This window comes from Nicotiana tabacum, chromosome 3 (assembly GCF_000715075.1).
Source record: "Nicotiana tabacum cultivar K326 chromosome 3, ASM71507v2, whole genome shotgun sequence".
Lineage (NCBI taxonomy): Eukaryota > Viridiplantae > Streptophyta > Magnoliopsida > Solanales > Solanaceae > Nicotiana > Nicotiana tabacum.
In genome coordinates, this window is record NC_134082.1 from 183,357,834 (window position 1) to 183,429,922 (window position 72,089).

Below are 72,089 nucleotides of genomic sequence, written 5' to 3' on the forward strand. Positions count from 1 at the left end.
AAAAAAATGTGAAAAGGTAGAGATGAGTTACTGAAGTGGAAAGAGATTCAAAATTAGGAAAATGTCATTTTCACTCCCCCAAAAACTTCCACTTTGTAAAAATGCCTTTCCAACTAAGATTAGTGCATAATGCTGTTACCTTTGGACCTAATTCCAAGATTGCACCTAAAAAAGATCACATATCCATCTTTACTTCATTATATACATACGCGACGCAAAATTTAATTCAAACAACTTCTTCATTTGGCATTAGTAAAGAGTCAAGTTGCAACTGAGAGTGAACAAATGACTTGTAAAAGTTAAACAATTTGGCCTTTTTTTTGGATTCATCATATATATCTCCTTAGAACATTTCTATAGATAGTATGTTTCCTGTTTGTCTGAAACCAAAGTTTCTGTTGCATGTACTGATCATGTTTCAATTACCGAGTTATACTTTCTTTACTTAATTCACATGATCATCAAAAGATGAATTATAGTCTCGTACGATTTTTCATACACACCATTAACGTAAACAACTGCTCTACAATTGCACAAGCATGATTAAGCAGTCTAAATGACCTACTTCCAGAATGAAAAATACTGCACAAGTAGTTGGGTACGAGGTTTAATTAATTTTGGAGATCGCAGATGGTCACTACTACTAAAAAAAAAAACAAATTAGCGACAGACAAATTCTGTTGCTAAACAAAAAAATCTGTCGCTAATCCTATTTAGTACTGGATTAGCAACAGATTATCAAGAAATTCTATTAGCTACGAGGGATTTAGTGACAGATTAGTGATAAAGTTCATAGCTAATTCTTCCAATTCTTTTCTTAGTGGGTGGATTGAGGTTTCAGGAAGTAATAATGGTCTCAACCAATCATACGTATCTAATAATATTGATGAGCTTAAATATTATGCGCTGAAAGTGCAAAAAAAAAAAAAAAAAAAACTTACAGAAACAAGTAAGGTAGATTATATTGAAATGCCCTTTTTGAATTTGCATGATTTATGAGAAGGAATAAACATATTATGCTAGACAAAAGTGGCATGCTTCTAATATTATGCAATTGTTTCTTCACGAAACAAAAACTAAGTAAAAGAATATTCTTGGAAGATTTCTTCTGACATTGACATAATAATACTATGTAGTTGTTGGAAACTTGAGCAAAAAACCTAGGACGCTTTTTAGTTCCTAGATTTAATAAACTTCTCTTGTTTTTGGTATTGATCAAGTGTGGTGGAAAAGATTGTAATCCAAACACTGAATAATCAGTAGCTCTCATCACCAAACTTTACTAAGAAAAGTGTGAATAATTTAACCAAATTATGACTAGACAAAAGGTGATCGCTTTTTTGAACAATGTCTCTTGGTATTGTTGAATGGAGCAGTTAGAGTAGATTTGATAAGACTATATAATTGAGCAATTTATGTAAAATAACCATTAAGCTTAAAATAATTATCCTTTCCTACCTATTTAAAAACTATTTACAATATATACCTACCCAATTTAAATTAATTATCCCTACCTACCCACTCATCCCAACATTTATTTTACCCATTTGGCTTAGTTTAACTTGATTTGGCTTGACTTTGTTGGCTTGGCTTGGCTTGGCTCGGTTTGGGTTGAATTGACTTGGCTTTGGCTCGAATTGGCTTGGCTTATAGTAGCTTAATTTGACTTCATTTAGCTGGGTATTAGAAAAAATGGGGTGCTATTTATATATTATATCTTTTTATAATTTATAATTTAAGAAAATAATCTTTTTAGATCTCTTAGGTGTAAATAATAGATCTCTTAGGTATAAAAGTAAATCTTCCAGGTGTAATAAAAGAGGTAGGGTCATAAAACTAAAAACAAATTTATAAAAAGCTACAAAACCAAATATTTTCCGCGCATGGGTATTTGCTAAACTTCCCCCATGTAATTAAGCTGGATTGACTGAGAGTTGAACCCATGAACTAAATGTTATTTTTGAACTCTATTTGCCATAATTACACAAAAAACTTTCCTTATATATTGATGATATCTAACAGTCAATAGGTATTATATATACAAAAATCATCTATGCACTGTGCATTTTTTTCTAGGTATTGAACCACAATCTATAACTTTAGGTTTATCACACGTTTATCTATATATAGTTAATTAACTGAATTGATTTTGTTTTGCACGAGTTATGACAAGGTAAAACACATGAAACTAAACTGTGTCCCGTAGGTATTTGGGGTCAACTGGTTTTATAGTCCATTACAAATTTGTTTTTAGTTTTATAACTCTTTTTTTTCTCACACATTAGAAACATGAGAAATTTACTTTTACACGTATAAGAGATTTATCTTTTACACATAAAATATCTAAAAAAGACACTTTCTTAATTTCAACGCTGTAAAAAACCATAAAGACCCATTTCCTCGCGTATTTGCTTGTTTAGAGAAGTGATTCTCTTTTTTGATGCATCAACTTTAATTTTTTGTCAAAACATATATACTCTTGGAATAGTATTGTATGGAATTTGACTAACATAACATTAACATGTCACAGTCATTATGAAAAGTTGTCCACCCAAATATCTTTTGCTCACTGAGTTGACATATATATAGATGATGATACCCTAGGAGAATATTCAAGAACAAAAGCCTAGTTTTAGCTATTATTACTAAAGTAAATAAATTTTTGCAATAGAAAGAAACACGAAAATAAAAATGCTTTTTCTCCTTGCATCTTACTAGTAGTATATCAACTTAATTCAATTCAATTCAATACCAAAATAAATATGACTCAAAGTTTATCAATCGGTGTGTATTACAAATTGCCATATTGAAACAGTAACTTCTCAGGTCGCTATTGGGTCTACTTCTGACTTTGGTTTACTTTTATAAAAAATGAGATCTACAAAAAAATAAAAATAAAAATAAAAATAATTGTTTATGGAAGACAATTGGGAAGAGTTGCGTGTTTAATCAGATTATCATTTATGAAAATTCTTTGGAGAATTCTCATGGTAATGATTATGATCAAAACTTAACTTATGAATTGTTTTTTGTCTTCAACAGGCAACAAGACATTTCGTTTAGAATTAAGGAAAACAAAATTAAACATGCTTGATAACAATTTTTGATAGCTTTTCAAAAGACTTTCAAATGAAGAGATTTTCCTTGCCATTTGTCACACCGTTGCATATGAAAACCTATTTTTGCATTTGTAGCACCTTTCCGTATGAAAATAGATTTGTCAGAATATTCGGAAATAAAATATGCATGTCCTCCAACTTAGAAAAAAAGAAAGAAAGAAAAATGGCGACTTTTGTGACTATTTTTAGTTTTTTACGTCGAATTTAATAATCACGAAAAGCTTGATTTCTAGTACGGTAGTGCCATTTGTCAAACCTTAGCATATGAAGACAGATCTCACTCTGTTACCAAAGCAAATCCCACTTTGTTGTATATTTATTTTAAATTTAAAAAAATTAGCAACAAGATCTTAGTGGATGGAGTATAATAAGTAGAAGAATGATGTAATCAGTAGCGGAAGTAAGATTATTATTAAGAGGTGTTAAAGTATAAAAAGTTAAACACATGAAAGTCAAAAGAGATTTAACATAATATATATGTATAAAATAAAATCTTTTACCTAATAACACACTATAATTTTCTAACAAAAAGAATGTCAACTTGACACTCACTCCTTAGTTATAAGTGGCTCCGCCTAGGGATGTAATAATAAAGAAGAGACACATAAAAGTTGGTCCTTTTCACTTCACTCCTGTTCAAATTAATGACAGTGTCAAAGATGAAGATCTTGGATATAAAGAAACCAAACCCATGTGGGACAATTATCATGTCATTTGGATAAAATGTCATAACCAACTTCATTCATTTAATTATTTCCATACATATCTTCTTGCTCTCTCTGATCCACAATAAGTGACCAATTTGCTTTTGGTACGCCCATTAAAAAATATTAAATTCTATACAAAAATACATAGTATGATTAAATTACCCTTTATTAAATATTTAATGTAAGGAGTAAAAATTCTTTTGGGGGATATGTACATAAGAGTACTTTTGTAAAAACAAATTGAATTCTTTCTTGATTATATAAATGGACACTTATTTTGGGCCAAAAATAAAAAAGTAAATTGGTCACTTATTGTGGACGAAGAAAATAGTAATTAGCTTCATAATGCAATATAGAGAAAAATAATGAGGGTTATACTAGCGCAATTTATATCAAGCAAATTTGATCGTCAAACGACTAAAAATGATCCAATGCAAACAATTTCTATAAAGATGAAGGTTGCTCGCTGATTTTATGGGTCAAGGAGAACCAAAATGAAGTAAAATATAACAACTTACAACATGCAATTGTCGTAAATAAAAATTTGAACCGAATGACCTGCCCTGAACGGACTTAGCTGGTCCGAGCCTTAAGCCTGCAACACTAGATGGAGATATGGAACAAGATTTTTGTTACATTTTCGGCAGAACTGGAGGGTGAGAAGGTTGCGTTAATTTACTTAGAGTATTGTCATCTCCCGTATCCTCATGGAATGGACCAGATTCCCTCAATCTGTTGGAAGTGAATTACAAGATTATCCCCTCAATCATGTTGATGATTTCAAAAAAGGAAAAAAAGTAATTCTTATTACTTATTATGCACGTGCATGGATTTTAAATCGATCCCATGCTTAAAGAAATAGATTCTTGTCATATTAATAATTAACTAATTCTTAATAAATAGAAAATTGGCAAGCATAGATTTAACTACAGGAAATCCTTATTAAAATACATGTGAAATTAATTGTTACTTTATTAAATATCGGGACACATGCCACAAAAAAAAAATGAAACAGGTGACTTTTTTATGGGGATGCATTGCTTGATTATTCCTCAAAGTATGTCCAGATTTAAATAGTGAATACAAGTAATGCAAAAAGGAAGAAAAAATAATTGTTATTCCTAATTATACAATTACATGGAGGATATATAGATCGGTTAGTTTATAAAATAAGATATTAAGTTATCATTCCAAGTGGATAGGATAACATATAAAAAGATCAAGGAAGCATCATCACAGTAGTTTCCCATTGGCAAAATATATAAAACAGACAGTCAAACTTGGTTTCAATTGTCACTTTGACACTTAAACTAACCTAATGATCAAATAGACACTTTAACTTAACACGCATGTGTCTCTTACACACCCCAATCCAGCAAACCTCATGCGTGTGCTACAAGTGCGAGTGATGTGGCAAAATAACAAATAACAAAGTGACACATGCAAAAAAAAGGATATATTTAGATGGAAAAAGAAAGAAAGAAGAAAAACATCTAAAAGAGACCCCCACCCACCCCACAGATCCCAGCTTTCCTCTTCTCCGTCGCCCGTTCCCTCTGCTTCTTCCTCTCACCCTTCCCCCTTCTTTGTTTCTTCATTCAAACCTCTCCCACTCTACCGTAATCCTCATCTTATATAAGTTTTGCTTTCTAAAATTAACAAATGAAGAGGATGGAAGAGGAAATGTTCATTTTATCAGTTGAAAATATAGTTAAATAAAATAAAGTATATTTTATCTATGCAACATCTTATCAAAGTAGGTAAAAATCCTGAGTTCATATCAACATGTGAGGGGGTGTTCAATATATAATTAAATAAATAATAATGTGTTCTCTCTAATAGTTTAAATTTTTATATGAAATAATCAAACACATTCAACACTATCCATGAATTAAGTTCAATGATTTTCATTTAAAATACGAGCAAAGGTTGTTTTGGCTTGTTGATAGCAAGAGCTGAAAGAGGGTATTTATAAAATAAAATGGACAAGGGTTATCAGGAAAAAGAACCGCAAAACTAATCAGCATTATGGAATGGCAAAATTACATTCCCAACTTTATTGAATACCGATGATATCAGATACAGGTAATCAACAAGACAACAGTGTGTTTCTAGTCTGCTTGGAGAGATCTCTCATTCTTGTGTTATACTTGTTTGACTTTATAACCGTAAACTTGCATTATAAATGTCAAATTAGTAATTGACCCAAAAGGTTATAGAATCATCAAGTAACAGTGAAGCAGTTTTCAAAACTGAGAACCTTCATAACAGTATGACATAACTTGACGTGATAATCACAAAGCTTTTTTTCCAAGATAAGTGATTTATAAATGTGAAAATCTTTTTTTTTTTTTTAATATGGTAATTTGTTCCCTTGGCGACTCAAACCCACAACCTTAAGGTTGGAGGTGGAGGTGCTTTCCCCTTGAGCTAATCTCTCTTGCCTGGAAAAATCTCAAATACAAGTAATAAATCAAACACTAAAGAGCTTATCTAGAGATATGGTTCTCTACTAAAGAGAGCTAATCTTAATTACAAACAGGGACTTCATGGCGCTCCAAAAGTTAACTAACAACAGAATATTCCATAAATGAACAAATCCATTCTCTAATCCCTTAAAAAATCTCTTATTTCTCTCCATCCACTGAACCGACATAAGGACTACCGGGCAGCATCACATGTGCTAGATCTTCTCTTCATTCATCTAAAGACTACTATTCAGTAGTTTTTTTTTAATTTTTGGAATATGCAGTACAGACTTCACTTATCACGACATAGTCCATTGAACCCTGAACCAGTTCAACACCACCCATACAATTCTGTTGCCTCCTGAAAATACAACCAAGATGAGGATCCACATCCTCACCTGAGCATCTATACACATAGCACATACTAACATATGTAATCTTTCTTTTTCTTAAGTTCTTAGCTGTCAATATCTCTTTTTGTTGCAAACCATGCAGAAAGCCACATTTTTCTAGCTGTGTTGGTTATTCAAATGGATTAAGTGTGAAAAGCCTAACTTGTCCTTCACCTAGAAGCGATGGCAATACTTTATCGAGAACAGTCCATCTCTCCTAGCCTCGCACTTTCACAGGTCCTAGCTAGCATGTGTTCAACAATCTCCCAATCTCATAATTCACCATAAACCACAAGTCAGGTAGCTCACTCCTTTTATGTCCTCTAGATCTATAATATTATCAGCTCTCTCTAGCTTGAGACCCCGTATATGTTTGGAAAAGAGATACCCATCGTGCTATCTCTACACCATATGTGACCTCGAAAACTGACTCTACCTGCATCCCCTACTCTGTACCTGATGATAATGCTTAAGTCTTCCCACTCCATGTTGGTTCTTCATAGTCTGCAGTAGAATGGTAATGTGAGTTAAGTCATCCATCCCCCTTTTACGACATATATTTTCTATGAACACCTAATTTCATAGTGTCTGCTCCTTAGTCACAAATGCCAAAAACCATTTCCCTTGCATTGCCTTGCCGAAAACTCTAAGGTCTTCACTTTCCCATTTTATTTGGGGACATAACAGCCTCATATTGACAAACAGAAACTTCCAGATCCCTTCAGTCGAGTCCAACCATACATCCCATTGAAGCGCACACTAGTTGATGATTACAGAAGTGACATGTAAGACATCCAGGTACATGCAAGTGTGCTACTGATTAATACGTTTATTTAAGCCTTTAGGCCACCATGGACACAACATCAAGAAAACACTCCCTCATGTCTCACCCTTTTCTCCTCCATAACTCCTCTCCCCTCCTTCCATCACCATCTTCACTAACCTCGAGAGCAAAATGCTAGGAACATCCAGAGTTTGTAGCCCACCTTTCCATCATCTACCACCATCAACATCGGCACCTCTCTCCACAATTCATGCGTATCACATATTACATCTAGAAAAAACCATCATATCGCACATCACATCTAGAAAACACTTCTGTGTTTTTTAACCATCATGGTATCCGAACCAGCTTGCGCGTACCTCATAACTAGAGATTATGATGCATTTTACACTCTTTCCTGCTTAAGTTTTGATTAGAAATGTATACAAAATAGTCCCAAAGGCTCACAAGTTGTGCTTGATTGCAGGTTTGATCAAAAAGGTGACAAGATGTCAACAAGCAGCTTAAAAAGGAGCGAAACTTGTACAAGTACCAAGACAAGACCAAACTCAGTCAAACAGGGCTAGTGCGGCCGCACACCATTCTGTGCGGTCCGCAAAGATGAAGTTTAAAGAGTATGTTTTTCAGGCCACCAGGCAATGCGGCCGCAAAGGGCTTTGTGCGGTCCGCATTGGGTTCATTGTGGCCGCACTCGATTTTGTGCGGTCCGCATTGCCCAAAATCATAGAGTTGCTAGGTTGGAGGATGAAGCCCAATGCGGTCCGCGGTCCATTTTGTACGGACCGCAATAGAAGCCACCACGGCCGCACTCGACTTTGTGCGGTTCACAAAGCCCAAGTTCAGAGAGCAAATTAATCAAGCCAATAGCCTTAGTGCGGCTGTACTCGATTTTGTGCGGTCCGCACTATCCCCACAGGGGTATTTTTATCCAGAATTTTCAGCCTAATATAAATAGTTTCTTTTCCCATTTTTAGGCCATCAGATAGTTTTGGACGTAGAGCTGCGCTCGTGAACTCATATCTTTTACCTTTTTGAGTAATTTTAGCTTAGTTTCAATATTGAATCTTTAAGTTTTATTTAGTAATTAATTATTATGGGCTTTTCCTCATCTATTTCTTTGTTTTCTTCTATAATTATAAGTAGCTAGACCCATTAGCTAGGGTTGGGGTGTGAGTAATTGATGGGTCTTGTGTTTTTATGCTTGATTGTCTATGGGTGTTTGATATTTGGACTAATTTAGGGTTTTAATATTGACTTAGTGGTTGCAAACACTAGTTTATGCTTAGTAGACTTTGGTTCTTCTTGAGAAAGGGAGTCTAAGTCCATGAAATTGGTCCAACAAGGAATTAGGGCATATTCAAGATATTGATAGCCCCAATTAAAGGGTTAAATCTAGAGATAGTAATACCCGACTTGAACCTTGATTGCTTGCACAAATTTGCATACCCAATTGGTCTTGAGAAAGTCAATTCGGGCAAAATCACTCGAACTACCGAGAGGTATAGAGTGAGTAGAATTGTGCAATAGTTATATCGTACTCCCCGAATGTGACAATCTAGCTTTAGACTCAAGAATCCGTCAATTGACCACCTAGGATAAAGTCACTACCCTAGTGCCTTTTATCTATTTGATCAACTCTCAATAGTTTAATCTTAACTTTACTTAGCCTAATTTAGCATTGTAGTATTATAAAATTAGAATTAATATCAATACCAAAAATGTTTAGAAGTGCAATTAGGAACAAATACACAACTCCATTTTAGATAGAAACTCAACTCCAATATCTAGCTCCATGTGGAAATCGATCCCGACCTTCTCGGGTAAAAGCTGCTTCGACCTCTCTTGCTACTTCATAGTAGTACAGTGTTGGCCTTTATCACTTTTTGGCATCGTTGTTGGGGAACTAACGGTTTTGGCTATCTATCTAAATAGTTTTGTGTATTTTTCTTCTTTCCTTCTCCGTTACTAATTTGTGTGTGTCACAACTTCAGGTACAGAATTACAACAAACTTAAACAACGCACCTCTTGGAGATCTTCCGCCGGGGGAGGAAGTCGATGATAATGTTGAAGATGAGGTCCCTATTGTGCCTCAAGGAAAAAGGAGAGGCCGCCAGGCCAATGATAATATTCCAGACCCTCCCCCGCCACCAAGAGTGGCTCCTCGAGTGCTTCCAAACCAAGGCTATGCAAGTGCAATTGCCCCGCCCCGGATTCGGGCGGACAATTTTTAAATTACCAATTCTGGAATCGAGTTCACCTTCAACAGTTTCTTTGAACTCCACAAACTTACTGAAAACTTCTGACTTGTGCTTCACAAAATAAATCCAAGTAAATCTAGTAAAATCATCAATGAAAATTAGCATATAGGAGTAGCCTGAAAATGAAGGAGTTCTCGTTGGCCCCATTAAGTCACTGTGAATAAGTTCTAGTGGGGCATTGCACCTTGACAAGGATCTGTCAAATGGAAGACGATGTGCCTTTCCATATTGACATCCTTCACAAACCTCTCCTCCATCAAAATTTCTTAAGTTAGGCAAACCTTTTACTAGATTCGACTTTACCATGGCTTTTAATTTATCCATGCTTAGATGTCCAAGTCTAGCATGCCAAATATGTGTATTATCATTGCTACTCATCTTCTCAATATATGAATTAGAGGCAGCTAAGACATATAAATCGTTAACTCTCTTACCTGAGTGAACGATATCTGCCTTCAGTACCTTGATATTTCGGAGGAACTTCACATCACGTGGGCCAAATAGCAAATAGTTTCCATCATCTACAACATTTGCAACTGAAAATAGATTTTTCTTCATACCTGGAACGTGAAAGACACTGTTGAGGGTGATAGTGTTTTTTTGCTTCTCGTTGATCACAACAGTGCCTTCCTTCTCCACATTATGGATTGTATTATCTGCTGTAACAATGACCTCATGTCCGTTGTATTCGCGAAAGGTGGAGAATTTGGATTGATCTCCAGTGAGATGGTGCCCGCATCCTGAATCCACGATCCAGTCTCTTTCAAAATTTATGGAAGCCATGGCATTTATTGCTCGAGTCTCCGCTGTGAAGCACTTTCCCCAGTCTTCTTCTTTTTCTTCTTCTTCTTCTTCTTCTTCTTCTTCTTCTTCTTCTTCTTCTTCTTCTTCTTCTTCTTCTTCTTCTTCTTCTTCTTCTTCTTCAGCAACTTCCTCGATTTGAGCTATATTGCTCTCTTTGGCTCGACAATATCTTTTTATGTGCCCGACTTTGCCACAACGGTAACATTTTAAAGGCTTTTTACCGTTGCTGGAAGACTCCCCCTTCTTTCCTAGCGAGCTTGAACTACTTGAGGATTGAAAGTGCATGCTATCTCTTGATTTCCCTTTAAAGTTCCTCTTATCGGCGACAAGAGCATTTCCTTCCCCTTCTTTGATGGATACACCAACCATCTGTTTGGCTAATAGCTCTTGTGATGATAGCAAATTCTCAAATTCTTCCAAAGATGGTTGTTGAACCCATCCTTGAATCGATGTAACAAAGGGAATATATTCTGGCTTTAAGCCACAAATAATAATTCTTCTTATTCGTGCTTCAGAGATAGCCTCGTCCAGATTCAATAGAGAAATTTCAGAACATAGATTTTTAACCTTCAAAAAATACTCAGTGATCGAGAGATTACCTTGAGTGGTGTTAGCTAACTCATTCTCCAAAATCTGTAGCCGAGCTTCATCCTTCTTGTTGAATAGCCGATCGAAGGTCCTCCATATTTCGTGAGCTGATTTACACCTTATAATATGATCAAATAAATTATGAGAGATGGACCTCTTTAGGATAAACTCCGCCTTAGCATTAATCTGCTTCCACTTCTTACGTGCATTGCTATTTTCCGATGCGTCAGTAGGAGGACTTGTGTTACTCCCATTGACAACTTCCCACAAATCCTCACCAACAAGGTATGGCTCCATACAAGTCTTCCATACCTTGTAGTTGGACTGGTTCAATAACTCAATCCCCAGTCCATTAGCACGACCACCCAAATCCATTTAGAGAAATCAGTTGAATCAACCACTAACCCGACCTTGAAATCCAGGAGCCGACTTATGGCTCTGATACCATGTAAAGAATAGCAGAAGAAGAGTATTATTCGGAGACCTTCTGCTAGCCCAAGATCGTTAACCAAGATTGGAGGATTCAACTAAAGAAGAGGAAGCTTGAAAAAAGAAGAGAGATTTTAGATAGGAGAACTTATTTAGGAAAGAAGGCTTTCTTGATTTTGGCTTACTTATAAATGAACAAGATACCCCCTATTTATACTAGCCTATGGATGATTCTAGATATGATTCTAGATAATGTACAAAGAAAATTCTAGCAACCTTATCTTCTAACAACACTCTAGAATATCTAGATATGTCTTATCTTCCTACAACATTCTAGAACATCTAGATATGTCCACTAGATAAATATCAAGTATACTAAACTAGGACATTCTAGAGAATTCTATATTATTCCAAAAAATTAACTTTATTTTTTTCACATACACATCAACTTTGGGATTTGCAATTTGAGAAAAATAAACAATCACCCTAACTTAAATATCAATAAAAAGCAAATTAAACAACAGAGATACAAGATGCATCAGTAGCGTGAACAAAATTCACTCAAAGAGTATAAGTACCACATAAAGAAACTTCTATAATATTTCCAAAACTACTGGCAAATGATCCAAATAAGTTAAAATCTTAAGATATTTCCTCCCAAATCATCACTTAATGGAAGCAAATCAAAAGGGAAAAAAAGAACCATTATGGTCTGATACATACAAATAACGAACGAGACAACTTTACAACAGGAAACACAATTTTAGTAAAGGCCGATAACGCAGAAGTACCCCCGCTTCGTGTATATAATAAAATTTTGAAACAAGCATGTGAAAAGGCTGAATAAAATATGAAGAGGGGCAGCTAGACCGATAGGGATTCAAATCTATCTCTTCGAAAGAGTTGAACATCGTGAAGTCCACGCTTTTAGCCAAGAGGAAATTTTTAAGCAATTTTGTGATGAATTAACGGATGGCGCATAAATCACCTGAGAAAAGATAGAAAAAGAAGACTAGCAAATGCATAAAACCAAGTCAATACATAATTGATTTTCATCTATTTATAAACCTATCAAGCATCAAAAAAATTTCAAAAAGAATGATCAACATGTGAAAAGCAGGAAGACAACACGCCACCGCATTATTTGATCTATCTATGAAGCTTGCATGACACAAAAAATTGACAAGTGAGATAAATGGGTACAAAGGAAAAAGAAGAATTAATTTCACGAACATACCATCAATATTGATCATGCGGTGATATGGTGTCTTTGGTTCAATTATTTTCTGCCTCACTGGTTTATTTGCCTCCATTTCTCCCAAATTTTCCTCATCCCACTGTACATGTGCTCCCCTTCTGCACCACGACCAAATGTTCAAAGCAGTTAAATTTTTGTTACTAACAATACTAATGCAAGCAAACAAATAAGCTCAGTTTTTTCAGAAAGAACTTGTCAAACCACTACTAAAATCATCATGCAAACACAACATTTAGCGTTACCCCGGACCCCAAAAATAAATGTGCTTGCAATAATTCACTCAATGTATTAAACACGCTACGTAAGATACAGGAACACATCGGCTTTGGGGCTAAAGAGCACATTCAGTCTACTACAGGATACCTATAGGAAAGTAATATCTGTACAACATTTCTTTTCTCCATCATGTCTATGTGACATTTATTAGCACTTGAATTTGAGTTTTAAGTGAATACAAGATATATCGGAAATAGAATTTACATAACAAGAAAAGACATTACTTCATTTTCCCAAGGTGACCCAATCCTTCAAGCAGTTGCAGTCAAATTGATTACCCTAAACCAGCAAAAGAGAAAAACTCTCGTCAAGCATTTGAATTAAAAAAAAGGTACTCATATCAGATAATGTCTCGAATGGCCTAAATAACAAGTTGGCGGTTCAAAAATAACCTTTGACAATGTGCTACTAGTGTTATCAAAGGAGAAAAGCGCAAAAAAAAGCTCTAATGTCTATTAGGGTTTTAAGCGCAAAGTGAAAATAAAGCGTGGTCGTTAATGAAGAAAGGCGCAAATGGAGAAAAACTATAAATATATATGTGTAGTCCAAGACTAATATCAATAAGCATGAAACCAAATATAAGGACAAAGAAATTGAAGAAAATTTACGATAAAGTAAAATATCAATGCTTAGTGTCGCCTCTTCAGGATTACACTCATTGGCAAAGAACAATATGTATTAGATCCTTGATCACAACACTGAAGTGCCCGCTAAGCGAGGCCAAGCGCTCAACATGTTTGAGCCTCGCTTTAGGGCTTAAGTACGGTTTAAGCGCGCCTTTGATAATACCTACTTATTTACCAACATTTACTATCCATTTCCACTCCCCCTCCCCCTCCTATGCACCTTCTTTGGTAAACAAATTGCTCCACATTTTTTATAAACGAGAAATGTTCGAGGATCAGTGCACACAGTTAGAAACTTAATGAATAATGAGCATGTCTCTCTACCCTTCTCCAAGTAAATACCAAGCTTTTCTTACAGCATGGTTCGAACACGCGAGGTGCGTCAAACCCACACATGTGCTCTTACCACTTGACTAAAGCCTCGTGGCACAAATTGCTAGTTGTTTAATAGATAACAGATAGTTTTTACTATGTATTTTTCATTTGGAAGGTGTAGGGATGCCAAGCACCACTATATGATATACAATCATGCTAAGATATGAGATAATCATAAACTCAAATTAATCATTCACTTGTTAATTTCTGAAAGATTAATTATTAAATCTATTGGCATAAGTTATAATGTATACAAAGATGTTAAATGTCTAAGTTTCAGATTGTCACTCCCTTACTTGAATTAGCACCGCAACTATAGGAGATATAAACAAATGTTACGAAGTTCAAATTTACAAAATCAAATCATCGGTGTAAAATGTGAAAGTAATATTAACACCTTAAGCACTTGGCAACCTTAATATCAAGGGTTGCTCTGATGGTAAGCAACCTCCACTTCCAGTCAAGAGGTTGTGAGTTCGAGTCTCCCCAAGAGCAAGGTGGGAAGTTCTTGGAGGGAAGGATATCGAGGTCTATTTTGGAAACAACCTCTCTACCCCAAGATAGGGGTAAGGTCTGTGTACACATTACCCTCCCCATCGAGGTCTATTTTGGAAACAAACTCTCTACCCCAAGATATGGGTTGTTGTTGTTGTTGTTTGCACTTGGCAACAAAAATAAGACTAAGATGATTAGAGATTGAATCAACATCAATGTGCATACAAATTCTACATGTACAACATGAAACCTTAATATTTAATTCATATTCTTATTTCTTATTGTGAAAAAACATAGGAATTAGGTTCTTTGGCCTTTTGAAAATGTGAGATAACTACATCTGATTAGATATTGAACGGAACAATTTGTTTAATACACATGTTAATTTGACCACTACAACTTTTTCTTTTTGAAAAAGAAATACTTGGACGAACTATAAAATCGATTTCTTAGGTTTATGAAGGTACATTGGCCGCCACACACACTAACATATTATAGAATCATCATACCGTTGGAGTATGGTGTGATGGATAGAATGTTTAGGAGTTTCAGGTTCGAGATTTGAAAATGAAAATATTATTTATTTAGAGTATTTTTTTTTAATGAGTCTTACACTATACGAATCTGAATTAGTTAGGATCCTAATACGGATATAAAAATACTGGGTGCGAAATCAAAAAAATAGAATCATCACATATAAAAACTAAAATATATAAAACACCATCTATCTTTTCAAAAAGAAAAAAGTGATAAATTAATTAATGCTCTAGAACCCAAGTTGGATCAAGGTGATAATTGATTACAACAGCCACAGAGGGTAGTTATGTAAATTCGGGATGCTCCTGTTAACTTGTACGGCAGAAAAGAGTAGAGAATACAATATACAAGGAGAGCATAGATACTACGGTATATTCTTCTTAAAAAGTATATATGGGGTTTTATTTAATACCCTGTATCTATAATTGGCTATGAAAAATAGTACACACACAACTCAAAAATCTCCATTTAACGTTCAAGAATTCACACAGACAAAACACACACACGCAGTGGAAGAGAAATAAGAGAGGTGGTAATTAAGGGGGTTGGTGATTTTGCAACATTTGATGCTGCCATGTTTGTGAGGTTTGAATATGAGTGGACTATGGGAATTTAGGGAGGTGATTTGCCTCTCTGAATTCCCTTAATCTTTCTTTTTCTTGGCGTGTGTGTGTTTTGGTTGAGGTGATCACTGCTTGTTGGGAAAGAAAAATTCAAGAATTTATCTCTGAAACTGAAGGAAACAGCTAGAAATTCAAGAATTAAACTCTCTCTTCTGGGGTTGCTTCAGTTTCATCAGCTTGTGCTCTTTCTATGGAAGTTGCCTTTGGTTTGATATCGGCATAAGAGGGTAAAAGATGGTAGCTTTCTCAACTTCTACTTATAATCTTGTTTCCTTTTTCTCCTCAAGCTGTCCTTTACTCTTTTTGGCTGTTTGTTTTTTAATCTCTAGTTGTTTGAATTATCTAGCATATGTATTTCTTCACCTTGATGAAAATATTTCTCACACTTCTCCTCCTTATTTGTTTTCTTTATGTGAAGGTGAATTTTATGTTTGAATGTTATTGAAACTCTTAGGCTGCATGTTTGCAATTTTCATTCAATTCAAAAAGGATACTTTTTGGAGTTCTGATTCAAAGATGAAAAAGTTTGTTTAACAAGTTGTTTTAATTGAAATTTTAGGACAGTAAAGATAAGGGTAGAGCACCAAATGAAATTCTAAGATGCAATTGCCTTTATTCATTGTGCCTAGTGTCTATATGACCATCTTAAAAGGAAAATTGATATCAAAAGAGAAAATAATGTTTCGAGATTTCGCAATTTTTACGCCTAGATTATTGTCTATATAGTCAGAGAGGATAAATACGAAAAATAGTAGAGGGTCTTCAGGTTGAGGTCTTCAAGGATATGTGTAGTACAAGCTATTGTCAAGCCAGTGATATCCTCTCTTGAGGCTAGATGCACTATATACTTAGTATCTAGGAGCAAAGGTTTTTTATTCACATGTAGATCGCCTATTTCTGAGGTGAGCACTGGAATCAGAAGATAATAGCTTCTTAGTCGCTTCTCATGTCTTAATACATTGAAAGCTTAACACCTGATCCTGAGGAAGCAAAATCATTGATAATAAGAAACTTATTATGATATCGAGGCTTGAGCATTGGACTAAACATTCAAAAAAGAAACTTAACAGTAATTTGGGGGCACAGAATATCCAATTTTGATGAATGAACCAAGAAATGGTAAGGATGTAATTAATATGAGGTTAATAAAAATTTAGGCTAAATAAATTGAATTGAATGAAAAGGCAAAGTTAAAGATGAAAAAGCAACTCATTCCTCTCAACTTAGAGTAGATTCTCAATGTCAAAGAGGTGGACTTTGCACAAAAACATAGATAATACAGTTATTGATGGTTGATGAACCCGTGGAGTCTTATTCCAATTTTAAGACATCTATCTTACTTGTGATGTTAGCTGGAGAACTGTTATTATTATATGATCTTTTAATTCATTTCTAGTTTTTGAAGGGTCATGGATTTGGGTTTTGAAAATTAGTTGAAAATGATTATTTCATGTGGACAAAAGCACTTGTAAGCAATTAACCATAGAGCTCTAAATTGATCTTGATGCAAGTTCAAACAACAGTTTAAATGGCAAAAACGTGTGTGCAAGTTCTGCCATCACTCAATTAATCTTTAAAAAATGAGTTTCACTTGGAAATTGGTTTATTGTCTAAGTATACGCATGCTGCCAATTAACCACAGTAGTTGACCACAAAAGATTACAGTAGTTATTTTGAAAATTTTATTTGAATGATGAACAGGAAGTCAGATGGTTAAAGAAGTTACAGAAATGGGCCGTGTTTTAAGGAATTGCTGATTCATTCTCTTATAGGTCCTCTTGAGAACTTTTCCTCTTAGAATTTCATGCCGCGTCTCTATTTTGATGTAGGCTGTGTATCTATTTGGTCAAAAGAAACTGCAGAACTAGTCTTCCTACTGCTCTATATAAAAATAGCATTGTGTTGAAATTTAACAGCTATTTCTGCACACAGGTTTCACGTATTTTCTGAAATAGCTAAGTCTGGTTTGACACAGAAGAAAGTTGGTTCCTGGTCAGTATACCACATATTTTGCAAGGATTTCCTGATGTAGTTCAGTGGCTCATATCAACTTACATTTTCTCAGCAGTTTCCTTGGTTACTCAAGAGCAGATATCTTTTTTGGCATTTTAAACACTTTATGCAACACATCTGTCTTTTTCTGGTTGATTCAACTCTCTGAGACATCTCCTTTTTGTGGAAGTAAGTAAACCTGACAGAACAGCTGGTTCCACTTAAGGGGAAAATCTTCTTTGGCAAACTGTCTTTGGCCTTTGAGAGGAGTAAATTCCTTTCATGCGAGAGCATCTAGTTACATGTGTCTCTCTATTGGCTCTGCTGGGCAAATCTCCTTTGGCAAATCGTGAAGTTCCGCTGTTTGGTGGTTCTTTATCGTGGTTTTAATCAAGCTGTTGTCTTCCTTTGTTGGCAAAAGTTTGATCCATATATCCGGCTTGTGGACTTCCTCTTCAACCGGTCAGGAAGAGCTAAAGAAAGTGGCACTTCTACAAGGACCACAATTAATTCGAAAGTTCTTCTCTGCACAATTCTTCTAGTGGACTTGTCAATTCATTGGGCAAATCTCCTTTGGCATTTGGAGTTAGACTCCAAAACATTTGTCTTTAGGGCAAATCTCCTTTGGCATTATCTCCTTTTGGAGATACTATCTTGGTCTCTGTTTAAAAGTAACAGATTGACCTCGAGATCTGATTCATCTTTGGATATATACATCGGTCGTTGTTGGAACTAGGAAGACTGATAATCATCGTCAGCAGGGGATCAATATCAGTCTGTAAGTTTGGATCAAACAGCTAGGACTTGCAAGTAACTTGTGTGGTATGTCTCCTGTCACTCGTCATTTATTTGTCCATGTAACTTATTGTTAGCTATATCATCTAACACCAATAGGGATTGGGTTTAATTCAACTTAGTTAAGCTGATCGATGTTTCCATTTGTTCCATTGCAAGTCATCCCATCAATTGCTCTCGATTTTGAATAAGTATAGTGCATTACAATATATGAGCAACTGAATAAGTATAAAGCAACATAATTTAGGTTTAAGCGTGTGTAATTTTTCAAGTCAAAGTGTCACTCGTGTTTTTTGTATCTCTAGAATTTAAGCACCAAGAATCCAAGAGAAAATAACTGTGAATCAGATATAGGCAAGATGTAGCTGCATTTTGGCAACTTTCATTCCAATACTATGCTTTTTGAACCCTCATTTCTTGGCTTATAAATTAATGTTTCTCAAATTGCAGAATACTTTTCATTGGATTCCACACTATGGATACATCTTCTCTAAGTGACTTTGATAGTTTCAGCGAGAGCAGCAGTTATGACGATCAGGATTATGTTGAATATCTGTATGGTGGGCATGCCTGTTCTATTCTTTCAAGTCTTGAGGAGAGCATCGGTAAAATCGACGACTTTCTCTCCTTTGAGAGAGTGTTTATGTATGGGGACATAGTATGCGCAGTAAATGACCCATCCGGACAGATGGGAAAAGTGATCAATGTTGAGATGATTGTTGACTTGGAAAATATTTATGGAAGCAAGATGCAAGATGTTAACTCAAAAGATCTGGTGAAAATACGTCCAATTTCTGTTGGGGATTATGTAGTGATGGGCCCATGGCTTGGGAAAGTGGAAAAGATAGTCGATAAAGTTAAAGTCCTCTTTGATGATGGTGCAAAGTCTGAGTTTGCAGCCGAGGGTTCAGAAATTCTCACACCAATTTCCCCTGATTTAGTTGAAGACCCACAATATCCTTTCTACCCGGGACAAAGGGTTCAAGTTCAGTCTGTAGCTGCCTCTGGATCAACCAACTGGTTATGTGGTGTAAAAAGTGGCAAAAGAGAGCAAGGTACCATTTGTGCTGTGGAGGCTGGAGTCATGTATGTAGATTGGATCGGCTGTGGCAGTCTTGGTTGTGAAGAGGTGCCTAGTCCCCCGAATCTTCAGGACTCAGAAAAGTTAACCTTGTTATCTTGCTTCTCCCATGCAAAGTGGCAGCTTGGAGATTGCTGTCTACTTCCAGTTGCTGACTCTAAGAACTTTCTGCAGCAGAATATTCAATGCTCACCTCCCTATGGAGCAATGAAAGAGAACAGGCAGCTAAATAAGGCATCTCAGAGTAATAGGAGCTCAACTGTTCCGCAAGTTGCTGTAATTTCAAGAACAAGGACAAAAGTTGATGTTTCGTGGCAGGATGGAAGCGTGACTACTGGATTGGACTCAGATTCTGTATTTCCTGTCAATATTGTGGATGCTCATGAGTTTTGGCCAGAGCAGTTCGTGCTTGATAAGGGATCCTGTGATGACTCGTCTGTTCCCAGTCCAAAAAGGTGGGGCGTGGTGAGGTGTGTTGATGCGAAGGAGCGAACTGTAAAGGTAAAATGGACAACTTTTTCCTTGAATGAACCAAATAAGTTTAGGGTAGAGCAAACTGAAGAAATTGTGAGTGCATATGAACTGATGGACCATCCAGACTACTCATACTGTTTCGGTGATGCGGTTTGCAAGTTTTGTGAGGATCAGGTTTTCAGTCTTGATGGAAAAAGCATGTTCTCTGAGATGGACATTAACTCCAAGCTGAAGAATATTGATAAAAGAAAGGATAATTCAGATTTCACCGGATATGATCACTTGTCTTGCATTGGTATTATTGTTGGCTTCAAAGATGGCAATATTGAAGTGAAATGGGCTACTGGTATTACAAGCACGGTAAGGGTACTCTTTTTTCTATTCTTTTATTTTTGAGGGGTTGGATCCTGTCTTTTTTCTCTCCTCATTTCTCATAGCTGAACGTGAGTGTGACATAACCTATTGGAGATTCAAAAGGATACTTACTGTTTGTTGACATTAGCGCTCATGTTTTGCTGATTTCCAAGAATCATATCATTACTGTTCTTCTTACATTGTTTTATTAAATTTGATCTTTTTTGGTGGAAAGTTGATTGGCAGAAAGCAGTTGAAGTTTGCAACCGAAACGTTTTCTTTAGGAATATTTGTTCACACGATAACTGTTGAAAGTAATAAATAATGTACTAAGAGCTGAAGTGTTTCGAGAAATATACTCTTAATCTTGGTCTTATGCCTTGAGCTGGCTCAAATCTTATCTTTCTTCATTGATGCTCATCAGGTAGCACCCTTTGAGATCTATCGGATAGGTAAGTGTGAAGCTGCTGCTGCCATTACAGTGCCCTCTGGTGAAAATGCTGAGCCATCAGGTGCGGAGATGAGTTCAGAGGAAAATCAACTTTCAAAACCTGAGGAAAAGGTAAGTCTAGTTCCCTTTCCATGTTTTGTTCCTTTGGTGTTATTGCAAGAAGTAAGTCTGAGAATGGAAAATTTGGCAGTGACTTGATAGTTAACTGGAAGGAAAACCGGATGGTTCAATAGGAGATAAGCTAATAACCATAAAAAGTGGTTAGAAGATCATTTGCCATCCACGTTATAAGAAGCTCAATATAGCAGGGATTTAATTAGATATTAGGTATTCATTCTCGTGTGAAAGTTTGACAGAGTTAGATTTTGATATTCAGGACTTGCTGAAGTTTGGTGGCGATAGTGAAAGTTGCAACAGGAGTTTGTGGAATTCTAGTTCCTGTTTGCTTTCTCAAGCTGCTATTGGCTTTTTCTCGAGTATCACCTCTCGTCTTTTCGGCTCCTTGAGCACATCACTGTTTGGTACATACCAAGCTATATCAGAAGGACAGGAATCAAGGATTCTAAATGAGGAGGAAGTCATAGAACTTAGCAATTTGAATGCAGGAATTCTCACACTTGAGGTAGGATACATGAAGGCTTCCCTTGAAATGGAACTAGAGCAAGAACAGGAAACAGCTGAGGATCAAAAACATGATGCTTTGCCATCTTCCAGCAAGCTCCCTGAAGAATTTAGACAGTTTGATATGGTCACTGGTTTCTCAGACCACCATTTTGCAGATGGTGCTGGAAAGGCGCAGTTATCCCAGGTCAAAATTTCTTTTAGTTTTTCCCAAGTGAACATGTCGGCTTATTGTTATTTTTACTTTACTCTTCCCCCTTTTTTAATCTTTCTATTACTTCACAGGTTAGAAGAGGTTGGCTGAAGAAGGTCCAACAAGAATGGAGCATTTTGGAACATGATCTTCCTGGTGAGAATTTCAACCTGTTTTTCTGTTTGTGTCTAATGATGTGATATTTACATTCTGCTATTGTTTACTTTGTCTATCTATGTATTTTGGCAAGTATGAGTCATGCTTTTTGAGCGAAAGCTCGTTGAATTGGAGGGGGGTGGGGGTGGAAAGATATAACATTGGGAATGCTGAAGCTACTGAAATGAACAAAGACGAGGGAAAATGTAAAAAGATATAAGCCAGACTTTCAATGAGAATTGGCATACTCTGCAACTAGAATTTTAATTCCTGAAATATATTGCCTTTTTTAGCCTATGGAATATATGATAAATATCAGTTGTTCTGTAGTTCATGTACCGAAGTCAAATGGTAATGCCCTTATGGCAGTCCACAAGTTCTATTTTTCATCTTTACATTTGGAGCAAAATGATAGATCTTCTATTCGAAATTCATTTTGTGGGTTACTCCACAGATCTTTTGCAAGACAAACAGCCCAGAAAATTAGATTCTTACATGGGCTAATATGATAAATGAATTTAAAAGTTTAGAAAGTAAGGGAGCCACTGTAGGTTTAATGTTTCTGATATTATGTGCCAATTATTTTGTCTTTGCTCTTTGTAATAGCGCCTCTGTCTTGTATCATTTTCTCAAGAAGTTCTCTCTTTTCCTTAATTCACTAAGTTTATGTAATTTTGGTCGATTGCTGTTAAGACAGAATGGCTTTCCCTCAGGAAAGTGGAAAGTTCCGAGTGACGATAAACTTAAGTTTGAAAAGGCGAACAAATGATCACAAACTATTGCTCGAATAGGAAAGATTTGGGGGAGAGGGGTTGAGATAGACACTAAATTAACCACAACTTGACTGCACAATATCTTTTCCTTTTTTCTTTTCTCTTTGATGCACAATATCTGATTCTATCAGCAAAAAACCTCTTATCATCGAATAGATGGTTTTACAGTGCATTTCTTGACTATTCTTCCTCACACTTGCTTTATTAAAACCTAAAACAGAGACTATCTATGTACGCGTATATGAAGAAAGAATGGATTTGCTGCGAGCAGCCATTATTGGTGCACCTGGGACTCCGTATCATGATGGACTCTTCTTCTTTGATATTTACCTACCTTCGGACTATCCGCATGAGCCACCTGTAAGTAACTCTTTATAGCCTGTGCATTAATCTTAACATGAGCACAAGTTGTTCCATATTTCCACAATGTTCTGATTGATAGAAATGAGCACTTGCTTACCTTTGGAAGCTAAATTCAGATCATACTTATTCATTAGCTCTTATGCATTGTTAGGCATCCAATTGTCAAACTCCACCATCCATTTATGAAATTCATCTGTTTCTTGATTTGTGAGATCAAACATAGACTTTCTCGTCAAAGCTTATTTAGGTTTTGTGAAAATGAAATTGTGCAGATGGTCTACTATCACTCTAGCGGGCTTCGTGTCAATCCCAACTTGTATGAGTCAGGAAAGGTCTGTCTTAGTCTCTTAAATACATGGACGGGCTCCGGAAATGAAGTATGGAACCCCAAAAGTTCCACGATTCTACAAGTTCTCCTCTCTCTTCAAGCACTTGTGCTCAATGAAAAGCCTTATTTCAATGAGGCTGGATATGATGCACAGATTGGAAAAGCTGATGGTGAAAAGAACTCAGCTAGCTATAATGAAAATGCTTTCCTTGTTACCTGCAAGTCCATGTTATACCAACTCAACAAGCCACCTAAGGTAGATGATTACATTTGAAGTTTTCTAAGTCTCTTTAAATCATGTTTAGATTTCAGATAAAACCACGTAATGTACCATGTTTAAGAAAGGAATTTGGACTCTGACGACTTAAAGTTCTAATTACCACCAAGACTTTTTGTATTCCAGCATTCTATATAGAAACACTTCCCTTTTAATATGGAAGTTTCTGATCTGCTTGGTCAATTATGCTGCAGCATTTTGAAGCACTCGTGCAAGAGCACTTTGGTAAAAGATGGAAGCACATTTTGTTGGCTTGTAAGGCGTACATGGACGGTGCACCAGTTGGTTCTGCATTTCAACCCAAAAGTCAGGAGCAAGAACCGATAAAAGGAAGCTCTACAGGGTTCAAGATTATGCTTGGCAAGCTTTTCCCTAAACTCGTGGCGGCATTCACTGACAAAGGTATCGATTGCAGTCAGTTGTCCGATTAAGTGTTGCTATGCACCTGTGTAATAACCAATATATGTACAATATCAGCATTTGAACTGGCCCTAATTGGCCGTTTCCATGTTAATTTAAAGTGTGCAGATGTGTGTTGTGGGCTTGTTGGGGGGGGGGGGGGGGAATTGGGGTATGTGTGAGTAATGAGTATTTGGACCATAGTTGTGTATATATGCATTACATTTTGTAAGATATTGCAGTTTGAATAAATGGTTGAACCTCGAGATCGGTGTTTACTATGTTTTCCAGTTGTTTTGAACTTGTTGTCTCAACATGTTCTGGTTACCACTTATATCCAAATTGCATAAAGTTACAAACTATAGTAAATAGTAAAACACACCAACTTTTTGCAATGGCCGGCTCAGCTTTGGTTTGTAGGAAATGGAAGGATATAATCAAGTCTCCATCATTAAGTGGATTTATTTAGGTCCTTATTAGAGTGGTGGAAAACTCAGCATTTAGGTCGATCAAAGGTTAGGAGAAGTAAAACCAAAACCAAAAATAATTCAAACTGTAAAAGGAACGTTTATTGCATACTATGATACTAATAATATGGAATTGTAAAAATTCAAAAAAAAGTGAAAAACAATTTTCTAAGTTAAAATGGTATTTGAAAATTAGAGTTGTGTTTGGGCATGAATATAATTTTGGGTTGTTTTTGAAGTTTTATGAGTGATCTCAGTAAAAGTTTTGAAAAATAGTTTTTTGGGGTTTTTCAAATTCGAAAAATTCTAAAATTCATTTTCAAGTGAAAATTAAAAATTTTATGGCCAAACACTGATTTTGAAAAATAAATGAAAAATTTTCGGAGAAAAGTAAAAAAATTCTTATGTCCAAACGGGCTCTAATTTACTTCAGAATCTGGTCAAAAGCTTCAAGTATGTCACGTTGTTATTGAAATGCAAATTAATAAGTTGTTCTCTATCTCTTTTAATTGTTCAACTATAGTTAGCCTTCTTATTTCCATTTCTTCTAGTATAAGATTTATGCCTTGTTCAGAACTATTCTATTCAAATATCAAACTATTTATCTTTTGAATAAACTAGGGATCGAAAATGTCTGAATCTCACTGCACAAAAGTAAAGTGTCTTATCATAACCAAAAAAAAAAAATTATAACAAAATAAAATATTCTTTTCCTTTCTTGACATAAAGTTAAAGAAAAAATATAACTTTGAAACATATGATACTAAAAGTTTTGTCGGGCCATAATATTTGTGTGATTATAAAAATTCTGATAAAATAGGTAAAAAGGAAAAATTCAAAATTAAATTATTTCTAAATTTTGGAACAAAGTATTAAGGAAATTAAATCATTTAAATTGAAAAGGGAAGAATACCTAATAAAAGCACAATGATAAAAGTTTAAGCTCTTTCAGGCATTCGTTCTTTGTTTCTTGTTTTTAATGACAACATAGTAATTGACGACTATTCTACTTGGGAAATTTGAATCCTTCCACCAGTATAGGTATGAAGTAATTAATTTGGTCAGGTATAAACATAAGGAATAAAATAACCTAATTTTTGTCTACATTATAATTGGAATCTTAATTTCTCATGAATTCTTTCTGTTTTTATGTGTAAATTACTTTACATTAATCTCAAGTTCAAATCTCTTCGGAGAGAAAAATGCAAATAACTTCTTCTTTGGCGGACAAAAGTTACCCGGATGACATAATTATATAATTTTTTTTTAATTATTATCAGATTATAATTCTAAATCGAAAGTCAAAATAGAAAATAAAATAAAGAAGCAAACCGACAATTATAGAATCCAAAAGGGGAGACAAAAGTTTAAAAAAAAAAAAAAAGGAAATGAGATTGTGATTCAGGTGTATATAAATGTCAGCAATATTTATTTGATCAACCATTGAAGTCTCCGTCTCTCCACTATGCTCCATGAACACCTCATAACAATGGAGAATTCCTCAGCTCCATCTCCATTGCAAAACCCTAGCTCCAGATTCAAACTTTCCATATTTACAACAACCCCATCACCCAAATTCCAATTTAGTCCTCTTCTTCTTCTACTCCTTCTTCTCCTTTCCCTTAATTCCTCCCTTGGAGTTTCCGAACTCCCTCAGATCCCATACTCACCATACTGTAACGACGTCGTTTCCAGCACCCCTTTAAGCCAAGCTTCAACCCCTTTTAACGCTACCCCAATTTTCCTCAGTCTTCGCAACGCGTACGTCCACGTGCCGTTTGAAAATGCCGGAAAATTCAAGCCAAAAACCCTAAATTTCTACACCCAAAACGTTTATCCGACCCAAAATGGTAAAATATTTAAACTTGAAGGTGTTTTGAGGTTCGCAGGAAGTGTTGGTCCTGAGTTTTTTGGTGATTTTGTACACCGGCGGCAACTCCGGCTAGTTTATAACCGGCCACCTAGGTTTCCTACCAGAGGTGGCGGCGGGTATTCGAGAGAGTTTCGCGTTTCGGGTTTCTGGGATTCTAGTACTGGGAAGCTTTGTATGGTGGGATCAGGTATGAGGAAGTTAAGTTCTGTTGATGTTGTTCTTAAGTTGGTTTATTTGAATTCTTCTGATATTTTGCATAGTGTTGTTAATGGTACATTGGAAAGAATTGATGTGAATGATAAAAATGCATATACTAAGCCTGTTGAAATACTTGGTTTGTCTTTGAGAAATTATATGTATACTTTGATTAATAAAGAAGTTGAGAATCATGGGTTTAGTGAATATGGTGATTGGTCTAATGTTTCGTTGGGAATAGAAAACCCAGATAGGAGCGTGTGCTCAGTGATAAGTCGTGCTGGGACTATGGAAATGATGTATTTGGGTAATTGTAGTAATGGGAATTGTGATTTTCTTGGTGGTAATGTGTCAATCTTTAGGCCGATGACGATATGGTTTAATGAGATTGAGTGCGGGGATAATGGGAGAGGGAGATTCTTGTTAAGCTTTGGTGATGGTGTGCGCACTCGGCCAACTTATTTGATAAATCAAACATTGGTTGCTGAAGGGAAGTGGGATGAGAAGACGAAAACAGTTGACATGATTGGTTGCCGGATTTTCAATGGAAGTGATGCAGCAGCTGAAAAGGGTTTTCTTGGGGATTGTGTTGTGAGGCTGAGTTTGAGGTTGCCTAAGCAATGGACCTTGAAGGAGAGGAGTGTTGTTGTTGGGGAGATTTGGATAAGAAAAGACTCAAATGAAAAAGGTAATTACGGTAAAGCTGCCTTGCACAGTCTAAGAAATCTGGTTAACAGGCTTGATGGATTGACATATGAGTATACTGTGATTGATAATGTGACGAGGTCTTGTGCCAAGGCAATGAGTTATAAAGGCAAGGGAGGGAAGTATCCCGATGTTCATTCATCTGATATGCGATTTGATATGATGGTGAGGAATAAGAAAAAAACAGAAATTTTCAGTTATTCAGCGCCATTGTCTGTGGGGGATAAGTTTTACCGGGGTGCATCTGATTCTTCTGTTAAATTGAATGACAATCAAAGTACTGTGGTCAATGTAAGCTATGTGCTTCACTTTTTTGCTCCACCTCAGTTCTTGTACATTGATGATCATACTCCTATGACAATTGAAATTTCTGCTGAAGGTTTATATGATTCGAGGAGTGGACATCTTTGCATGGTTGGTTGTATGTATTTTTCATCACGTCAAGGGATTTCACTGAAAAATTCATCGTTAGACTGTGAAATTCTAGTTAACATTCAGTACCCATCTTTGAACGCTAAAGTCCGCACAGGTGTTAGAGGTACCATTGAGAGCATGAGAAAAAAGTCTGATCCTCTTTACTTTGAACCTCTGGAACTTATATCAAATTCGATCTACACTGACCAAGCCAGAAATTCCATATGGAGAATGGATCTGGAAATGACCATGGTTCTAATTTCCAACACACTTGCATGCATCTTTGTGGGTCTGCAGCTATTTTATGTGAAAAAAAACCCAAGTGTGCTTCCGTTTATCTCTGTTGTCATGATAGTTGTACTCACATTGGCACACATGATCCCTCTGTTGCTAAACTTTGAAGCTTTATTTTTGGTCAACCGGAAAAAGCGGAATGTTTACTTTGGTAATGATGGATGGGTTGAAGTAAACGAGATTTTAATTAGAATCATGACGATGATAGCATTCTTGTTGGAATTCCGTCTTCTCCAACTCATATGGTCTGCAAGAGCAGGTGATGAGAGCCTAAAAAATTCCTGGATATCTGATAAAAAGGTTCTGTATTTGTCTTTGCCAATGTATATTTGTGGTGGATTGATTGCTTACTTTCTCCATCTGTCAAGAAATCCTCATCAGATGAAGCTTGAATATTCTCTTCATTTTCGTTACCAACAGCAAACTTTGTGGGGGGAGCTCAAAACATATGCCGGTTTGATCTTGGATGGATTCTTGCTTCCTCAGATTCTGTTCAATTTGTTCTGTAACAACGCTGAGAAGGCTCTCACCCCTGGTTTCTATATAGGAACCACCCTTGTGCGCCTAATGCCACATGTATATGATCTTTACAGAGCTCACGGCAATGCCTGGTCATTTGATTACATATATGGAAACCCAAAAATGGATTACTATTCCACTGCTTGGGACATCATTATATGTTGTGGGGGTCTGCTGCTTGCAATTCTCACTTTCTTGCAGCAGAGATTTGGGGGCCGTTGTTTTCTTCCCAGGAGATATAGAGATAGTTCCACATATGAGAAAATATCTGTAGTCAGCACTGAGTCAGTTACGGAAGAATAAACTGTCAGTAGAAATTTTATCCTTGATTTTTGAAGAAACTTTTAGTTCTCCTGTCATGAGCTTCATTAGCTTCCGATACTTACATTGTATGTCAAAGATTGTATAGCTGAAGTATCTAATTTCAAGCCTGTTAAGGAATGATTCATCTGGCAGAGACTCTCTAAGTATCTATAGTTTGGTAGTTGAACTCTTCTTTCAGACACTATTGTTACTGAACTGGCTAGCATGCAAAATTTTGCTTACCAATCACTGTGAATATTTTCAATCTAAGTGGGACTTGTATCTGTTTCAGCTTTCTAGATGCATTGACAGGTTTCTGCAGTACTCTCTGCACTCCTGTTTTCCCCAAAATTATAAGTTGTAAAGTACTGGCATTTCATTAAGAAAAGTTTTTAACTGGCAAGTTTTACCACATAGCCGGATTAAACTGAATTAGTCAGCTATTTTTGCAAGAGATTAGATTTTCTAAGTATATAGATACTTCATTTGGGGTTGGGAAGGAGAAAGATGTGTTTGATGGGTTGGTCGCTAAAAAATTGTAAGTGTAAGAGTGAAGATTTTACTCCATTTTAAGAAATAGCATCCAAGTTTTGTCTCTGAGGATGTATGAAAATTCGACTTAAGGTCTGGTTTTTGCAGAAGTGAGAAATTTTATCCAATGCCTCGCACAACACAAACAATGAAGTCTAAGTTAGGCGCACATCACAGATTCGAACTCTAATTAATTATTTGAATTGGGAGGCGGGTAAGCGGCTTATGTTTCCCGGGGATTTGACCAAATTTGAGTTCCTACATCTCACTTGGGTTTCTTGGCTATTCTCTCATGTATACTGCTCTTACTTTCCTATGATTTTGCTACCAAACTAACATCTGATGTCATAACTTTGGCTCCAAAAGAGGGTTTCTATGATACGTTCAATGTCTCTTTACTACTGAATTTTGATCAATTCTAGTAAGAAAATAAACTTAACTAAACTCATCTGAATTAGGGAACATTTTAAAAGTGATACCACTGGCCAATTATTCAGAGAGCCAAATACATTTACAATTTAAGGCGACAAGCAAAGTGCCTTTTAGTAGTCTTGCTCACTGACTGAATATGAGTTACATCTGTCAAGAAATTAACCCCCAAAAAATACATTAAATAGAGCTAGAAGTGAGCAATTTCCTTTTGCAAGCTCAGTAGCCAAACCGTAGTTGGTGTAAGTTCCACTGTCGTCCATTAGCTCACCAGAAATACGCAAATACAGTGTCATAATCAGAATAGACTACACCATTTACATGTGGCCATTATGTACAGAATTACAAAAAATTGGAAACATGATAGATCTAACCATGATTCCTGAACCTAACCATACTAAGACTAGGAAGAAGAAAAGACCCAACTGTTCCACATCGCTTAGTAAAACCGCTGCAAGCCTGCAATGTCATAAGTGAAAATTGAATTACATCAGGCTTCATTATACCTTGCAATTTACAAAGACAGAATGGTAAATATATATTGCACGCGAAAGAGAGATCCTTCATGGTTGTTGGTGTCCAACGGTAAAGAGGAGTCGAATGTGCAAAATTTCGGGCAGGTGTGCTGTCCTTCACATGTAGATCAAACCTTACCCCTACCCTGCAAGTCCAACGAATTATAACAAGTGGGGTCCGGAGAAGGTAGTGTGTACGCACACCTTACCCCTACCCTAGGGGGGCAGAGAGGCTGTTTCCAATAGATGAGGCTAACAAAAAGATGAAACTAAAGAAAAGATTAAAGAGATGGTAGTATAGCACAGACTTTAAGAAAGAGTGAAAGGTGGAAAATTTAGGTCTCGAGATGTTTCAACTTTCAAAGTTTGTAGTTTCAGGTAGCAAATGACCAACAAAATGGTTCATCGAAAACGCATGACTACAAGGGGAAACCAGAAACCTAAATAAGTAACTCTGTCTACAGATTTGTTGTATAGGTAAAGGTGGGTTACTAGTGTTGATTTCATCTGATATAGATGAATTAATAAAGATTTAGGCACATTCCAATCCTATAGCAACATATGAGGATGTAACCAATTGATAAGACTCTGTTTCATTGTCAGCTTTCAATAGTTTGAATCATCTACTCAAAGCTTTCGAGTCTGTTTATTTGATATTTTGCCCAAGAGAATATAGTGCAGAGGGAGAGGATCTACAGTCAAGACTCGATTTTTTAATCATGTTATAAGCCAAGGGAAGCGGAATTGCAAGAGTCGAGATATTCTCCATTGAGTTGGAAACGGTATAAAAGACAGGTTCAGAAATGGTCAGACTAGCAGTCAGAACTAACGGCGGGCAGATATTCTCTGAAACAAAGATTGTACCATGTTCGTACAAAAGCATTTGGAAATACAAGTCTGAAAAGAGGGTAGAACAGTAAATTAAGTAGCACCCTCGAGCTTTCTAGTTAACTGAGAGGTTGTTGAGTATCATGATGGCAAAGTTGCTAACTGGTAATGACATTATCATCAAGCAAAGAATGACTTGAACATTAGGAGGTGCGCGGTCACAGCATCTAAGCTTTTAGCCGTCAAAAGTAGAAATGTTGACATCCTCCTTCCCAGCCAAGCAAACAATATAAACTCAAAATTAAATAAAGCAGAAATCACAATGTTGTAAGTAGCAAGGAGAATACAAAAAAGTAGTATTAACCTCGTCGACTTGGTAGACTGAAGGGTGAGAAGTTACCCAGACTGAGTAGAAGGCACAAAATCAAATTCCCCATCCAAGCTCCAACAAAAAATAAAGCCACTTATTTGGAATCGCGGCCTATATAATCAAGAAAAGAGATGCATATGCCTCTGAAATTATTAACTTGTTCCTGCAATCAACAGAAAAGTTAACTAAAACAAGCATGATTATTGAACATCATAATCTCAATCATTAAGAGATATAAGAAAAACAACACATATAATATCTTTGATAGTATGACCAGTTATTCAGGTAGACCAAAAGATTTTATTGATGTACTTAGCCAGAACTGAGGATGTGCTGCACCCGGACATTTACAAAAAGGAAAAACTCAGCTCCTGATCTGTAAGAAGCTGAGGAATTCCGGCATTTGCTCCACTTTGTGGACATCATCTATTTTGCACCAAAAAGCTTAATTTGTATAATGCTTTTAACCCACATCAAGTTTATAGATTAAGATATCTATCTTTAGACCCCGAACCATACCCCAATGCCCCGACCTCCCATCCCTTCTCTCTATCACAGTTTCTCTTTTCTTTCTTTTTTTTTTCTTTCTTTGATAATGAGAAATCGCCAAGAGCCAGGTAGTGCAGGATTTGAATCTTGGTGGATAATGGGCCCGCATCTCTGCCCTTCTCCACTTAAATAATAGGATTCGAACTTCTGATGTTGGGTTCTTATCACTAGACCAAAGTCCTGGGGGGCTCTATCTTAGTCTTTCTTTTCTTTTTTTATGTGACAAGGATTAAATTCTTGAGTGGTCTTCCAACAAGCGAGGATAATTACTCTACGAATATTTTTTTTTTAAAGGAATACTCTAAGATTAAAGTGACACCATATTATAAATTTTCCTGCTCAATACTGTTTTCAATGCAAGTAATAATTTTAGGCCATCTCATAAAAGCTGAGGATGGGAGAGGGGGCGGATTCATAAACATGATAATAGATGTTAGAAACATCAACATTTTGCTTTATTACTAACAGCAGAAAAACATGTCAGGGCAAGCCTTGTTATTCAAAATCAAAGAGAAAGAAGTGTGATGAAAAGTTTAAAAGAAAGATGATAAAGTGAAATGTGAAAATAGCAAAAGTGTTTCTGATATAAAAACCTTCCCTATATAAAAAAAAAAAAGCATAAGTGTTTTTGATATTTATTACTTTATTAGACGGATTTTTTTATCACCTTACTATCTTGTTATCTTTATTCTGCTTTTATATGGCTTTTGGTGATGTCCCTTCTTGTCTATATTTTCATTAATGTCTTGATAGCCTCAATAACATTCATCTTAGCCTGTTACGCTAGAAATGACATTTAAAACCAGCAGATGTAAAGGTTGCAAATCTGTTCTCAATAAATCTGCTTCTACATCAGCACTATCAAACAACTGTTCATTTCTCCAGGGTTAGCCTATTTATGGCCAGGAAAGCAAAGCATATTAATCAGTCTAAAACAGCCAGACAAACTATGTGACAAAATGTCAAAAGTAAGAACATTCCGGTTTTTTCGTTTCTTTTTTTTTTTAAGTAATTCAATAAGTTCCGTCATGTGTATGAACTCGTTTACGTAGATGCATTCATGTTGCTGACCTCATGAACAACAGGGCAGTCAATCCTTCTCAAACAAAAAGATTATCTTATCTCAGAAAGGCTAGATAAAGTGTCACCTTTGTACTTAGCACAGATTTAACTGACTTAAATTTTATCTAGCTACCTTCGAACTTAGAGAAGGTTAATTGAATCAGAGCACTATAAATTTGGACAAGAAACTACAAGTCTAAAAAATACTAGCAGCTATACATAGCATGTGAATTTAAACCTGATAGACTAAAGTACACTTCCAATCATCATGATAAATAGAAAACTCAACTACCTATGTAAGTTAGAGAATCACCTCAAATTATGTATCTTTGCCTGTGAGGATACGAGAAATCTGAAGGCCCCTGCTGAAAGCTTCATTAAATAATATTCTTGTCTGCATGGATTGAAATCCAGGCATCCATGATAGAAATGCCAGAGGAGCCATAACAATTAACCCAAGCATCATATCATATAGCCGAGCCAAGGACACAACAGTGCTCCAAACCAAAGTAAACTGCAAAAAGGGCCGGAGCACTAGGGCAATTTGGATTAAGCCCCATCCAGTTGGAATAAAAGCCAACAAACTTGTGATGAAGTCAAGCAGCGTAAACTTGGTTAACCTCAACAGTAGAACAATCACCAGCGTAGTGAGCAGAATGACAAGCAACTGCACCAGTCGATAATATATGTGCTCCTTCATCGAATATTTGTCTTTTGCATATGCAATGGCAATGTAAATTGCCACAACAGCGACCATAATAATCCAAGACAGCAAGTAAACACCAATACTAGTGTTACCACCAGCAATGTGTAATTGATAAACAATTCCATATTGAAAGAAGAAGAAACGAAGATCCATAATAATCTCAAGCAACTTTCCCCAGAGACCGGTAGTTCTCAGGTGGTCCTGTTCTTCATACCACCATGTCTCCCAACTTTGATCCGCTTTTACAAAAACTCCCCTATTGTACCAAATCCAATGCATGAAATCATCAAAGTCATACACTGTTCTTAACCAGTCAAACCCAGAGGGATTGAACAAAAACGGAGATGTTATCCATGACAGTACAAGGAACCAACTTGATATAGTCATAGCTATATACACAAAGGTGTCCTTAGTCAAGGGGCTATGTGAAGCATACACAATGAGGATCACTCCAAGTTCGATTGCCTTGACAAAGTGGCTGCGAGCATAGAGCCGATAGTTCTCAGCAAAGCACTTGCGCTGCACAACAAAACCTCGCCCAGTTGCACGGTACTTCGCTCCCCCATGCAGAATGGTCCTACCAAAGAAATGTGCACGGGTTCCCATTGAGTATGTGAAAAATAGTGAGGCAAGCTGCAGTTGCATAGTTACAAAATCCCAGACTGCCGGAAGGAAGCCATGCTCCAAAGAGTTCTCCACAATCATAGGGAGGGCAGTGAACACACCAAGCTGGATAACAAACTGCTGATTCAAAATTGCACCAAGTGCTTTGTTGCTGCTGGCATTTCTGCTGGCGTACTCCTCAACACCACTGAGTGCAAGATACAGTCTCCCCCACAAGAACATGTAGACCATTACTACCACTATCATATTGTTGAAGAAGAAGCCAACAGTCGTATAGAAGAATGAGAGCATGCGAAAGAAATCTAGTCTGTGACCCAACCTATATACATCTCTGCTCAATACCTGTTCACCGTTGCCACTAGCAACTTTAGCCTCAAACATTGCGATCTGATTCAATCCAACATCCCTTCCCTTACCCACTTGTATATATTCATGGTGGGTAACATTGCCACCTCGCAAGGTACAGTTGAATCCAGCAAATATATCCTCGCTTATATTAATCACCCTGGAAGCCTTGCTGATGCCACCTCTGGACAAGAACCAAAACCTATCAAAGACATCTGGATGACCATAGTGCATCCGTACCTTGAGAGGATTGGCAAGAACGCGTTGCCCCAGAGTCACAAAACTCGTCTCCTGGGCAGACATGAACCAAGCAAGAGATGACACAGAACCAGTAAAGATATTTTCACGAACTCCCAGAATGGTGGGCTTCCTAATACCATAATTCTCCTTGAATTCCTCCAACAGATTACGCATCTTAAGTGCCTCTTCAAAGTTATTGTCTTGATTCATGTCTATGGTCTGAACTGCATCACCTCTGGTGAAGATAATGGCATGGTTTTGATTCTCCGGCTTACCCTCCCCAAGTTTCAGGGGACCAGGCAACTTTATGCGGTAGATTTCCACTTCTTTCTTCAATTGTTGATCATACTTCACTAGGACAGAATAGTATTCTACTTCATTTCTTCCCAAGTAAACCTCATCTACATAAGCAATTCGGAGGGCCTCATTATTCTTCATCAAATTTAGGATCTCCTCAGCACGTGGATCACCCTTCTTCTTCTGAGAACCATACACCTGGCAGGTCACCACATAAGTGAATTTCATTAGAGCAGCACCAAACTCATCTCCTTTAAAAAGAAGGGTGACGCTGCTACTCGTTCTGTGAATATTTTGAGGAGTTCGCAACATGCCAGAGCCTATACCATTCAAGTGATTATTTTGGTTCAATGAACCAGGTGAAGCAATTTCTTGCGAGCCGTGCCTTATATCAACCTCTGAAGCAGAATCAAGGAAGGAAAGCATCTGGAGAGCCTTGTAATAATACATCATGCCTCTTACAGTACGGGACAGAGTCTGCCCCCTATATGATGCCCAAAGACGAATCTCCCTTGCTTTAGTGTTCCATAACTCATTCTCATCTCGCATTCCTTCTGTATGCATCCTCTCCATGAAGTTCGCCCACTCATCTTCATAAATCCTCTGCAGATAAAATATGGTGGATACTCCATCTTCATTTGGACTCCTAAGACTTTCTTTGCCAAACAGAACTTCCTCATCATAGTAAGGGGTCAAGACACTAAAAGCCATCATCTTCTCTACCTGGGGAGCTCGGTGGCATGTTCATAAAAACAGAGTTACTGAAGAAGGCGATACGCCGTCTCGCTTCAATATTTCTTGGGACATTGTGCATTGAATCTCTGGAAGTAAGAATTGTTTGCAAACGGCGCAGCTGCCTATAGAAGAAAGCATCTTGTTTATCAGGAAACTCGATCGCCTCTTCGAAAAGAAACCCGTGATTGGTATTTGAAGGAGCAAGACTTGCCTGCATCAGTTGTTCTGTGCTCTTCTTCACCCTTGGAAATTCCCGAACTGAAAGCTCGTACAAAGCCTGTAATACATTGACCATATCACGCAAATCTGGCTCTGGCCTGAGCAAAAGCTCAATAAGAGACACCAGCTTTTCATGAATGCGTGGCAAGAGGGTCATCTTGTAGGCTTTAGTAAACTTTTCAAAGTGAATGCAATCATCAATGTCATGGAAAAGCGCAGTGACTATTGAATGCTCTTCACTGTCGTATTTAATAATCTTTAATAGCAAGTATTTGATGCTATCATAAGCCTCAATCACTGCACACCTCCTATACTCATTCTTGCCTATCTTAAACCAAACCCATCTATCAGGTGCATCTGCCAGCTCGCTTGCATGGCTGAGAGCAAGAAGTAACTCGTTGCACAAGAGAAAACACGGCCAACGAATAACCTTAATATCCCAACAGTTTGGTGGCAACTCCATCAGCTCCAGCTCACGATCACTAACAAGGTCTTCCTCCCTCATAGTTATGATAATCTCATTCCATATTAAGGCAAACCTAGTTGCTTCCACCTGGCTCGATTCAATCTTCTTGTACGGCTGTCCAAGGCCATATCTTAACTTTATCCGATGTATTGCATTCCGAAGCTTGCGAACCAGGGTGTCCTTAGCATCTACACTCTCATTCTCGGGCATCAGATTGAACTGCAATGCAGTTGCAAAGAACTGGAATCTGAGTCTGAGCTGTTTAATGTTCCTAATTTCACCTATATGCGAGAACAACCCAATTGTTGCTCCTGCAATGGAGGAATATATAGTGTACCAGATCTGCAGGTCCACTAGATAAATTAGAACAACTGGAATCCACATCAAAACAGCTGCTAGCTCATTCGTGCTACCAAAAAATTCATGCCACTTGTACTTCTTAACTTTCATATTCAAAAGAGCTCGTGTAGGATCAAGCAGCGGCCTTATTTGAAAGAAATAGCTGAAGATAAATTTGGAAGCCAATACTGCAATCCAGAACAACGTGTACTTTATGTTATTAATAAGCCCTTCTCTGAGCCCGCGACCCACAAAAATCCTAGTGTGGAACCACCATGTTATCAAATAAAAAATTGGCCAGTCGGTGTTTTCAATCACATTTCGTATCCATGGGAGAATGAAAAGAACCAGAGCTAACACCTCCGGGATGATGAACACCAGAGCAGCCTTAAGAAATGTCAAGATCCTTTGATTCGCCTCGTACGACCACCTCCTATCAGAATTCTTCTGGCTCCAAATCATTCCATAGAACACCCCAAACACGACTGCCCATGTCACAGCAACTACACTTTTCAAGACCATTCTCACACCTATCCACATTGTATCCCTGGTAACTAAACTATACTGAGTCCCGGCATCAAGTATTGACTGAATAAACCTCAAAACAGCCCAAGTTATGAAGAGAGTAAGCAACTGCACTTGCACATCCCTCCTTTCCAAAGCCTGCCACGGATACTGTGTACCTTGCCACGCAACAATAACAGCAGCCTGAAAGAACAATATCAACAACACCCATAACCTATCAAAGCTCCTAAAAATATTCCAAAAAGTCCTCTGCTCCACATAACCTGTCTTACCAACTCTCCTGCCTACACTAGTATCCAGAAAACCACATGACAAGTCAAGAGGCCATTTCAGCCTCTTAAAACACCTCCTACTCCAAAAGTACTCGTTTATATCATCATAATTCCTCCAAGCTGAATGAGGGGCAGTGCCATTTCTACTCCTCTCAACTTCACCTTTAATCGTCGTATAAATAGGAGTGACAACTTGTTCCAAGAAACCAAACTGCCTACAAGTAAAAGGAACAAAAGGGGCTCCAGTACTCTCATCAATGTGACCATCAAGAATGTAATTCAGTTCCATAGCCATATGGTGATATATATAACATAAACATTCAGGAGCAAAACGAAGATTAGCAGCCTCACCCCAAATCAATAAGTAAAGACATACATACAAGAGCTCACGGCGAGAAAGTTCTGGACTTTGGCGTCTTGGCAAGCGAAGTTGAGACCTTTTACCAAGATATGAACACCATTTTGTGTAGTTTGTCAAGAGCTTCTGGCGGAACTGGCGGAGGACACCGTAGTCAAGGCGGTCCGGGGCGGCAGGTGGTGGTTGAAGGCGCATTTGAGAGTTAGCCAAATGGAGAACCAAGTGTTCCCGTTGGTTCTTCACGTTATCGTCTTGAAACCCAAAGAATAGTCCAAGCCAGTCCATGAGGTCCATACTGTCACGCCACTGAATGAACGGCGGCAGCCGGAGATCCCCGACGGCGCGTAGAGCAGCTGAAGCAGCACGCACTTCTGGGTACCTTAGTGAAGGGTGGTCAGCAAGCAAATTGTTAATGGGTATAATGTTGTACGGCTCGTAATGGGGTGGTGGCGGCGCGTGATCAGAACCACGGCCGCGCGTGACTGGTGGACGTTGCCGGAGATTCATCGCATTTGCTTCCACAGCAGCTTTACACTAACGGGTAACTCTCCAAAATCCTTTCTTTTTCCAAAATTTCAAACAAGGAAAGTTGCCACTTGCACATAAGCAGACACAAGTATGTGCATATACTATAATAAAATAAAGCAACGGGTATATTCGATAATTCGAATACTGGGAGTAGGGGGGTATGTTAGGGGGTGGGGGATTAAAAGGGAATCAAATGTGTAAACTTTAATGGAGTAAAAGGTGAAACTTTTAATGAGAGGAAAGTGAAGGGTACGACGTACGAGGGGGTTACAACAAGGCAATTTAGTGACGTGAACCACGCGCCAACAAGAGCGTCTGGGGAAGTTGTGGGTAGTACGTAAGTTGAAAGTTGCAGCTTTCTATGAGAAACCAACAAGACAACATGAGAAGCCCAATCAAAACAATTCCGTTATGGGGATAAGCGCAAATCTTAAATATTAAAATAAGATAAGATTAGATTAGATTGAATAATATTTGAATTAGCCAATAAAACCATAAAAAGTGAATTAAGGCAAAATTTCATTGAAAATTAAAAAATGTTTTGAAGGATAATATCACAATACTGTATAAGTTCTTTATAGAAAATTAATGATTCGCTTTATAACTTTATTAATTGTAACAAGTTACTCACATTTCTCAAGTTATCTACTTAAATTTACTATAAATAATAATTTTTAATTGAATATTAATAACATGAAAATGTAAAGTTTTTCTTAAACTATCAATGTATAAGAAATTAAAACCTGAATAAAAAGGTCACTTAAATCAACTAGCTACTTATGTTGTACTTGAAGGAACTTTCAATATTACATTATTCTATTGGTAAACTTATCTTCGGCCGATGCCATATAAAAAATGTACATATTCTGTATATTAATTTCCTTGACCAACTTTCCCTTTTTTGAACCTGATTGCAAAATAAGTTGGTGAAATATTTCATAAAGTATTATTTTTTCTTAAACTCTATAGCGCAATTTAATCAATAAATGGGGAATGTAGTTGGGATAATCCAGTGATTAAAAAAAACAATGATATTTTCAGAAGGTAAACCTCGTCAAATTTACAAAATCTAAATTATACTTTTGGGGGATAACAAGCCTTTATTTAAATAAAAAAGAAAATCAATTAAGGGGCCATATGAATGATGTTCCAATATGGCGTAATTATCAATGGAATAACATACTAAAGACATACGGTACAAGTTGGTTCTGATTATACGATGGAGGTAATGGTTCGGTTAGGATCGATTTTTTTCTAAAAAGAAATCAAACCAAGTAAGTCGGTTTTTCAAATATTAGAACCAAACCAAACCAAACCAATTAAGTTGGTTTTTTCTCGATTCGATTTATGTCAATTTTATGATTTTTTCGTTTTTTTATCGATTTTTCTTAAATTTAAGACATACACTACCAAACACACATTTCGGCGACTACATTTTCAACGTAACACTATCAAATCAATTGCTCTTTAAGAAATCTATTATTTACCAAGATATATTGATGATAATTGAATCAAATAGTGATGAATAATTTAAGGACTCAATTAAAAATATATAATTTTCAATATGAAATAGATTCTTACACTTAACAAAAGAAAACTACCAATTAAACTAGAATGTAAAGGTAAAGAATTGTACTAAAAGTGCAAACGATTAATATTTACTATAAAAATTTAAAACTTTGTATAAAAGTATATATTGTTATGATAAATATCACATTATGGTGGATGTCTACTCTTCTTCCATGATCTTCATCTCAAATGCTTAATGACATATTTTGTATGTTCAATGACATATTTCATGACATATTTTCTTCATTTTTTATGCCTATATAAAAGCCTTGTAATAGATAGGAAAATACACACAATTGAAGAAGAAATAAGAATCTCTCTTCCTCTCTTTCTATCTATATCTCTTAGTTTGTTTTGCTTGTTCTATATTATTATTTTGGATTATATTTCATAACACGTTATCAGCACGAGGTTCTACCATCTCAAGAAGATCTTTGAGAAAATTAAGGTATAATTTTTCTCAAATTTGTGTTTTTTTAAATGTCTGATATTATGAAAAGAAAGTTCGTTGCCCTTGAAATTTCGGGCAAGAACTATATGACATGGGTATTGGATGCTGAAATCCATTTAGATGCAATGAGTCTTGGAGACGCCATTAAAGATAAAGATAAAGCATCTACACAAGACTGTGCTAAGGCCTTGATTTTCTTGGCCATCACCTTGATGAAGAGTTGAAAATTGAATATCTCACAGTGAAAGATCCATTTGTTTTGTGGAATGGTTTAAAGGAAAGATATGACAACTTAAAGTTGGTCACTCTTCCACAAGCACGATATGATTGGGCTCATTTTAGGCGCCAAGACTTTAAGTCTGTTTCTGAATATAATTCTGCTATGTTTAGAATTACTTCCAAATTGAAACTCTGTGGAGATAATATCAGTGACTATGATATGCTTGAAAAAATGTTTACAACGTTTCATGCTTCCAATATGGTCTTACAACAACAGTACCGAGAGAAAGGCTTCACAAAGTACTCTCAGTTGATTTCTCTTCTACTTGTGGCTGAACGAAACAATGAAATGCTTATGAGAAATTTTATAAATTTCACAAACAATGAGTAATATCCTATTAATTAGTATTCTAGTCTCAGTGATCTTTTAACGATTTTAACTTTCCTATACATTGCTTTAATTCTCTTTAAGAAAAGGTTTACAAGCACCCTGGAACAACTTTTGTTACTTCACCCTCAATTTTTTTTATGAGTATGTTCTTTTCTTACACGGATCAATTATGTTTCATACAATGTGTAGGAAAATGTAAATAATTTATACTTGTAAATAAATTTGTTGTAGTTGTATTAGTCATATGTGTACTTGTATTATTTTTTGCGTAATTATTTGTATAATAATTAGAATTTGCCAGAAAATGCATTAAAGGCTACTATTGAATTATTGGTTTAACTTTATTTCTTTTTCCATTTTTTTCTAAAAATACTAATATTTATTCATATACTTCTTTTGTATGTCAAACTATGGGAAGCAAATATGGATATCTTTCAAAGCAAACTTGGATCAAAGTTCAATTATAAAAATATTTGCTTAATTGATTCATGTACGACACATACAATATTCAAAGAGAAGAAATATTTCTCTCATTTAAGTATGTGTAAGGCAGATATTACTACAATTTCTGGTAGTAGTAATCTTATTGAAGGCTCTGGAAGAGCTACTATAACTCTGCCTATGGGATTAATAATTATCATTGAGAATGCAATGTTCTCCTCCAAGTCCAAGAGGAACTTGTTGAGTTTTAAAGATATCCGCAAAAATGGATTTCATATTGAGACAATATATGAGAATATATGGAATATCTCACCGTTACCAAGAATGTCTCTGGCCAGAAAAGAATTATTGAGAAGTTCCCATCTTTATCTTGTGGCATGTATTGGACAAACATTAGTGCAATTGAGGCACATTCTACCTTAAACCAAAAGGTTACTGCTTACAATACTTTTGTACTTTGGCATGATCGATTGGGTCATCCTGGATCAATTATGATGAGACGAATCATAGAAAACTCAAATGGGCATCCATTAAATAATTTGAATTTTTTTTTAAATAATGAATTTTCTTGCACTTCTTGTTATCAAGGCAAGTTAATTATAAGACCATCACCAACAAAGGTTGGGATTGAGTCCCCTGCGTTTTTAGAACGTATACAAGGGGACATTTGTGGACCTATTCACCCACCTAGTGGGTCGTTTAGATATTTTATGGTCTTAATAGATGCATCCTCTAGATGGTCTCATGTATGCCTATTGTCATCTCGCAACCTCGCGTTTGCAAAATTAATGGCACAAATAATCCGATTACGGGCACAATTTCCCGATAATCCAATTAAGTCTATTAGACTTGATAATGCTGCTGAGTTTTCATCCCAAGCATTTAATGATTATTGCTTATCAATTGGAATATAAGTGGAACATCTTGTAGCTCATGTTCACACTCAAAATGGCCTTGCAGAGTCTTTAATTAAACGTGTGCAATTGATAGCAAGATCGTTACTCATGAAAACGAAGTTGCCCACTTCTGTTTGGGGTCACGCCATTTTACATGCAGCAATGCTAATTCGTCTCAGACCGACAAATTATCACAAATATTCCCTGTTGCAATTAGTTTTGGGTCATGAACCTAATATATCTCATCTAAGAATTTTTGGATACGCTGTATATGTGCCTTTAGCACCCCCATATCGCACCAAGATGGGTCCCCAAAGAAGGTTAGGAATATATGTTGGGTTTGAATCACCCTCCATTATCGTTACCTTGAAACATTAACAGGAGATTTGTTCACTGCTCATTTTGCAGATTGTCGATTCGATGAGGCATTTTTCCCAAAATTAGGGGGAGAAATTAGTGAAACAAAACGTGAAATTTTGTGGAAAAATACATCATTGTCTCATCTTGATCCACGTGCATCTATTTGTGACACAGAGGTGCAAAAGATTATCCATTTGCAGAAAATAGCAAATCAAATGCCAGATGCATTTACGGATTTGAAAAGGATAACAAAATCACATATCCCTGCAGAGAATGTTCCAATCCGTATTGATGTTTCCTATTGGACAATCTTCTAGTGTCATAGCTAATGAGTCAAAAGCACGCCTAAAACGTGGCAGACCATTAGGTTCTAAGGATCGAAATACTAGAAAAAGAAAAACAAATGATCAAGATGACACTACGAAAGAGTCTCATAAAGAAATTCACGATTAACCAATCCTGAGATTCATGAGGAAATCAATGAGCCTGAGACTCAAGAAAATAAGGAACTATCAATAAATTCAATCGATATTGAGACAAATTTGAATCGAATGGATATAGTGGTAGATTACATCTTTGCATATAATGTTGCATCTAGCATTATGCAAGAAAGTGAGGATCTTGAACCTGAATCTGTTGGAGAATGTCGACAAAGACTTGATTGGCCAAAATGGCAAGAAGCAATCCAATTAGAGTTAAGTTCACTTGAAAAACGTGAAGTTTTTGGGCCTGTAGTCCAAACACCTAATGGTGTTAAGCCTGTTGGCTACAAATGGATCTTTGTACGTAAAAGGAATGAGAAAAATGAGGTACAAAGATATAAGGCACGCCTTGTTGCACAAAGATTTTTACAAAGGCCTGGTGTCGATTATGAAGAGACATATTCTCCTGTTATGGATGCTATAACATTTCGTTATCTCATTAGTTTTGCTGTCCATGAAAATCTTGACATGCATTTAATGGATGTAGTTACAACCTACCTTTACGGCTCACTTGATAATGAGATATACATGAAAATTCCCGAGGGATTTAAAATGCCTAACGCACAGAATTCAAATTCCCGGGAAACAATCAAATTGCAAAGATCTTTGTATGGTCTAAAGCAATCAGGAAGAATGCGGTATAACCGTCTTAGTGAGTATTTATTAAAGGAGGGTTATATAAATTATGCCATTTGTCCATGTGTTTTTATAAAGAAAACAACATCGGAATTTGTTGTACTTGCCGTATATGTTGATGACATAAACCTTATTGGAACTCCTACAGAACTCCAAAAGGCAACTGATTATTTAAAGAAGGAATTCGAGATGAAAGATCTCGGAAAGACAAAATTATGTCTCGGTTTGCAAATTGAACATTTGACAAATAGGATTTTTGTTCATCAATCTGCCTACATTAAAAAGGTATTGAAACGGTTTTATATGGATGGAGCACATCCATTAAGTACTCCGATGATTGTCCGATCACTTGATGTGAATAAGGACTCGTTTCGACCTCAAGAAAAGAATGAAGAGCTTCTTGGTCCTGAAGTACCATATCTTAGTGCAATTAGTGCACTAATGTATCTTGCTAACACTACAATGCCTGACATAACTTTTTTGGTTAATGTCTTAGCAAGGTATAGCTCTGCTCCTACAAGGAGACACTGGAATGGGATCAAACACATATTGCGATATCTAAAAGGGACTACTGATATGGGCTTATTTTATGGCAATGATTGCAATCCCGATCTTGTTTTTTTTGTGGTAAATCCACTAGACTGAGCGCCTAGGGCTGTTTTTATATATATAAGTAAAACAACAAAACCAATACAATTACTTTGTCCGGATGTTTACTGAAATGAAAGGCATAATATTTAAGAATTACATATGACCTATTATCAAAGTTGAGTTTATAGCCCAACAAAGATATCACAAACTGAAAATTAATAGAAAGTTTATGATACTCCATGTATTTATGTATTGTTGGTACTACCTCTGTGGTGTAATTGCCAATATACTTCCAATGAAATCTATCAGCTACTACTTCATATTGATCTTTGTGTATGCACCAGTACATATTTCCTTTCGATATCCTTCTGTGCAGAATGATCATTTGCATAGCAATTACATTGAGCACTGTTTCTTCTTTGTCACGCACATTCTTGTAGATTTTGCTCAACCAGAAATAAGCTCTGTCCATCCCTCTGTCCAGTATTTCGCCTGTCCATCATTTCGACTGCTCGACCTGCATTGTTGGTGGCGATCTCCAGAAATGAATGTTTTGATGCCAACTCCAGATTGTCGCATGCATAGATATTATTGTCCATCAGTGCTGCAATGTTGTTGTAAGTCACCATTTCTTCTTCAAGGCATTGTGATCCTTTCAATTCATAGGAAGTTGTTGGACCTGCAAACACTTTAGTGTAATTTGATCTCCTCCACACGGCTTTGGTATCTATGCTCTCTTGTTTCTTCAGCTTTATTCCCATCTGCATCAAATTATACTGCCTGGTCACTGTTGCTGTTCCTTCCTTGAATATTTCCATCAGTCTCAGTTCTTTGACAATTGAGTATTCCATCATATTAAAATCTTGCTTCATATCTGGATGGAAACATATACTTAGCACACTGCAATTCCACATTGTAACCTCCTCACCTTCTAATTCCTTGCTACTTTTACTCTTAAGTAAGGACATTGTAGTTTATCGTTATTCACTATCCTTCTACCTTGTATATCCAATTCCCAGAAACTATGTGCCACCATAGTTCCCATATCCAGTGCATAATTGGCTAAGTGGTTAGCCAAACAATTCCCCTCTCTAAATGTGTGCACCACAGTGACATTAGCTTTTGCCATCAGTTGTCTTATCTTCTCTACCTGTGTATATATACACCAAGGTATTTTCCATTCTCCATGCAGTACATTCTTCAACATCATGGAGTCAGTATGAAGTTCTATAAGTATGTAGTCATTATCAATACAGAACCTCATTGCTTCCAAGATTGCTTGTGCTTCAGCTTCAGAATTTGTCCCTTCCTGCACTTCTCTCCCATAGCCATATATTAGGTCACCCTCCTCATTTCTTAATACATAGCCAATTGCACTTCTACCAGGATTTCCCCTAGACGCTCCATCTATATTCACCTTGATTCAACCTGGGCTAGGACATTCCCACATCACCTTAGTATACTTCAGTTTGGGCATATAAGACTCCATTTTATTTAACAACTCTGGCCATCTGTGTGGGACTGTTTGTATTGATGGCTTTCTGAATTTTACTAATGACTGCATAGAGGTAGATATCTGGTTAATAACTCTATTAATAGTCACAGGTTCCCCATGTTTATAACTATTCCTTCGCTTCCATAATTCCCACACAATCACAGCTGGTAGTGCTTGTAGTATAGGCTTCAATCTGGGAATCACTTCTGCAGTCCAACACTTGGTTATAGCCTGATGAAGTGTGATTCCATCAGCATTTATCCCTGCATGACCTAGAAAATATTTCCATATTTTAGTGGCTGCATCTGACCTGTAGAAAAGATGTTGCATTGTCTCCTCATGTGGTTCAGTATAACACCAACATTTTGAAGCCATAAGGTACCCTATTCTTCTGAGAAAATCGTCCAAAGGTAATTTATTTTTCCACAACTTCCACATAAAGAAGGAAATTTTGAAAGGTAGCTCCTGCGCCCAAATGAATCTGTATGCATTACTTGGTTGATTTCTTATCCTCACATAATCCCAAGATGATTTAACACTAAATTCCCATGTTGATTCTAACATCCACAGTGATTTATCAAGAGCATCATGCTCGATTGGAGGTTTTATATGCAGCAGAATGTGATTTGCCAATTGTTCTGGTAATATTTTCCTGATCTTGACCTAATCCCATTGATCATTGACTACAACATCATATATGTTCTGAATGGATTCGTCACATACAAAGTCAGGTGTAGTAACAAAATATAATGCACCAATTCCTGTCCAGTTTTCAAACCAAAAGAGTGCAGATCCCATATTAGGCTTCCACAAAATTTGATGTTCAATGAGGTCCCTACACTCTAACATCTTCCTCCATACATGTGAACCATCTCTCCAAGGAACAATCAGAGGGTTCAATTTCTTGCAATATTTCTGACTCATATAAGAACTCCATAGGCTAGGCTTTGTTCTAAAATTCCACCATAACTTGCAGAACAAAGCAGTGGATACTGCATGGAGGGATCTAAAACCAACACCCCCTTCCTCACAAGGTAAGCATAAATTATTCCACGATGCCCAATGTCTGTTTGAGACCCCTATAGTGTTGCTCCAGAAGAATTGGGCAAATATTTTGTGTAATTTGTTAATCACGTAATGAGGTGGATTCACTGATGCCAACAGATGAATTGGCATGGTCTGAAGCACATGAGAAATCAATACAGCCCTTCCTCCTATAGATAACATCTTACCTTTCCAATCTTGTAGTTTATCCAGCACTTTAGTCATGAGATCTTGATAATACTCCATTCTTCTTCTTGCATAGAAAATTGGACAACCAAGGTACGTAAAAGGGAACTCCTGTTTGTTAAAACCTGTTATTCTCTGCACCTTATCTACTATTTCCTCTCCTGCTGAATGATGAAGATAGATGGCACTTTTACTCTTGTTAATAAGCTGCCCAGAAGCTGCCTCATAGTCTGCTAAAACCTTCATAATCAGTGACAACGATGTTGCGTCAGAAGATGAAAAAATGATAATGTCATCTGCGTATGAAAGGTGGTTAATCTTTGGGCTCCACTTGGGCAAGCCAAAGCCATTGAAATGTAAATTTCTGTGAAGTGCATTCAGCCCTCTTGACAGAGCTTCTGCAGCCAAGATAAATAGAGTTGGTGATATAGGATCCCCTTGTTTCACCCCTCTTGTCGACTTAAAGAAACCATAAGGCTATCCATTTAACAATACAGAGTACCAGTTGTTTGCTACAATTTCATACACCAAGCCAATAAATCTTTCCCCAATTCCCATCTTTCTAAACACCTTAGTTAGAAACAACCATGACACACGATCGTATGCCTTGGCCATATCTAACTTGATCACAACGTTCGGCCCGGCTTTTGTCCTCAACCTTATATCTGTGATGATCTCCTGGGTTAATAAGACATTTTCAACAATGCTCCTACCCTTTACAAAGCCAGCCTGCTCCTTAGAAACTATGTTTGGAAGTAACACTGCTAGCCTTTCATGAACGACTCTAGAAAATATCTTGTTAACAAAATTGCTAAGGCTAATAAATCACATATCTGAAAAGGTGACCACCTCTTTATTTTTTGGTAGAAGCACTAGATTTGTATGAGTTATATGTCTGGGCAACTCATGTCCATTGAAAAAGGCATGTACCATATTGACCATATCTTCCACAATTATGTCCCAACAGGTATGAAAGAAGCAACCAGTAAAGCCATCCGGACCCCCTGCACTATCACCATTTAGTCCAAAAACTGCATGTCTGACCTCTTCCTTCGTTGGCTGCTTAATTAGCTCAACATTCTGGGCATAATCCACCAGTGTTGGTACATGTTCAAGAATATCAAAGGACATAGTAGTTGTTTCTTCCTAGAGCTGTTCTTTGAAGAACCTAACTGCCTCATCTGCCATGTCATTATTACCCTCTAACCAATTGCCATTAGTATCTTGTATTTGTTTCAGCTGTAATCTTCTTCTCCTGCCATTGACCTGAGCATGAAAGAACTTCGTATTTCTGTCACCATCCTGGAACCATGTCATTCCCGACTTTTGTTTCCAAAATTCTTCCTCCAATGCTAGATATCGAATAAGTTTTGCTTGCACCTTTTGTAACCTCTCTCTATTTTGGTATGTAGGAAACCTTTCAAACTGTGCTTCATGTACAATAACCACCTCTTCCAGACTAGTAATTTTTTGGAATATGTCTCCATACGTTGCCCTACTCTATATCGATAGTGCTTTTTTCAGTTTTTTCAGTTTATGATTGAACATATAAAATGGATCACCTATGAAGTCTGCTGTCCAATTTTGTATAACCACCTCCTTGAAAGTTATATGCTTGCACCAGAAGTTCAAAAATTTGAAAGCTTTTTTGATAGGTGCCACATCAGGATAAAATTTCAGAATCATTGGACTATGATCCGAGCCTGTTTTGGACAAGTGAGTCACTTCTATATTAGGCCATTTCTGTTGTAAATCCAAATTGCCTAAACATCTGTCCAATCTTTTGAATATGCAATCATCTTCACCTCTCCCATTCCACCATGTATACACACTACCTTTGAAACCCAAATCAGTCAAGTTACAGGTGTTTATGCAATGCCTAAAATCATTTATCTCATTTAGCGACACAGGGAGTCCACCAAACTTCTCCTCCTCATCCCATATGACATTAAAGTCCCCACCCACTAGCCAAGGTAAGGTCATATCACTTGCCAGATTGTATAAACTGTCCCACAATTCTATACGCTCAATAGAGTCACATTTTGCATACACAAATGTAACCATGAAAGACAGCTGAGTAACCAGATTTGTGAGTTTCAAAGTCAACTATTGAGCCAAATCAAGTATTATGTCCACCCCATGATCATCATCCACAAATACCCAAATTTTGTTAGACACATTTGAAAATGCCTGTAACAAACCAATTCTTCTTCTATATCTTTCCAGCTTCAGCTTCTTTTGTTTTGGTTCCATAATGCCTATGAATTTAAAATGATACTGCCTTTGCATGGTAATTAGTCTCTCAAAGGCCTGCATTGTCTTCACAGACCTCACATTCCAAAAGATGACATTCATCATTAATTGTGATGTTTAGGATGGGTCCTTCTTGTTTGAACCCCAGGAACTACACTTTGAACGCTTTGAGTGCTGTCTTTTTGCTGCTTCTTCTTTCCTCTCCCAACAGATTTCCCTCTATTCATGTATGTGGGTGAAATATCTGCTTGTCTGGTAACCTGTTGAAAATTCTGATATGTAGACTCTGTATCTAAGTCTTTTCCTCTGATCTCCATATTATCATTATCTCCCCTTTTCTCCATTGGGTCAGCAATTATTATTTTCGTGGCCGCAAGAGTCAAAATCTCATTCTGCCCTTCCTGGTTTTGCTTTTTTACAAGAAAAGAAAGATTAGAATTCATTTCAGCCTTCTCTACATGAACTTGTTTCTCTTTATTAGCAGCTTTGTTACTCTGCAGCTTTACATTCTGCATACCTGTATCCTTAACTGTTTACCCAGTAGCAACTTCATCACCTTTTCTAATTATGTCCCCTTTATTTATATTAGGCTCAGCTGGAGGCAATGCTCCATATGGATTATTAGTTGGAATTTTGTGTATGCCTCTAAATTCTGTCAACTTAATATCTCCATCAGCTCTATCATTTGTAAGTTCAATATCTTTGCCTTCATTACCCCCTGTCTTCTCTTGCATTTTGTTTGGCTTGCCATTAACACTTTGTTCTGCCTCATCTTCCTCGTCATCTGACGGCTCTTTTTCACCCATTGCACCCTCAGGTAATTCACCCTCATCTGAGTCTTCTTCAGGTTGTTCCCTCCAAAGCTTTTCTCCATTGATTTGTACTCTTGTATCATTTTTGGTCACCTCATCTGTTGCATCAAACTGAACTTGTTGTGATTGCACATCATGGCATGATTGGTTAACTGTAACCATGTTTTCCCCAAAGGTTCTATTCACCCCGGTTGCTGTTGAGTCTTTTTGAAAACCCTCCTTTCCTTTTTCTTTCTGTTTTGCACTAGTATCTTTCCTTCTCTTTAAAGTACTTCCATCTCCAGTTATAGGAGAGAAAGTAGCTGCCTTAGGATTAAGTCGCTTAACTGTAACACCTGTAGGGCTTTTTACAACACTGTTATCCACCTCGTCCATCTGCTTTTTGTCTTGCTCTTCACCATCCTGATCGTCTAATGCTGCAAACATATTAGTTGTTTGGATTTGCTGATTATGAACCACATCCTCAGAATCTCCTTTTTCCACTGCATTACCAGGTGATTGCTGATTATTGGTCGTCACTGGTTATGCCGATGCTGGGTATTTATCTGATCCGCATAAGGCTCGATCTCAAACAGGTTATGTGTTTACATGTGGCGGCACTGCCATATCTTGGCGATTGACTAAGCAATCAATCGTGGCTACTTCTTCTAATCATGCTGAGATAATTGCTATTCATGAAGCAAGTCGAGAATGTATTTGTTGAGGTCTATAATACATCTTATCCGAGACAAATATGGTTTGAAGTGTGAAAAACTACCCACAATTTTGTATGAAGACAATGCATCATGCATAGCCCAATTGAAGGGAGGATTCATAAAAGGAGATAGGACAAAGCACATTTCCCCAAAGTTATTTTTTACACATGATCTTCAAAAGAATGGTGATATCAATGTGCAACAAATTCGTTCAAGTGATAATATGGCTGATTTGTTCACCAAATCTCTACCAACATCAACCTTCAAGAAACTGGTGTACAAAATTGGGATGCGAAGACTCAAGGATGTGAGTTGATGCTCTCATCAGGGGGAGTTAATACGCGTTGTACTCTTTTTCCCTTACAAGGTTTTGTCCCACTGGGTTTTCCTTGCAAGGTTTTTAACGAGGCAACCAAAAGGCGTATTTCTAAACATGTGTACTCTTTTTCCTTCACTAGGATTTTTTTTTCATAGAGTTTTTTTTCCTAATAAGGTTTTAACGAGGCACATTATCTTTGGACATCCAAGGGGGAGTGTTATGATAAATATCACATTATGGTGGATGTCTACTCTTCTTCCATGATCTTCATCTCAAATGCTTAATGACATATTCAATGACATATTTTGTATGTTCAATGACATATTCCATGACATATTTTCTTCACTTTTTATGCCTATATAAAGGCCTTGTAATAGATAGGAAAATACACACAATTGAAGAAGAAATAAGAATCTCTCTTCCTCTCTTTCTATCTATATCTCTTAGTTTGTTTTGCTTGTTCTATATTGTTATTTTGGGTTATATTTTATAACAATATATTTATTGTTTTGTAATTTAAAAGTAAATTTGCATTTATTCACGAAGGAGTAACATTTACCCCTATATTCGGTTTGGTTCGGGGTTTTTTTAATTAAAACCAAAACCAAACCAAATTTGATCGGTTTTTAAATTTTAAAATCAAAACCAAACCAAACCAAAAAGTATCGGTTTTTTTGGTCGGTTTGGTTTGGTTTTCGGTTTGATTCGAGATTTCGAATTTTTATGAACACCCCTAGATGGAGGAACAAGAAGCTTAGAACATGAACTTAATTTGGAAATTTAGTATATTTCTTTAATTTTTGTTCCCTAATATAGTATGTCTTCACGGCTTGAAATTCTTAAAGGACTACATGCAACAACAACAACTATCTAGTAAAATCCCACATAGTGGGGTCTGGGGAGGGTAATGTGTACGCAGACCTTTCCCCTGCCCCGATAAGGACCGTGAGGCTGTTTTCAATAGACTCTCGGCTCAGAAAGACGAAAATAAAGTAAAAAAAAACAAGAGAAGAGAATTCATTAGTAACTCCAATAGAAACCGTAATAGAAACATAGACATAAAAACCGAAAGATGAATGACATGCAATAACAGTAACCATAATCTAAGGCCCGGGGCTAAAACAAACAACAAGAGTAGTGTGGGTCCAACATAAACTACAAGCCATCTAAGACCAACCCTAATCCAACCCCGCCTCACCCCCGGAATGAAGAAAGGAAAGCTTACTACCCCTATCCTACAACCTTAATGCTTGACCTCCAGGCCTTCCAATCAAGGGCCATGTCCTCGGAAATGTGCAGTCGTACCATGTCCTGCCTGATCACCTCTCCCCAATACTTCTTAGGTCTCCCTCTACCTCTTCTCGTACCCACCACGGCCAACCGCTCACACCTCCTCACCGGTGCATCGAGGCTTCTCCTCTGTACGTGCCCGAACCATCTAAGCCTCGCTTCCCGCATCTTGTCATCCACAGGGGCGACTCCCACCTTCTTCTGGATATCTTCATTCCTAATCTTGTCTATCCTAGTATGCCCGCACATCCACCTCAGCATCCGTATCTCTGCTACTTTTATCCTATATATATGGGAGTTCTTAACCGGCCAACACTCTGCCCCATACAACATGGCCGGTCTAACTACAGCTCTATAATACTTACCTTTGAGTATCGGTGGCACTTTCTTGTCACACAAGACTCCAGATGTAAGCCTCCATTTCATCCAGCCCACCCCTATGCGGTGAGTGACGTCCTTGTCGATCTATCCGTCCCCCTGAATCATCGACCCAAGGTACTTGAAGCTATCTCTCTTGGGGATGACCTGTGGCCCAAGCCTCACGTCCCCGCCTACATCCCTCGACTCCGCGCTAAGCTTGCATTCCAGGTACTCTGTCTTAGACTTGCTCAATTTGAAACCCTTAGACACGAGAATCTATCTCCAAACCTCCAATCTCTCATTAACACTGGCCCTCGTCTCGTCAATTAGAATTATGTCGTCAGCAAATAACATACACCATGGCACCTCCCCTTGAATATGGTGTGTCAAAGTATCCATCACCAAGGCAAATAAGAACGGGCTAAGCGCTGAGCCTTGGTGTAATCCCATAACAACCAGAAAATGCTCCAAGTCATCTCCCACCGTCCTAACCTTAGTCTTAGCTCTATCGTATATGGGCTACCGACACGCCCTTCGCCTCAAGACATCTCCAGAGCACCTCCCTAGGAACCTTATCATACACTTTCTCCAAGTCAATAAACACCATGTGTAGATCCTTCTTCTTATCCATGTACTATTCCACCAACCTCCTAATAAGGTGGACAACTTCCGTAGTGGAGCGGACCGGCATGAACCCAAACTGATTATCAGATATAGACGTCGTCTTCCTCACCCTCACCTCCACCACCCTCTCCCAGACTTTCATGGTATGGCTAAGTAACTTGATACCCCTATAATTGTTACAATACTGGATATCACCTTTGTTCTTGTACAACGATACCACTGTACTCGACCTCCATTCCTTCGGCATGCTCTTTGTCCTAAAAATTACATTGAACAATCCAGTCAGCCATTCCAATCCTGCTCTACCCACACACTTCCAAAACTCAACCGGAATTTCATCTGTCCCGGTCGCTCTACCCCTACTCATATTATGCAACACCCCCATGACCTCATCTACCTTAATGTGCCTACAATACCTAAAATCTCGGGGACTCTTCAAATGCCCCAAGTCCCCTAGCGCTATATCCCGGGCCCCCTCCTCATTCAAAAGACAGTAAAAGTACGTTTGTCATCTTTGCTTAATCTGGGACTCTCCCATCAATACTCTACCATCCTCATCTTTGATTCACCTTAATTGGTCCAGATCCCGGGCCTTCCTCTCCCTCGCTTTAGCCAGCCGAAACAACTTCCTTTCCCGCCTTTCTCCCATAATTCCTCGTATAGACGGCTAAACACTTATATATATAATGCATGGAATGATGGAGCTCGTTAACTAACACGGGGTATCTAGTTGTCTTCACTGTTACTTCTTATATATCACACGTTTCTTACGAAATTCGGATTCGATATTCATTTCAAGTGCAATTTTCTTGGCAGAAATTATAGCAGTTGCAAATTCTTCTTCTCTATACTTGTTAAAGAAAGAAATCGAACTTTTCACTTCACATAACCTTTTTTGAAAACTTATATATAACCTATTAGGCGTAACAAAAAATAGGGCCTCCACAAATATGGAGCCTAAGGCAGTTGCTTTACTTGCTTAATAGAAGGGTCACCCTGATTGCAGGAGTAAGAATACAATTTGTGTCGTAATTTAGTTTCATCGTATACCCGCTTAAATGTAGAGTTTCATTCCATCAAAAGCAACTTCTTTATATTGTCTTCTCTAGCATTCATGAGTCCAATCACTTGAAAAATAAATAAAATAATATGTGGACTTGACATTGTAAATGGTAATAAAGAGAGAAAAAAAGGAAGTAAATTACGAAAACACTTTGATGGTCCATAAATAGATTAATATATGTCTCAATTTATATGATCATGAGAATATATCTCTTTTAGTTTGTTTTGAAAGACTGCCCTTTGGTATTCAAAAACTATTTAGTTTTATTATTTTTAGCGACGTGATTTAATTTATTGAGACTCATTTAATATAAAATTTTTTATTTTTATTAGAAGTGAGAAATATGAAATGACATCTAAACATTTCTATACCACCTCTGATATAGTTGTTGTTAGTAATTAAAAGCAAACTTGATGGTTTGCATATATTTAACTTATGTGTCGCAACTTTTTTTATTTCTCAAGTTTAATGTCAACATTTAGCACATAATTGGGACGATATAGTATTTGAAAAAGATGAAGGTACGCATGGAGGATGAGAAAGGTGGAGAAAAAGGAACAAGAGATGAACGAACATACATATAAGGAAAAAGAACCACGAAGCCCCAATAGCGAAGGAAACAACACCAATCGACAACCAAGTGAGAGTAGATTCTCTCTGGATGGAAGCAGTTCGAGCTGTGGAATTCAGTGTGGACCATAGTGAGACATTGATACCCATATGCCCCAAGAGCCTAGTCAGATGCGGAATGGACCTCTCCTCTCATCAAAGTCAAGGTATCCTCAAACCCCTCCTTACACTAACCCCAGTAACGAGATCCCAACAATATCAACACAGGGGAAGAGAAGTAATGCAAGCCCAGGGCAGGGACAAAGCATCGATGAGCAACAGCCCTCCAAACCTGAACCCTCTAATGAATTTCATAATATGGAATATTAGAGGGGCAAAAAGTGCTGAATTCAGGAGGCATTTCTCAGAGATGGTTAAAATGCATAAACCCTTAATGTTGGTTCTTCTAGAGACTAAGATGGATGACCATAAAAAGCTCACAGCGGAACTGCAATATGACTTGCATATTCAGTTCCCTGCAGTAGGCCACTCAGGAGGTATAGTGATTATGAAGGAATCCTCCCTCCAAGTAGATGAAGTAGTTGTAACATCTCAGGGCATTCATGCAATGATTAAGGTACTCCCCTCTAACCCCCCGTGGTTAATTTCTGCAATTTATGCCAGCAATATTACATAGAGGATAGGAAAACTCTTTGAGATAACTTAATTGATATATCAAAAAACTTCAAAGGGAGTTGGTTTGTAGGTGAGGACTTCAATGAAGTCTTGAAAGCTAGGGACAAATTTAGGGAAACCTCATCAATACCCAAAGGAGTAATTTATTTTGGAGTTGCATTAATAGTTGGCAGTTTGTAGATCTAGGATTTAAAGGTAGCAAATACACTTGGTCTAATAAGCGTTATAAGAATAGGTCTTGCCTCATCCTTGAAAGGATTGATAGGTGCTTTGCTAATAACCTCTGGGTAAATGAATATCCGGAGGCAAATATTACGCATCTCCCTAGGACCCACTTTGACCACTGCCCCATGCTAGTAAAACTAAACAATAGCAATCACATTCTCTCCAATAAACCCTTTAGGTTTGAATCAATATAGTGCAATCACCCACTATTCCAAAACATAATTAGGAACTCTTTCCCACCACAATCATCTCTAATCCCCTCCACCATAGTGTTCAAGGAAAATACTTTAAAATGGAACATAAATATTTTTGGTAATATCTTTCACAAAAAAAAAGAGGTTGCTTGCCAGGATAGCAAGGATTCAAAAATTCTCACACTATCCTTCTAGCCTCTTTCTCCACACTCTTGAAAACACTCTTATTGAGGAGCTTGACTCAATTCTAAGGAATGCAGAGGACTTCTGGAAACTAAAAGCTACGATAAGCTGGCTCTCAAATGGAGATGCCAACACCAAATTCCTCCATACTTATACCCTTAATAGAAGGAGGAGAAACAAAATCCTATCCCTCAAGGATGATTCAGGGAAATGGCATTATGAGCCCAAGGAGATTAAAGATTCAATTTCTAAATTTTTCCATGAGATCTACTCCACATCCCATTCCCAGTCCCAGAGGTGCACATCTACTCTTGGTATCCAGGTCCATTGCCTCTCTGACACCCAGAAAGGCATCATTGAGATACCCCTAAGGGACAGTAAAATAAAATATGCCATGTTCTTTTTCAAACCCTTCAAAGCCCCAGACCATGATAGCCTTCACCTTTTTTTCTACCAAAAATACTAGGACACAGTGGGAAAGGATGTCATCCAATTCTGCAAAAAATACTTCTCCACTTCAATAATGCACCCCTTCATGAATGAAATACTTCTTTGCCTAATCCCCAAATTCCCTCAAGAGTCCATGATTAAGAACTACATGTCCATATGTTTATGCAATACAGTGTACAAAACAGTAACCAAAATCCTTGTTAATAGAATCAAGCCTTACCTGTCCCACATTATTGGTCCTAGCCAGACCAGCTTCCTTTCTAACAGGAGAGCCTCTGACAATGCCATCATAGTACAAGAATACATCACACATTTTGGAAATATGAAAGGCAAATCTCCTAACATAATACTCAAGATTGACTTGGAAAAGGCTTTTGACAGACTGGAATGGTCCTTCATTAAAGAGACCCTACATGGCTTCAATTTCCCAAATAAAATCACCAATCTCATTATGTCAGCTCTTCCGCCATCTCCGTACTTGTTAATGGATAGCAAACAAGCCCCTTCATGCCTACCAGAGGCATCAGACAGGGTGACCCACTATCTCCATACCTTTTCATCTTGTGTATGGAAAGACTCTCTAGGGACATTGACAGGAATATTCATCAAGGAGAGTGATCCCTCATTAGCATTAGCATAAATGGCCCTAAGATATCTTATTTCTTCTTTGCCGATGATCAAACGTTGTTTTCTATAGCTAATCAGGCTAACTACAACACAATTCTTAGTACTCTCAATTCTTTCAATTTGGCTTCAGGGCAAAAGATCAATTTTAACAAGCCCAAAATTTGTTTCAGTGCTAATTTCCAACCACACCAAATGGAATCCATCTCCAGCACTCTTACCATACAAGCATCAGCCAGCTTTGGCAAATACCTTGGCTTCCCAATTTTCCATAAAAGGCCCACTCACAATGACTTCTAATTCATCATAGATAATCTCCATACAAAAATGGCAGGGTGGAAAACAAACATGCTTAATATGACTGGCAGGACTACCTTAGCAAAAGCCTCACTCAACACTATCCCCAATCATATAATGTAATACATCAAACTCCCGGCTAAAACAACCAAAGAGATTGACAAAATTCAAAGGGATTTCATTTAAGGTACCACAACTGTTAAAATAAAGATGCACCTTGTCTCCTGGGACACAGTCACAAAGACTAAGGCACAAGGTGGTCTAGGAATCCAAAAGGCTGAATTGAAAAACAGAGTCATCCACTCAGGGCTGGCATGGAGGCTCTACCTAAATCCATCATCTCTCTGGGCAAAAACCCTCATTGCAAAACATTGCAATTGGAGGACCTCCCCCCCCCCCAAAGAAATCTAAGTCAAGTACCTGGTAATGCATCCTAAAAGGATGGAAAACATGCATGAAAGCAAAAGGATGGGTTGTTCATTCAGGGAATAGAGTTAGCTTCTTCAATGACCCTTGGCTCCCCAATCTTCCTGCAATTAGGTCAATAATTGAAGGACCACTTACCAGAGAAGACATGGCTAAAATATGGCATCAATTCATAATAATGGGAATGGGGACCTTTCCACTCTCTTCCTAAGCATCCCCCAAAATATTATAAACTCCATCCAAAATACCTTCATTCCAACCTATCCTATTGTCACACCTTCTTTTTCACTCGCATCCCCGCAAATGGGCGTAAAGGGGAGTTTTTCCAATTAAAGGATGATCGAAAAAGGATTTATTATTTAATTCAAAGTCGCCACTTGGGAGATTTATGGTGTCCCAAGTCACCGGTTGAATCCCAAATCGAGGAGAATATTGACTCTGTATTACAGCCCGCGAACCAGAAATCCGGATAAGGAATTTTGTTAACCCGAGAGAAGGTGTTAGGCATTCCCGAGTTTCGTGGTTCTAGCACGGTCGCTCAACTGTCATATTTGACTTATTTATACGATTTTAATATATTTTGAACCTATGTACCAATTTTAACCTTGAACCGCTTTTATCATTTATTATTCAAAGAATTGCAACGTCGTGAGAGTGCATCTCGAATTGCGCCACATAAATGTACCCGCAATTTTCAATACGTTCTAACTTCGTTGAGATTTGGATTTGGGTCACATAAATGTGCACCCGAGTTTAGGAAGATAACATTATTAAATACGCGCCAAAAGATACTAACGCGTTGTTAATTTGAGAAAAGACGTAAGGTTTGCTATGCGGGATATCCCGAAACCTAAGTGTTTATAATAAGCACCTATTGAGGGCCCCACAATTTGAAACTTATTAGGCGAGGCACGCCTCATTTATTTTAAGGATATCCTAAAGCGACTATGGTTCTCTATTTACTTTTGTCTCTAAAGATAGAGAAAAGGCCTAATTAATTACAAGCGTGCAACGTCCCAGCTTTTGTTGTTCGAGCCAACAACTTAAGGATGACGCACCTCGACGACAATTCATACCTTCATTTTAATGACAGACATGAACTCCAAAATTCCTAAACCAATTTATCATACCCACTAACTATTACCAACTATGGGTTTTAATGAACCGATTTAATGTAAATGAGCCTTTCTTTTCCTGACTTTTAACTGATTTCAACACTAATCTACCAACAATAATTCAGGTTTTGCTTACTATCGAATTCAGAAACTGTTATTCAAACGAAGACATCCTAATATACTAGCATGATTAATGATAAAATTACTAGCGAGTAGGATGAATATTACTAGATCAGCTCATGAATTGAAATCCTATTACAAGTTCATTACCCTTTTAACCTGACATTAATCTAGATCCACCTATTACTGATGACAATCGAGTTCCTCCAAACTGATTCAACAATCCCATTTCACAAACCTATTGAACTGACTACACTTCATGCCATTCCAAGGGTTCAATTTAACAGTTCAATGTTATACAATGTTTAACAGATAACCCACCTTAAGAAACAGTTTTGATTATACACATAACTACCATCTATATAACAGGAAAACATCTAAACTACTATCAATTAAAATGCAGGCAGTCCTCAATTGAACAATAGATGTGTTCAAACATTTCATTCCAAACTTCAACGAGCTTACATCAATGTGGTTCAGGGTAGTGTACCTGGTATTGGAATACAAGAAGAAGAAAGAGAAGGGCAGGTCAGCAGCAACAACAATAACCAACAACAACCAGTAAATAGAACACCCAGTGACAGATTTGAAAACCAACAGGGTTCCAGCATACTCAATGAAATAGTACCAACACAAACCAATGCAGACCAGAAATAACAAACTCAAAAACCACTTAAAACCTCAGTGAAATCCCAGAAATTACTAGCCAGCAACACCAATGGGACAACAACAGTACTAGTTCTGATATTCAGCAGTAAAGAAAAGACCTCACTTTTCAGTTTCTTAGCTCTCAAATACTGAACCTTTTAGGATTAAAAACCAGCATGTCTTTTATTCTCAAATTACTGAACTTTTAACTGTTAAAAATCCAGCCTAGATTCTAAAAAAACTGAAAGAGAAACTGATTTTCCTCTCCAAGAACCAGCCCCCACAAACTATCTAAAAACCCCTTAAGATTTCTAGCCTTCAGATTTTCCGACCCCTTTTTCTTCTAAAGTCTGCCCAAAAGAACAGCCAGACCAGACTCTAAAAGTGTGTTAACAATGCCCTCTCTACCCTCTCCAAAAATCTCATTTTTTCTTTTCATTACTGTCCAGACCCCTCTCCTTTATAGCCAATCTCTTTATCTTTTTCCAGCTCTTAGGAGCATTTAGACCCATTAATCAAGCATTTTTCCCATGATCTTCTCTAGAACTCCACAAAGGTCTATTTTTGTCCCCCATTAACCCTTGTCTTTCCTTTATTTTATTCAATGGTTATGGGTAGTGCATACTTTAATTAAATTCCCATTAGGTCTCCCCATGCTATTAGGTTTTGTTCCCCACTAATACTAAACAATTCATTAGTTTAATGGCACTTTAGTACCCTACTGTCAGACCATTCAACTTAAACTCATTTCAAACCTTTCAAATCCCAAAATACCCTCCTAGGGTCCCTGAAATTACTGTCCTACCCAATCCCCTATACCTCATCAACTATAACCAATCTCCTTAAACAGATAACTAAGTTGATTCCTAATTAATCACCAAACTACAGCAGTTATAACCAATCCAGCCTATCAAATTACAACAGTGATTCAATCAGAATTGAAGCAGCATGAGTCAAATTATTATCAGGTTGTTCTAACATTCAAACATGTAAAACTAATCGACGACACTTATTCAATCTACTACATGAATTACAACACATACAATCAATAGCAAGTAATCAGAATCAAACAAGCACACATGTGATTCGAGTCGTGTTGATAAAACAGGGAACTTATAAACTAACAAATTACATGGCTAAATACATATATTCGACCATGCACAGAAGCAGACTCGACCAAATAAAAGGTCTGATTGGGGAAGGACAGAATCAATCGACAAAAATTGAAAAATCAATAAAACTACACTAAACAAATGAACAGATATAAACAAATACAAAAATGGAACAAAGAGGAAAGGAAAAAAAATACCTCAAGAACTTGGATACTAAACGATCCTGACTTGGACTCTGACTCGGACTTTTTGAGGTCGAACGGACCTTAATCGAGTGTTCTCAACTGAGAACACTTCGACTAAGGTCGATTAGACCCCAAATCATCCTTTAATTTGGACGGACTTCAACCTTTGATTTTCTAGGGTTCTTGGGGTTCGATTTGGGGTTCGAACGGTTCTGGTCTGATTCGAACCAAACCAACGGTGGTTTGGTGACGAAGGAGGGCAGGGAGATGTCTGGTATGAGTTTGGGGCTGGTTGGGATAGGTTTAGGTTCTGCTCGAATCTTCGATTGAAGATTCGAGAAGCTGGAGGTTGATTCGAGGCAAACGGTTAACAGATCCGTAACGAGGGTGGTCAGGGGGTGCCGTGGTGTGAGTTTGGGGTTGGTTGGGGTAGTTTCAAGTTTTACTCGAAGCTTCGATTGAAGATTCGAGAAGCTACAGGCTGATTCGAGCAAAACGGGTAAGAGATTCGTGGAGAGGTTGGTTAGGTGCTCTAGGGGTGTCAGTTTCATGGTCATCGGCATCGTTGCCGCCGGCTTTCAGGCGAAGGGGTTTCAGGGCGGCTAGGGTTTTGAGGGGTCGTATCCTAGAGAGACGACTGAACAGGTGGGGGGGGGTCTGGTTTAGGGCGCGGGGTAAGGGATTAGGGTTATATACGGAGGGGGTGGTTTAATTCCGGCCATTGGATCAATGAAGATTGACGGCTAGGATCTAGGAGATTAACCAATACGGCGTCATTTGGTTTAAGTAGGGGGTCAGTTTGAACCGGGTAACGGGTCGGTCTAGGGAATGGGTAAGTGAGACGGCTTTTGAGCCGTTGGATCATGCAGGACCAATGGCTGTGATTGATTGCCGTTGAAACGGCATCGTTCGAACGTCTGTGAGATTTGTACCGGTCTGGGCATCTGTTTGGGCCTGATTTTTGGTCAAAATATAACGGCCCAGTTCCGATTTGGTCCAATTTTCACTCTTTTCTTTTCTTTTTTCCTTTCATTTTCCAAAATTCCTAAATTAAATTGTAAAACCAAGATTATTTTAAAAAGATATTGATTAACCCTTAACAATAATTAACACACAAGATCAAATATTAATTAAAATAAAATCACACAATTAAACAATAAAAATGACAAAGCTACCAAAAATTCATATTTTTGTGATTTTCATTCTTTAAAATAGGACATGGTTTAATTAATTCAAAAATGCATAATTAAATTCTAAATATGCATGCAACATGTATTTTGGTATTTTTCAATTAATTAAAACAAGGTAAACATTCACAGACAAAAATAATTATCCAAAATGTCACGCAAAATTCTCAAAATTGTACCCAAAGGCAATTTGTTTTATTTTTCGATTTCTTTTGGAATAGTTTTCGTGAAGCAAAAATCACGTGCTCACAGCTGCCCCTCTTTGTCCGAAAACACAAAGAGTTTTTGTGCAAAGATAAAGTGAGCGGATACGAGTGATTTTTGCCCGTTGGAATACTCCGTGTGAAGCATTTATGAAAAGATTTAACCGAACCTTTGCTTCGCAGGTTTCCTACATATCCCTGGCTAAAAGGCAATCAGGTTAATATAGTTCGGGAAGTTTTGGTAGCTGGGACTACCATGGGACTGCATATTTGCTGTTACTGCTGCTGTATGTTATTGCTACTGCTTTTCGATCTCCTTATTACACCGTGCCAAAAGAAAACAAGAAGCTAGACTTAAACTAGGAATTACAAAATCTTATCTATCTCCGACTTGTTCTTGTAGTCTTCTTTCTGACTTCTGCGATAGGATTCATGCTGGGGGTATTTTGTTGTAACCCTCCACATTACTGACCTCTGATTTGATCTTGAAATGTATTCCTCTGTTCTGCAAGCAGGCTCCTGACTTCATCAACTTCAAATATAACAATCTCCATTCTCCAGGCGGGCTCCTAACTTCAACTACAACTCAAAATGTAATACCTCCATTCTCCAGGTGGGTTCCTGACTTCAACTTCAACGTGAAATGACAACAACCTCCATTCTCCAGGCGGGCTCCTGACTTCAACTATTTCGTAAAATATAATACCTTCATTCTCCAGGCGGTCTCCTGACTTCAATAAACCTTAGAATATAACACCTCCATTCTCCAGGCGGGCTCCTGACTTCATCAACTTCAAATATAACAACCTCCGTTCTAACAGGCGGGCTCCTGACTTCTTCAACTTAAAATATAACAACCTCTGTTCTACAGGCGGGCTCCTGACTTCTTCAACTTAAAATAACAAACTCCGTTCTACAGGCGGGCTCCTGACTTCTTCAACTTAAAATATAACAAACTCCGTTCTACAGGCAAGCTCTTGACTTCTTCGACTTAAGATATAACAACCTCTGTTCTACAGGCGGGCTCCTGACCTCAACAATCTCTCTTAAAAACATAACACCTCCATTTTTCAGGCAGGCTCCTGACTTCGACTACAACTCAAAAATATAACACCTCCATTTTTTAGGCGGGCTCCTGACTTCACTACTTCTTAAAGACATAACACCTCCATTCTCCAGGCGGGCTCCTGACTTCAATAAACAATTTAGAGATAATACCTCCATTTTCCAGGCGGGCTCCTGACTTCGACAATTTCTTAAAAACATAACACCTCCATTCTCCAAGTGGGTTACTGACTTCAACTTCTTCTTAAAAATATAACACATCCATTCTCCAGGCGGGTTCCTCACTTCAACTTCAACTTGAAATGACAACAACCTCCATTCTCCAGGCGGGCTCCTGACTTCAACTACAACTCAAAATGTAATACCTACATTCTCCAGGCGGGCTCCTGACTTTACTACTTCTTAAAGACATAACACCTCCATTCTCCAGGCGGGCTCCTGACTTCAATAAACAATTTAGAGATACTACCTCCATTTTCCAGGCGGGCTCCTGACTTCAACAATTTCTTAAAAACATAACACCTCCATTCTCCAGGCGGGTTCCTGACTTCAACTTCTTCTTAAAAATATAACACCTTCATTCTCCAGGCGGGCTCCTGACTTTACTACTTCATAATAATGCGTTTTATTGATGTTTCTCCTTCCTGCCTTCTAAACCATTTTCCTTCTAACTTGAAATTATCATTTTTAGAACTGCTTCCCTCTAAACTGGTGTTTCATTCCTTTGAAAACTGTTGGGGATAACACTGGTGTTTTATTCAAAATAATATGTTACTTTTCTCCTTCAAAGACTACTTCCCTTAAAGGTGGTGCTTTCCTTCCACTGGAACTACTTCCCTTAAGACTTGTGTTATCTTCCTTCCGAAATTGCTTCCTTTAAAACTTGTTTGGCCTTCTTCCGAAAACTACTGGGGATACCTTTTTTCCCAAAACTTGTGTTATCTTGCTTCTTCCCAAAGTGGGTACCGGACTTCCAGAAAATTTTCAAAATGAAAGAAAATTTTCTGCCCCAGTTTGACAATCTTTCCTGTATCATGATGTCTTTTCATCATCTATAACATTTCCTGTCCCAAAGCTTGCTGGGGATGAAATTATTCATTGGGGATGATACTCCTGCTGGCGATCATATTCTTGTTGGGGATGGTGTTCCCCCTCTTCTTTCCCTGCTCCGTGTTGTCCGACCCTCTTGGGACTTGGTCGATAATCTGCCAGGGATGCTCTTGTTTCTTGATGATTCTTTATTCACCAATTGTGCTTCCCACTTTTCTCCATACTCTCCCCAAAATTCTAGACCAATCCATCATTTGGTCTTGCAACGAACGTCTTTCTCGTTCCATTGCATTATATTTGACCCGTCCTATCCACATTGTGTTTTTGCACCATCTTGGCAACTGGTAATAAGCTCTGAAAATCCTTTCAAAAATAAACTATTGGGGAGGTAAAGTCTTTAAACCAAGAAATGAAAAGGTGATGATTTCAAAAGATAGAAAAAGAAGAAGTCTTTCTGAACAAATGTTGGGGAAAAGGAAAGAAAAGAACTTATCTGAATGATATAACCGATCCCAACGATCATGTCATGCATTCCGGATTAATCAACCCAGTCTATTTGTATCAATCAATCTTTCGGACGGCCTCATCTTACTGGGGATAAACAGGCACTCAACTCTTTTCCAAATGCGGATCCTTTCCGCCAATCTGGTCTTGTCGCCTCATAGTGCCCTTCGAGGGGTTTTCACTAATAAGACTCTCTCATTTCTCTCAACTCCCGTCGTCTTATGGTGCCTGTGAAGGTTTTCACCAATAAGACTCTCTCGTTTTATTTCTCTCAACTTACGTCGCCTTATGGTGCTTGTGGAGGTTTTAACCGATAAGACTTTCTCATTTTATTTTATTCTTTCCAGTTGGGGATTGGAGTGTTACCGATATGACTCTCTCTGTTGGGGATTCTTTTGGCTACCAATTCATTTCCAACTTATGATCCTCTTCTCTGCTGGGGATCAGAGTGTTATTCCCGACTTCCATTTGCATAACTCGGCACTTCTCGGATACTGATCGGGAGGTCTTTTTTGGACATTAATATGGGTTTTTGTGTATGTCTAAAGGGAAAGGGGTATCAAAAGGTTCAAAATAATTTTGATTGGTAAAACATTACAACTCTTGGAGTCAACTTTCTTTCCCAAAATTATAAACACAACTTCTGCCGTAGTTTTTCTTGCTTGGGGATTTTTTTTGTTTTTTGTTACACTATGACCGAGCCGTGAGGTGCCTACGTATCCTTTTTGAGGAATCAGGTCAAACGTAGTTCCCAATTCCTTTGTTTTTCTTGTGACTTTCTTTTGTCTTTACTATTATTATTTTCTCGTCTCTTTTTCTTTCATTTTCATTACTGATTCCAAAAGAAGGGTATGAAAGAATAAATAAGGCTCAAAAGGGGAAGCAAAGGTTGAAGTGTTTGGATGGAAGAACAAATTGCCTCCGTCATTTCATTCTCCGGTACCATGCCAAATGCAAACAAACAACAATTACAATTAACGGAAATCATACATAATATCTCTTAACTGTGTCAGAATTGATAGTCATGTCGACGCATTTCCCTTCGATATCTGGTAAACATAAAGCGCCATTGGACAACACTCTGGTTATAATGAATGGCCCTTGCCAATTCGGGGCGAACTTGCCCTTTACCTCCGCCTGATGTGGGAGGATGCATTTCAGCACTTGTTGGCCCGCTTTAAACTTCCGAGGACGCACCTTTTTGTTGTATGCTCTTGCCATTCTCTTTTGATATAATTGGCCATGACACACAGCTGTCAATCTCTTTTCATCAATTAAGTTCAACTACTGCAAACGGGTTTCGACCCACTCGTCATCATCAATCTCTACCTCAGCAACAATCTGAAGGGATGGAATTTCAACTACCGCCGGTATCACTGCTTCGGTTATGTATACCAACAAATAAGGAGTTGCACCTATGGAAGTACGAACAGTGGTGCGATAACCCAACAACGCAAATGGTAATTTTTCATGCCATTGCCTCGAACCTTCTACCATTCTCCGAAGTATCTTCTTTATGTTTTTGTTGGCTACATCAACTGCTCTATTCGCCTTGGGACGATATGGGGTGGAATTGCGGTGTGTAATCTTAAACTGTTGACATACCTCTTTCATCAAATTGCTGTTAAGATTAGCACCATTATCCGTGATGATCACCTTTGGGATTCCAAATCTATAGATGATATGGGAGTGAACAAAACCTACCACTGCCTTCTTGGTTACCGACTTCAAAGTTTTAGCTTCAACCCACTTAGTGAAATAATCGATGGTCACCAGAATGAACCTATGACCGTTGGTCGCTGCCAGCTCAATAGGTCCGATGACATCCATGCCCCAGGCAACAAATGGCCATGGTGCTGACATTATATGCAATTCTGTCGGTGGAGAATGAATCAGATCTCCGTGTATCTGACACTGATGGCATTTCCGCACGAAACTGATACAATCACGCTCCATAGTGAGCCAATAGTACCCTGCTCAAAGAATCTTTTTTGCCAATACATATCCGTTCATATGTGGCCCACAAACTCCAGCATGTACCTCTGTCATAATTGTCGCGGCTTGACTAGCATCTATGCATCTCAACAATCCCAAATCTGGTGTTCTTTTGTACAACACTCCTCCACTTAGGAAAAATCCATTTGGCAATTGATCAGCCAATTCTTGGGCCTTCATGGCCATCCTCGTCACATAGATGATGTCGAATTCTGTGAGTAATATCTGCCATTTTGCCAATCTCCCTGTGGGCATAGGCTTCTGGAAAATATACTTCAGTGGATCCAAGCGTGAAATGAGATAAGTAGTATATGATGACAGATAATGCTTCAATTTCTGGGCCACCCAAGTTAGGGCGCAACATGTCTTCTCGAGTTGAGTGTACTTAACCTCATAGCCTGTAAACTTCTTGCTGAGATAATAGATGGCTTGCTCCTTCCTTCCTGTAATGTCGTGTTGCCCCAGTACGCAGCCAAACGAATTCTCCAAGACCGTTAGATAAAGATTAACGATCTTCCCAGCTCAGGTGGAACCAACACAGGTGGATTTGATAAATATCCTTTGATTTGGTCAAATGCTTCCTAACATTCTGCCGTCCACTCTACCGCAGCATCTTTCTTCTGTAGCCGAAAAATGGGTTCACAAGTTGCTGTGAGTTGAGCAATAAACCTGCTAATATAATTCAACATTCCCAACAGACTCATTACTTCTGTCTTGTTCTTCGGCGGTGACAAATCTTGGATAAATTTGATCTTTGATGGGTCCAACTCAATGCCTCGCCGACTGACGATGAATCCCAACAGCTTTCCAGATGGAACACCAAATGCACATTTGGTCGGGTTGAGCTTAATATCGTACCTTCGAAGTTTTTGGAAAAACTTCCTTAGGTCTGCTACGTGGTCCTCCTGATGCTTGGATTTTATGATCACATCGTCCACGTATACCTCAATTTCTTTTTTTATCATGTCATGAAACACAGTAGTCATTGCTCTCATGTACGTTGCCCCAGCATTCTTCAAACTAAATGGCATTACCCGGTAGCAATAAGTCCCCCACGGTGTAATGAAAGCCGTCTTTTTCGCATCTTCTTCATCCATCAGAATCTGATGATACCCAGCATAGCAATCCACAAAAGACCCGATCTCACGTCCGGCGCAATTATCGATCAAGATATGGATGTTGGGTAATGGAAAGTTATCCTTTGGGCTTGCCCTGTTCAGATTGCAGTAATCGACACACACCCTGATCTTCCCATCTTTCTTCGGCACTGACACCACATTAGCCAACCAATCAGGATATCGAGTGACCCGAATACCTTTGCTTGCAGCTGCTTGGTTACTTCCTCTTTAATCTTCACACTCATGTTTGTTTTGAACTTCCTCAATTTCTGCTTGACGGGAGGGCATGCCGGGTTAATGGGCAATTTGTGAACTACTAAATCCTTGCTTAACCCTGGCATGTCATCATAAGACCATGCAAAATTGTCTTTGAACTCAATAAGTGCTTTGATTAGTTCTTCCCTGATATTCGGTGCAATGCAGATGCTTATTTTAGTTTCCCTGATATCATCTGCATCCCCTAAATTGATGGCTTCTGTGTCATTTAAGTTGGGCTTGGATTTCTCTTCAAACTGGCTTATCTCTCTATTTATCTCTTCGAAGGCTTCATCCTCATCGTATTCCGATTCATCATTATAATCGACCTCTTATACAATTAGTTCAGAATCAGACTGATTTTTTAGACTGGGTTGAAGATCTGTTGTGGATGCCATGTCATTAGAACCAATATAAAGAGAACTGTTCAGAAAGAGAAAAGAAGAAAACAAAATTAGAATAAAATAAGAAAAAAAAAGCTTTCACTTTATTAAAATACGGGATAACAGAGTTTCACACTTTGCCGAATACAAAACAAAATTGGATTACAACCCTGGAATAATCCAAAAAACCAGAAAGAAAATCCAGAGCCTACTACCAAGACTCCCTCCGGGTAGGAAGAGGAGTAGCTGTCCAATTATTAATAATGGCCCTAGGCCCCACAAACTGTATATCTGCCCTACTGGAACCTTTTCTAGCTTCTATCATGTTGACGTCGGTGAACAACCTTTCAAAGCCCTCATTAAAATCTCTATCTGGCCCAATCAGTGGTCCGAGAACTTTCGGGATCGACAACTTTCTGATACTTGCTCTGATAAATGATCTAGATAGTCGCGGGATTGGCTTGTGAAGGACCCATACTCTTTTCTTCAACTTGTGGGCCCGTCTCACATCCGCCGTTATAGGCTTGAACCCCAACCCAAAGGTATCCAGATTTTTGGGCAAAGAAACCGGCTGAACAATACCCTGAAGATCAGCCCCTAAACCTTTGCCTAGCACAAACCCGTTCTTCAACATCTCCGAGGCTACCATGACAGTTGCAGCTACTTGGGAAGTGGCACGCTTTCACCTTTGGGAACTTTGTCCACTGAAACCGTATAAAAAATCTGGTAAACCCACGGCCCCTTGTCATCGTCAGTCTCTATGAAGGGTAAGATGGCATCACTTACGGTGCTTGTATTGTCTTCCCCATGTACTACAATCTCTTGCCTATCCCACTCGAATTTGACCATCTGATGTAATGTAGAAGGCATTGCTTTGGCGGCGTGGATCCAGGGTCGCCCCAACAGAAGATTATATGACACTGCCACGTCTAACACTTGAAACTCCATGGTGAACTCGACTAGATCAATTGTTAATTCAAGTATGACGTCACCCACTGTGTCTGTACCACCACCATCAAACCCTCAAACATAGATGTTGTTCTTGTGAATCCTGTCACCATCGAACTTCAGTTTGTTCAATGTGGCCAAAGGACAGATATTGGCACTGGACCCATTATCAATCAGTACGCGAGTGACTACCAAGTCTTCACACTTCACAGTCAAATAAAGGGCTCTATTATGTTCTGTACCCTCCACGGGCAACTCATCGTCTAAAAAAGTGACCCCGTTGACCTCGAAAATCTTGTTTGCTATTTTCTCCAGATGGTTCACAGAGATCTTGTCCGGAACATGGGCTTCATTCAGAATTTTCATCAATACCCGGTGGTGCTCGTCTGAATGGATCAACAATGATAACAACGAGATCTGTGCCGGGGTCTTCCTCAACTGCTCCACAATTGAGTAATCTTGCGTCTTTATTTTCTTTAAAAATTCTTCTGCCTCTTCCTCGGTAACTGGATTCTTTGTCGCTACTGGATTGGCACTTCTTAACTCTGCGGGAGCAAAATACCTTCCCGAACGAGTTAACCCTTGTGCCTCACATATTTCCTCCACAACTTCCTTCCCCTTGTGTATTACCATTACTTGACTGTAGCTCCATGGCACAACTTTCTCGCTGATTATTGGCAATTGCATTACTGGTCTGATAACAACTGGTCATGTGCATGCCCCTTTCACGGCTACTGGCTTGCTTGATATCCCTTGCACCCTTACTTTGACCAGCTCTGGATTCTTGGCAACATCAGACGAACTCTTCTTCATCACCACCACTGGCTTGCCTTCTACCCTTTCCGACTGTACTACCGCTTTTCCACTGATCGACTTTTCTTTCAGACTGGCACGGATCATCATTACCGTTTGTGAGGGTTTCTTGAGCTTCCCTCCTTCATGCACTAGTTCGATCATGTGGGCTTCATGGTGTGCCGGCAACGGGTTCTGATTCATATTAGGTGCCTCTGGCTCCTGGACCTCGATCCTATTTGTGTCAATAAGATCTTGTACGACAGTCTTCAACTTCCAACACTTCTCAATATCATGCCCGGGAGCCCCCGAACAATATTCATAGCTTACCGAGTGGTCCAGATTTTTGGGAAGGGGATTTGGCAATTTGGGCTCCACAGGACTCAATAGGCCTAACTGCCTCAATTTGTAGAATAGAGTAGTATAGGTTTCTCCCAGCGGAGTGAATGTTCTCTGCCTCTGCACCCTTTCATTCCTGAGAGTCTAATTCCCACGGAAACCTGACCCCGAAGGATTCCTGTAGGCCCTTGTTGGTGGATATGTATTTTGTGGAGGTGGATATGTGTTTTGTGGAGGTGGATATGTATTATAGGGAGCCAACGCATGCCATTGCGGGAGAGCCGGAGACTGGGTGTAAGTTTGGGCGTGATGGACAGAGAAATGTGGCTCTTATGGTGGGTAGTAGGGTTGTGGAGGGCCGTATGGAATGTGTGGGTAATTTGAGTGATGGGGTCTAGGTTGGTAGTGAGGGGGGGACCTCTGGATCTGGACCAAGTACCTACCTCGACTGTTGCGACATCTTCCCTTTTTTTTCTTTCCGAGTGCACCTCTCGTGCCGCTCTGGATGACCTGTATGGTTGATTTAATCGCCGAATAGCTCAGG

The 72,089-nt window shown here is 37.9% G+C and overlaps 3 protein-coding genes and 1 non-coding gene across 7 annotated transcripts; 2 read left to right on the forward strand and 2 right to left on the reverse strand.

Annotated features, from left to right (window-relative positions):
• Positions 1–15,532: 15,532 nt before the first annotated feature.
• LOC107811493 (putative ubiquitin-conjugating enzyme E2 24) lies at positions 15,533–24,275 on the forward strand. Of its 4 annotated transcripts, none has more exons than XM_016636436.2 (10): positions 15,558–15,977; positions 17,442–17,512; positions 17,673–18,554; positions 18,978–20,442; positions 20,861–20,998; positions 21,264–21,695; positions 21,794–21,857; positions 22,851–22,990; positions 23,266–23,577; positions 23,793–24,275. In XM_016636436.2, the coding sequence occupies exons 4-10, from the start codon at positions 19,003–19,005 to the stop codon at positions 24,027–24,029; spliced, it is 2,763 nt and encodes a 920-aa protein (XP_016491922.1). In that variant the 5' UTR covers positions 15,558–15,977; positions 17,442–17,512; positions 17,673–18,554; positions 18,978–19,002; the 3' UTR covers positions 24,030–24,275. The 4 variants fall into 4 exon arrangements, with proteins under 4 accessions (XP_016491921.1, XP_016491922.1, XP_075106383.1 ...); XM_075250282.1 differs by lacking the exon at positions 17,442–17,512 and having other exon boundaries at positions 15,614–15,977; positions 17,673–17,732; positions 17,806–18,554; XM_016636435.2 differs by lacking the exon at positions 17,442–17,512 and having other exon boundaries at positions 15,533–15,977.
• Positions 24,276–25,953: 1,678 nt separating this feature from the next.
• Positions 25,954–28,767, forward strand: LOC107811491 (uncharacterized). Its single transcript, XM_016636433.2, has one exon. The coding sequence runs from the start codon at positions 25,954–25,956 to the stop codon at positions 28,765–28,767; it is 2,814 nt and encodes a 937-aa protein (XP_016491919.2).
• A 966-nt stretch (positions 28,768–29,733) lies between these two features.
• Positions 29,734–38,831, reverse strand: LOC107811492 (callose synthase 11). Its single transcript, XM_016636434.2, is given in 4 exon segments — positions 29,734–30,186; positions 31,435–31,603; positions 33,365–35,998; positions 36,000–38,831. Coding segments are annotated over 2 exon segments (5,313 nt in total). The 5' UTR covers positions 38,685–38,831; the 3' UTR covers positions 29,734–30,186; positions 31,435–31,603; positions 33,365–33,370.
• Positions 35,648–35,727, reverse strand: LOC142179694 (small nucleolar RNA J33). The gene has a single exon (XR_012708238.1). It is a non-coding gene; the product is annotated as a small nucleolar RNA J33 (small nucleolar RNA).
• Positions 38,832–72,089: the final 33,258 nt, after the last annotated feature.

Excerpts from the sequence above, each read along its gene's own strand:
- LOC107811493 (XM_016636435.2), top strand. The coding sequence starts at position 19,003 with ATGGATACATCTTCTCTAAGTGACTTTGATAGTTTCAGCGAGAGCAGC. Across the intron at positions 20,999-21,263 it reads TTTCAAAACCTGAGGAAAAG|GACTTGCTGAAGTTTGGTGG; the intron begins GTAAGTCTAGTT and ends TTTGATATTCAG. Across the intron at positions 21,696-21,793 it reads GAAAGGCGCAGTTATCCCAG|GTTAGAAGAGGTTGGCTGAA; the intron begins GTCAAAATTTCT and ends ATTACTTCACAG.
- LOC107811491 (XM_016636433.2), top strand. The coding sequence starts at position 25,954 with ATGGAGAATTCCTCAGCTCCATCTCCATTGCAAAACCCTAGCTCCAGA.